This window comes from Oryx dammah, unplaced genomic scaffold (genome assembly GCF_014754425.2).
Source record: "Oryx dammah isolate SB20612 unplaced genomic scaffold, SCBI_Odam_1.1 HiC_scaffold_12, whole genome shotgun sequence".
NCBI lineage: Eukaryota > Metazoa > Chordata > Mammalia > Artiodactyla > Bovidae > Oryx > Oryx dammah.
Window position 1 is genome coordinate 44,869,739 of NW_024070196.1, and position 72,089 is coordinate 44,941,827.

The 72,089-nt window shown below is 45.1% G+C and overlaps 1 pseudogene; it reads left to right on the forward strand.

Moving 5' to 3' along the window:
* Positions 1–12,282: 12,282 nt before the first annotated feature.
* On the forward strand, positions 12,283–45,714 carry LOC120871382 (annotated as a pseudogene).
* Positions 45,715–72,089: the final 26,375 nt, after the last annotated feature.

Consider the following 72,089-nt stretch of genomic DNA (forward strand, 5'->3'; position numbering starts at 1 on the left):
AGCCTCTTGATGAAAGTGAAAGAGGAGAGTGAAAATGTTGGCTTAAAACTTAACATTCAGAAAAGTAAGATCATGGCATCCAGTCCCATCACTTTATGGCAAATAGATGGGGAAACAATGGAAACAGTGAGATACTTCATTTTGGGGGGCTCCAAAATCACTGCAGATGGTGACTGCAGCCATGAAATTAAAAGACACTTACTCCTTGGAAGAAAAGCTATGACCAACCTAGACAGCATATTAAAAAGCAGAGACATTACTGACAAAGGTCTGTCTAGTTAAAGCTGTGGTTTTTCCAGCAGTCATTTGTGGATATGAGAGTTGGACCTTAAAGAAAGCTGAGCGCTGAAGAATTGATGCTTTTGAACTGTGGTGTTGGAGAAGACTTGAGAGTCCCTTGGGCTGCAAGGAGATCTAACCAGTTCATCCTAAAGGAAATCAGCTCTGAATATTCATTGTAAGGACTGATGCTGAAGCTGAAACTCCAATACTTTGGCCACATGATATGAAGAACAGACTGCTTGGAAAAGGCCCTGGTGCTGGGAAAGACTGAAGGCAGGAGGAGAAGGGGACGACAGAGGATGAGCTGGTTGGATGGCATCAGTGAAATGACATGAGTTTGAGCAAGCTCTCGGTGTTGGTGATGGACAGGGAAGCCTGGTGTGCTGCAGTCCATGGGGTCGCAAAGAGTCAGACACGACTGAGTGACTGTACTGAGCTGAACTGATGTTGTGGTCTGAATATTTGTGCTCCCCCTCCCCAAATTCATATGGTGAAAGTCTAACCCACAAGGTAAGTACCTTGGAATGGAACCTTTGGTGGGGGTGATTAGTTATTGGGGTGGAGCCCTCATAAATGGCATTATTGTCTTTATAAAAGAGGTCCAAAAATGGTCCCTTTCCCTTCCACCCTCTGAGGACAGTGAGAAGAGGGCCATAAACTAGAACCTGGCACCAGACACTGAATCTGCTAGCACCTTGATCATGGACTTCCCAGCCTCCAGAATTGTGAGAAGTCCAGTCTACAGCATTCTGTTACAGCAGCCCACTGGACCGACAGATTATTTTCCAAAGTGGCTATACCACTTCGCATTCCTCCTAGCAATGCATGAGGATTAAAGTTATTTCATGTACTGCTCTCCTTTATTTCCTCCAGTTTTCTTGAGATATGATTGACATATAACTTTGTACTAATAAGTACTTAAGTGTTAGTAGCTCAGTCATGTCCAGCTCTTTGCGACCCTATGGACTATAGCCCACAAGGCTCCTCTGTCCATGGAATTTTCCAGGCAAGAATACTGGCGTGGGTTACCATTCTCTTTTCTAGGGGATCTTCCCTACCCAGGGATCGAACCTGAGTCTTTTGCATCTCCTGCACTACAGGCAGATCGCTTATCATCTGAGCCACCAGGGAGCCCCTAGTTTCAGGTACACAACAATGAGTTGATACATGAATGTACTGCAAAATAGTCACCACAGTAAGTTTAGTTACCATCTATCATCTCACAAAGTTCAAAACGAGATGTGATGAGAACTTTTACTTTTTAAATTTTACTTATTTATTTGGCTGTGCTGAGCCTTCGTGGCTGCATGGGCTTTTTCCTGGTTGTGACTAGCAGGGGCTACGCTCTAGTCGCTGTATGTGGGCTTCTGATCACAGGAGCTTCTCTTGTTGCAGAGTGCGGGGTCTAGGATGCTTGAGCTTCAGTAGTTGTGACACATGGGCTTAGTTGTTCTGCAGCCTGTGGGATCCTCCCAGACCAGGGATTGAACCTGTGTCTCCTGCATTGGCCAGCAGATTCTTTACTGCTGAACCACCAGGGAAGACTGTGATGTGAATTTTATTAATTAGATCTATTATCTTAAAAAAATTTTTAAAGAAAGATCTACTCTCTTAGCAACTTTCAAGTATGTGATACAGAATTGTTAACTGTTGACACCTTACTGTGATTACATCCTCACCACACACTTTCTGACATTTATTATCGTTTCTATTGTCATTCCAGTGGATGTGAAATTGTATCACACTTGGGAATTCTAATTTTATTTTTCTAATGATTTATGAATTTGAGACTCTCATCCTGAACTTATATGTATGTATGTTAACATATATTATCTGTGGGTATATTTGTCATTGTTGTAGTTTCTGTTCAGATACTTTGTTCATATTTTATTGAATTGTTTGCTTTTGATAAATTCTTTTGAGAGTTCATTGGACATTTTGGATACAAAGATTTCATTGCTTATATTATTTGGAAATGTTTTCTCTCTGTCTATAGCTCGTCTTTTTATTCCATTAATGTCATTTTTTCAGAACAAACATTGATTTTGGTTAATTTATCATTATTTTTTAAAGATCAGGCTTTTGGTTTTATATCTAATAGTGCTTTGCCTAAAGTATGGGCATTAATAATTTTCCCTGTTTTCTTTTAAGAGTTTCATCATTTAAAAAAATATTTATTTATATGGCTATGCCAGGTCTTAATTGTGGTATGTGGGATATAGTCCCTCCACCAGGGATTGAACCCATGCCCCCTGCATTGGGAGCACAGTGACTTAGCCACTGGACCACCAGGGAAGTCCCTCATTTTCCTTTTTTAACAATTGATCTATGACCAATGCTTGGTCTGTTTTTCTATAAGATACAAGTCTTCCTTTGATTTTTTTTTTTTATGTTTTGCACATGGATGCCAGTCTTTCCATTAGTTGAAAAGATTTTATTTACTCCACTGAATTAGTCTTTCAACTTTGAAAAAAAAACGAGTTTCCATATAATATGGAATATTTCTGGGTTGTATATTCTGTTCTTTTTTTGGCTCAGCCCCATAGCACATGGGATCTTAGTTCTCTAACCAGGGATTGAACCCAGGACTGCTGCATTGGTAGTGCAGAATCTTAACTACTGGACCAATGGGGAAATTCCTATATATTCTGTTCTTGATGTAAGTTTCTACCTTTTCATTGATACTATACTCTCTTAGTTACCTTAACTTTACATGAATTCTTAAAATTGGGGAGGACATTCCTCCAAATTTTTTTCTATCTTGAAGTTATTCTGGCTGTTCTATCTCATTTGCCTTTTCATATGAATTTAGAATTATCTTGTCACTGTCTACAAACACATCCTGCTAAAATCGTTGTTAGTACATTATACATAGAGATTACTTTGGGAAGAATTGATATCCTAACTCCCGAGTCCTCAAATACATGATCACAGTGTGCCTCTTTATTTACTTAGATCTTCTTTGATTTGTTGTGTCAGTGTTTTGTAGTGTCCAGATTACAGATGGTGCCTGTTTTATAACCAATTACAATTGTATTTTGTGATTCAGATTTGCACTTCTTGTCCATAGCGGTATGATTCATTTTTGTCTGTTGACTTATGTACTAAGACTGTGTAATAAGACCATGCTAGACTCATTTATTAGCTTGCAGAGAGTTTTCCTTTTTCTTTCAGCAGAATTGTCGAGATTTTCTTCAGAGGATCATGTTGTCTACATGCGGAATGGTTTTATTTCTTCTCTTTCCGCATATATAACTTTTAGTATTCTTTCCTGCCCAGTTCCCTCCCTAGGACATTCAGACGATGTTTGATGGGACTGGTCATAGTGGGCATCCATGCTGTGCTCCAGTCTTGGGGGGATATTCACTTTCGCTACTAGGCATAACTTGTGTGTGTGTGTGTATGTGTATGTGTGTGGGTGTGTGAGGCCTCTATCCAGTTAAGGAAGTTCCCTCTAATCCTTGTTTGCTGAGAGTTTTTATCATGTAAATATATTGAATTTTGTCAAATGTTCTTTCTGTGTGTGTGTTTTTTTTTAATATGATCATGTGTTTTGTTTTTTCAATCTGCTAATATTGGATTGGCCAAAAATTTCCTTTGACATTTAAGCTAGAATAAAAGACACATTTTTCATCTTCACTAAGGACTTTATTAAACAGAATATTGTTTTGTTCTACCACCTTCAGCCATTTTTCAGGCAACTTCATAATTCCATCTTCCCTAAACTCTTAATGTTTTTGAGCAAAGAACTGTTGCAGGTGCCTTTTGCAGTCTTCAAGGAACTGAAATTTTTTCCATTAAGAGAATTTTGTAAAGACTGGACTACATGGAAATCTGAAAGTGCCATGTCTGGTGAATATAGCAGATGAATCAGAACTTCTCAGTCAAGCTGTAACAGTTTTTGCTTGGTCATCAAAGAAACATGCAGTTTTGAGTTATCCTGATGGAAGATTATGTGTTTTTTTGTTGACTAATTCCAGATGCTTTTTGTTGAGTGATGCTTTCAGTTTGTTTAATTGGGATCAGTGCTTGTTAGAACAGTATTGTAGAGTGATTGGCCTCCAATTAAAATAAATAAATGTATATTAAAAAAAGAATTACTTGTTTGGCTTTCTGGAAGGAGCTCATAATAGAGGACTCCTTTCCAGTCCCACTATGTAAACATCACCTTCTTTGGATGAAGACTGAGGTTGGTGACAATACCCACTTTTCATTGCCTGTCACAATTTGTTTTTAAAATGGAATGTTTTCATTACATTTCAGTAAAGAATTGCATGTAGAAGTATAGTCAAGAAGTATGTGCAAGGAAGTACATCTAGTCAAAGCTATGGTTTTTCCAGTAGTCATGTATGGATGTGAGAGTAGGACCATAAAGAAAGCTGAGCACCAAGGAATTGATGCTTTTGAATGGTGGTATTGGTGAAGCCTCTTGAGAGTCTCTTGGACTTCAAGGAGATCAAACCAGTAAGTCCTAAAGGAAATCAGTCTTGAATGTTCCTTGGAAGGACTGATGCTGAAGCTGAAGCTCCAATACTTTGGCCACTTGAGGTGAAGAACTGGCTCATTTGAAAAGACCCTGATGCTGGGAAAGATTGAAGGCGGGAGGAGAAGGGGACGACAGAGGATGAGATGGTTGGATGGCATCACCAACTCAATGGACTTGAGTTTGAGCAAGCTCCAGGAGTTGGTGATGAACAGGGAAGCCTGGCATGCTGCAGTCCATGGGGTCACAAAGAGTTAGACATGACTGAATGACTGAACTGTACGGTCAAGAAGGTTTTCTTGCTTAACTTATGTGGAGCCTAAACGTCAAAGTGTTTCACCCAACTGAGCTGTTGCAAATGATTTTCAGTGCTTGATTTGGATATTTTGAGTACGTTGGCTGTCTCCTGCATGGTATAACATTGATTGGTCTTAATTAATGTCTCGATTTGATTGCTATCGACTTCAACTGGCCTACCTGACTGTGGAGCATTGTCCAGTGAGAAATCTATAACACAAAACTTTGCAAACCACTTTTGACACCCTATATCAGTCACAGCACCTTCTCCACACACTGCAAAAACCTTTTTTGGCGTTTCAGTTACGTTTTTGCCTTTCATGAAATAATAAAGCATAATATGACAAAAATGTTTTTTTCCATCCTCAGTATTAAAATAGCAACAAAAAATCCACCAATTCTGGTAAGTTTCTTTAAAAAATGCATACTGATATGACAGCTATCAAAATACAATCTAAAAAATTGTTTTGAATGAAGTTAAAGACAGCTAAGCATTCGGTTTTTTTAAAAAAACAGAGCCAACTTTTTGGCCAACACAATATAACATGTTTTTGATTGATTTTTGAATATTGAACCAGATGCATATGCCTGGGATAAACGACACTTCTTTGTGTGATATTAAATTTTTATGTTTCTCACAATTAAAACTGAAAAAAAAAGTGATGATTGTCTTTGTTCATAAAAGATAGTGCACCCTAGTCCTTATCATGTGGTTGCATATCTCTGGTATCAGAGTGGAAATGCTGGCCTCTAAAGCCAGTTACTAAATGTTTTCTTCTATTTTCTGGAAGGGACTCTGTAGAATTGATATTTCTTTCTTTAAATGACTGGTATTCTTACTTACCTTGATGTTTACCTGGATATTAATATAGGTTTTTTAGCTTTCATTTGATTAATGTTGTATGGTTTATATCTTTTATCATCATTTTAATTTCTCTTTCCTAGGATGATATAAATGATGAAAGTGGGTTTCTTATAGACAGCATGTAGTTTTTGTGTATTTGAATTTTTGTAACATTCTGACAATATTTGACTAGTGTGTCAAGACCAGACGTTCTCCAGGTTTTTTCTGGTAAAAGGATAGATAATAAGCAGGGTCTCTGTTGCAGTACTTACATTCTGCAGTTTCAGCACATAAGCACCAGAGACAATACACAGATAATGGTACCGTCTGTATTCCAAGAAAACTTTATTTACAAAAGCAGGTGGTGAAATGAATTTGGTTCAAAGGCTATAGTTTGCTGAACTCTGTTTTAGTCTATTTATTAGTGAACATATTTATTGATATGTTGAATTATATCCAATCACTTATTAGATTGTTCTGTTGCTACCTCTGTTCTTAAGGCCTCTCCATTCTTTTCTGCCTTCCTTTTATGACATGTGATTGTTTTTAGTATTCTATTTAAATTTATGTTGATTTTTAGATATATCCCTTGTATTGTGTGTGTGTGTGTCTGAGGGTGTATGTTTGCTCTAAGAGTTAAAATGCAGTTATTTAAATATTTCACAATTGACCTAACACTAATATTTAATGATTTCATATGGAACACAGGGACAGTAGTGATCTAGGTCCCTGTACCTTCCCACACTATGTTACAGGGATCCTGTGCATTACACCTATGTTCCTTATAAACTCCATCAGACAGTGATATAGTCAGTGTTTTGCATCCTTGTTGGAGGCAGGACGTGTTGTACTGAGTGATAGGAACTGGGATGAACAGGCCGTTAGTGGGAGGCTCCAGGTCCACCTAGGTAGGAAGGACTCCAGGTGAGGTTTGCTGTGGCCCCAGGTGTCCGAAACTCCAGGTTCCCCTTGTGCCTTTGTCTGGTGCCCTCTGGACCCGGGCTTCCTTGTGTGCTTCTCTGCAGAGCCACTGGATCCTGCAGCTCCGTCTTCGGTAATCATGGTTATTACAATACTGCCCGGTAGTCATAGGTCTGGGGGAGGAAAGTGGTCTATAATCATATGATGAAATCTCTCTTTTAGTGGCTGAGCCTTGGGCTGTGAACTCCACATATGCTTCTCCACAGGGATGCATATCTCTCCCCCTCTCAACGAGAGGAAGTTTGGAAGTGTTGCAGTGGGGCGATCCCTCCTCCAGGCCGGGACAGTCTTTAGGACTGAGCTCTGGCACAATCCCACCTAGAGAGCAGCTTTTGCTCCAGAGAAGGCTCTGGACCCCTTCACAGGGACCTGCTCTCCCCTTTCTCTGCCTTGGCCACAGGGATCTTTCTTGGGTTTTCCCAGGGAGAACCTGGTGGGGCTGCTGGAGGTAAAACCCAGAACGGTGTGGGTGTCCCCTGACACTGCGGCCACCAGAAGCTTCTTGACCCACAGGAGTCCTCACTCAGGCCCAGTCATACATCAGTATCATCAAAGTGTGCCTGCCAGCGCACATCCCCACCTGCTCCTGCTCCAGGTGAGCAGATCCTGGTGTGACCCTCTGCATCCTTTGTTTCTCCAGATTTTGAGGTGGTGGTTTGTCTGCATCCTCATTTCTCTATGCCTCCAAGCAAAGTTGATTTTAGTTTGTTCAGCTTTCCCTGACTTTATGGATGGAAGGGAATCTCAAACTCTGTAATGTCAGAGCTGAACCCAGGAGTTTCATATTTTAAAGAATGAAGAGAGAAAAGCAGCCAGTTCTAGAGAGAGTTAGAGTGAAGTTGCTTAGTCGTGTTCGACTGTTTGTGACCCCATGAACTCTAGCCTGCCAGGCTCCTCTGTCTATGGGATTTTCCAGGCAAGAATACTAGAGTGGGTTGCCATTTCCTTCTCCAGGGGATCTTCCTGACCCAGGTATCGAACCCAGGTCTCCCACACTGCAAGCAGATTCTTTATTATCTGAGCCACCAGGGAGTACCCAAATACCATTTCTGCTGCTTCTCCTTCCCTTGTGAAGTCCTGCATTTCTTTTATTGATAGATGTTTTCACCGGATGTAGGACTTAGCAGCAGCAGCAGCAGGACTCTGGTGGACTCCAGTTCTTCAAGCTCTGGAACCACTGGCTGTTCTGTTATTATCCAATTTTATGTTTTCTGATGAGAACTGTGAGGACATTTCACACAATGACACACACAGGGGAACGAACAGTGATTGGAAAGTTCTCAGATTTATTTCAAAGTTATTTTTGTGTTTACTTTTCAGCAGTTTGATTCTGATATGTGTAAGCATGACTTTCTCTGAATTTGTCCTGTTTGGGGGGCTCACTTGATGGCTTGAATATGTAACTCTGTGTTTTGGCAAATTGGAACATGTTAGCAATTATTTTCTTCACCACATTATTCCTCTCTTTCTGGAATTCTGATGACACAAATGTTTGGTTTTTGTTTGTTTCTTTGTATTTTCCCACAGGTCTCTCATCTCTGTTCAGGGTTTTCAGTATTATTCTTCTGGTTTATTAAAATGGATAATTTTATTAATCTGTTATCAAGGCACTGATGTTTTCCTCCATAAACTTGATTCTGCCTCTGAGACTGGATAGTATTTTTGTCTTTTGGTTATTGTATTTTTTAGTTCTAAATTTTCATTTGCTTCTTTTTTTATCTTCCATTTCTCATTGGAAAAGCTCTTTCTTTCCATTTGTTTAAAGAGTGCTCATATTTCTTCTTGGAGCACAGTTATAATAGCTGTTTCAAAAGTTTGTATGATAATTCCAATATCTGTGTCACCTGGAGTTGGTATCTCTTAATTGGAATTCCCTCTTGCAAGGCATTGAGATGGTGCTGGTTCTTGATGGCATTTAAATTCAGACTGTAACCTGAGCTGCTTAAATATTATATTATATGACTCTGAATCTTGTTTAAATTCTGCAGGGAAGGTTTGTTTTAGCGGACAGTTGACTTGGGTAGGTACACGCAGCAAGTCCCTGACTTTGGTGCCTGGGCTGTGGTCCAGTTCAGTTCCAAAGCTTCTGAAGTGCGATATGCATCTGTCCTTGTCTGCTCTATCCATCAGTCAGCGTGGGACCTGGGCGCTGGCCTACCCTGGGGACAGTGTGCTGGTTAGTGTCAGAGCATATATGCTTGGGTCAGGGGAACCTAGCAGTAGTTCAGAAATGTCCATATTGTTCTCTTTCTTGGTCTCCATTTTCTCTGCTCTCTGGCATGTTATGATTCTCAGGAGCTTCCCTTTCTCATCCACCCCTCTGCACAGCTTTCTGGCTAAGAAACCTCATGCTTCAGTTTTACTTGTTCTGTGTGCAAAGTGCAGAGCCACTGCTGGAAGTCGTGCTAAGGGAAAACGTGCAGCCCAGGGACACTTATTTCATCTCCATGTGTGATATCAAAGTCTCTGGGAATCCAGAGGAACCAGAGAGAGAGCTGCCCAGTGGACTTCAGGATAGTGTCAATGAACACTCTCAGAATAAGATGCTTGTGCAGATCTGCGTAATGTATGTGTAGTGGTCTCTCCAGTGTATCAAGTGATGGGGTAGGTCATGAAATGTCATTTATAATATAGTCCCATTTTTAGGCATAAATGAGGTTAAATATATTTTGTGCATTATATGTGTGCTTTAGTTTAGACAAAGTTCTAAAAAATGGAAAAGATACAGCATTAATGCTAAAGGTGATTTGCCTGATGATAGAATGTGGATGATTGCACTCTCTTTTCTTTGAGGCTCTGGGTTTTCTGATCTCCTCTCTCTGCCATCAACATTCATCACTCACACAGCTCAACAGATGGGAAGCTTTTAAAATTTGGCTTTGTTTGCTGGCATCTTCCTCCCTGGGTGCATGTCTGGGTGAGAAGGGTCCCTGAATCTTCCCATCTTTGTGAAATGCACGTACATTATCTCTCACTAGCAGAGCAGAGATCACAAAAATCCAATCAAAACAGCAGTTAGACGGGACACAGACATCCAAGCACAAGGAGAATCTCAGGAAGTGTCAAGAGTCTTGTCTGTGCACCAGCTTAACATCTCAGCGTTTTCATCCATGGACTAAAATGATCTGAGTGAATAATTCCCAGTTAATTTATACTTGCTTTGAGAATATGTTAATTTTCCATTTTAATTAATGATTTCATCTCAGGAGAATTATGTTTTTAAAATGTCTGCCTTTGGCAAATAGTACAACAGTTGGGCTCCCCGATTCACAGTGACTGGTGGAGGAATAGAGCAGGTTGTTCTTTACGGGGTGTGGGAGGCAGACCTGGCATGGCACCTCGGAGGGGCCTCCATAGGTCTCTCAGCCCCTCGTTCACTGTTTCTGTCTTCACCTTCTTTACTGGACCTTAAGACAAATGGGGTGAACTAACCACACTAAAAAGATGACATGTCATTTATCTGCACATGGATTCCATCTAGTTTTATTAATTTTTATTCACCTTTTTATTCCCGTTCCTCTCGTGCTGTTACAGAATCATAAAACTGTGTTTGTGTGTGTGCATGCTCAGTTGCTTCAATCGTGTCCCGACTCTCTGTGACCCCAGGGGCCATAGCCCGCCAGGCTCCTCCGTCCATGGGATTCTCCAGGCAAGAATACTGCAGTGGGTCGCCATGCCCTCCTCCCGGGGATCTTCCCCACCCAGGGACTGAACCTGCATCTCCTGCATCTTCTGCATGGCAGGTGGATTCTTTACCACTGAGCCACCCAGGAAGCCCCCAATACTGTGTTTACTAGTATCTTAAATTTTTTTTAATTGAAATTTTACCTTATTTGTGTATTTATTGAGACTCTTTTGTAAGATTTTGTTTTTAAGAAAATCCTTGAACAGTGTTTAATGACTATCTTTTTTTTGAATGTGGTCTTGCAAAATGCCCACTGCTCTTTTGTGGGCTTATATATTGAAATAAACACTGACGGCATTGTGTTATGTATTTCATTCTATTTATGACACTGTAGCATTTTACAGATAATTATGTTTTGAGCAGATGCTCATGTTGCTAAGTGCACAGTGATTCCATTGGTTTTCTCAGCAGCATTGTGCTCAGGGGTGGGGGTGGGTGCTCACCACATTTTCCCCCTACATCCCCAGGAAGCCTCCAACTCCCAGCTGCCACACACAAGCTCAGAGAACATCCTCTTATGTTTCCTGCATGGACCTGTGTCAGTATCTCCCCAGGCACATGCTAGAGGACAGAGGACAGCGAGCCCCCGTTACAGCCTGCTCTCCCCACAGACCACAGGGTCGACAATAGGAGTCCCCAGGCTGGGGGAAGACCCTTGGCTGGGAAGTGATATTTCACATTATAGAAACCTCTTCTGTAAAGACATATGCAGGTTAGGGTCCAAAGTGCTTGTTTAGACTTATAGCTGACACTTCAGAGAGATAAGACATACCCAAGTCATTCCAAGTAGAATTGTCACATTTAGCAAATAAAATATGGGATGCCAGTTAATGCTAATTTCAGATAAATAGCAAGTAATTTTACTCTCAGTATGCGCCATGGGGTTTGTTCCTAAACAGGGTGGGGGGTCTATTAGGAGGAGGATGGCACATGGATGGGGCACCCCTGTGATACTCCCTTCAGCCTCTGAATGCAGCCCACCCCAGTGGGTGGGGTGACCACAGTGACAGGAACACCGGAAGAATAAGCATCTTAGATGTGCTGTGAAAACCTTCTCCTGCTGCACATGTCTCCCTGGAAGTTTCTCTGTGAGTGAAGAATGAAGTGTGGCCTACAGTTGGTGTGGCAGAGAAATGCTATTTTCAGTGTGGATGGGTGGTTCTTGAGCGTGTGTCTGTGCAGATGAGAAGCCAGCAGAGGGGAGGCAGGTGGAGGTGAGGAAGCGCAGGTCTCTGCAGGGCAAGAGGGAAGAGGCAGGAGGGGAGTGTCGGAGGGCTTGGCCCAAGGAGAAGATCAGGTTTGAGCTGGAGGCAAGTGACAAAGGTGGGTGGAAACTTCTGGGTTGGTGGACACCTGGAGACTTGGGGAAATGCTTTCTTGGGGAGGTCATGGAAGCTCCGCCCCCTTCCACATACCTCACGCTACACATCTCTTCCATCTGACTGTTCCTGGTTGTATCCTTTTATAATAAACCACTACCCTGGTTCTTTTAAATCAACTCTATGTGAACCAGCTTATTTGAACTTTATTTCTGCCCTTTCAAGGAGTAAACTGGAATATATTGCAAATGTAGAATTAGCAGCTATGCAGTTACCCAAGTAGCTAGCTTTTGATCAGTATCTCGATTTTATTACTTTGAAAAATGATACGCCTGTATGATGCAATAAAAAATGAGGAAATGTTTCATATTGTGCCATTAACAGTTCAGAAATCACAAATGCGGAAATGAAAACTGTTACGAACCAGAATGTTGACAGCCTCTTCTGCTTTTCTGTTATGCTGGGTACTATTCCTATAATCAGATAATTAGCAGGAATAGCAATGGAAATGGGAGCCGTGAAAATAGATAAGAAGTTTCCGGAACATCTAAGAGACGCCAAAAATGGTTTTACTACAAGTGATGTGCTGGGAGCTGGCAGCTTCAGCTTTCAAAGCCTTCTTCACTCCCGTTGACAGAAACATGGATCTGGGAACTCCTCTACATCATATTTGGACATATCAGTCCTACGATTTCCACGTACACAGAGTTAACCTGGAAGAATCTTCAGGAGTGAAAAAGTCCCTGGCTGGTGCTAGTGTGACCTAGAGACAAAACCAGGAAGTCATATGATTTAACTCCAGTTGATACATTTTGGCAGAAATGTAAAGGAAGTCCATTCCCAGAGGTTTGGGAATCAGTTCAGCAAGAACTAGAATCTTAGAGCAGAGCGCGAGAAGATGAGGTCAAACACCTGTGAAGTGCTATGGGGCCAGAAAAGGAAGATGAAGGGGCCACGAGGATGCTTCCTGACAACACTGCTCAGCTATCCTCAGCTTTTAGTTCTTTGCCAGAAGACCTTGGAGAGGGGAAAAAGACTTACTGATCTCCAGAAAATGTTGCCACTGCTGTCTTAGGACATGTAAAGGCAAGAAAACTGGATGTGTGTTTTGAATATAAAGAAAAAATAATGAGCAAAGCTTCTTTGGGTAAATCTCTTCTAGACGTAATATCAGACTCTGATGCAGGCAATCCAGGAGATAAATGAGGCATTTCTTATCTATCATGTAAGTGCACAGCAAACAGTTTCTGAGGCTGATCTGGAGCCTCACCAAAAAGCTGGAACTGACGCAGGATGCAACCTTAATTCCTTACAATATATCAAACAGCGGAAGGCTTCTGCTGGGATGGCTTCAGCTCCTGCCATCGCAGGCATTGCCAAACGAGTCCCCAACACAAGATTGCAGTGTATGATGGCAAGAGTGACAAAGGCGGTACAGAAACAGCACCACCTACCTGTCTTCAGGGACATGAAGTCAAACGGTGAAACGATGACTGTAGATATTTTGATCCCAGATGCTGCCAGGCAGTGACAGCTCAGTTCTGAGGAACAAAAATCCATTCCAAGAAGCAATTGTTTTTGTGTTGGGAGAAGGCAACTACATTGAATATCAGAAGCTTGTTGACAACAGAAAGGGGAAACAAGGGAAATATGTTTTATAGGCTGCTGCTGACTTTTTCATACTGCACAGTTCATGAAACAGCTGTCACAACTTGGGAAAAAAGCAGAGGCCTGGAGTTTAACCACCAGGAGGAGCTCCCCAAACTGCTGTCTGTGCCTCCCCAGCCCCAGATCCCATCCCATCAACTGCAGTTTAATTTATAGCTTGAGTGGATGCAGTGAGACTCGGTGCACTGCCCTCCCCCGCCCCCCACTTTGTCATGAGGGTCTTTATTTCCTTCCTGGCAAATCACCCTTTTGATTCTTGTTCAGCTTTAATGAGTCCTCCTGATAGTGGTGGTGACATGACAGAATTAATTCCTGATGGTTTCCATCTTTGATTCCTTGTATCCCTAGGACACCTCCAGGCACGTTGGTGCCTTAATTCATCTTCGGTGGCTTAACAAAGGGATCACCCTGCATGGGGGCAGCTCCATGTCACACATCCCACAGCACAGGCCTCATTGGGCCAGGCAGGACCAGAGTTCAGAGCTGCTTTTTAAGGGGCTGTCATCAGGACACCAGGGGTGAGTTCATGTGCTTCACAGGCTTGTGTCAACCTCCAGCCCCTGTCAAGTGGAAGCTGCTGCGAGCGCTGTGGACACAAATGGCCGGTATCACGTATCTACTGTTTGGAGTGTCATTTATTCCCTTTACTTCCTAAAGAAACCCTGATTTTGCTTTGGGAAACCACACCTTCCCCACCTTGAGTTCTTATGCATGCTTGCTAAATTGCTTTAGTCATGTCCGACTCTTTGTGACACCATGGACTGTCGCTCACCAGGCTCCTTGGTCCATGGGATTCTCCAGGCAAGAATACTGAAGTGCATTGCCATGGCCTCCTCTAGGGGAACTTCCCAATCCAGGGACTGAACCCACATCTCCTGTAGGCTTTTGTACTGCAGGCAGTTCTTTACTGCTGAGCCACCAGGGAAGCCCTGGGTTCTTATAACACCTTGGGAGTTGGTTTCTCCTCGACCCAAGCATTTTACAGTGAGATCTTCATGTTTCCCTGCAGAAAAAGAGTGATTTGGGGACAAGCATTTCCAAAGTCAGAGCATCACAGGCAATGAGACACAACCCCAGTCACCTTGCTGGGCCATTTGAGGAACAGATGAAAAATGCATACAAATTCCCCCAGTGCAAGTAAGCTCTAACCTGAGTGGGCATGGGGAGGCCATTGCCCCTCAGGCTGTCTCTGCTCTCAGGCAGAAGCTGAATGGCAGGTGTGCTCCTGAAGCCCCACCTCCCAGCTCAGAGCTGCAGGTCACCTGTCTAATGGGCCCCTTTCTTACCTGGGCCAAGGGCTCTCCACATCTGGTCTTGAGCAATCTCTTTGGCTCAGCAGATGGAAAGGCTTCAGAAAATGTCCTTGGAGAGAGAATGAATGGAAATTGCCATGGAGCTCTGAGTTAAACCCACTCAGATGGAGACTGTTGCGTGTTCACAGGACTCCCTGTCCTTCCGGGGAGAGACTAGTGGAAACAGACCGAGTGGACAAAGGTGTTTGTGGCCCCATGAAGTGAGAATGTGTTAATGGCCTCATGCGGGAATAACTCCACTCCTGTGAGCACTCCATCCCCACCTGCTCAGCCGTGTCTGCTCTTCTCCCATCTCTCTCGCAACTAGATCATGCACGATGCCAGCTGCAAAGACAGTCCTGGGGCAGGAGCACTGATGCTGCCTGTGGGAATGAGAGACTGACACAATTCCGGCCCCCAGCTCAGTTTTGAGCTCTCAATGGAGGGTCAGTGGGGACACACACGTGCTCACTGGTCACGGTTTCACGGCATTCAAGTTCTCTCAGTTTATCAGTCTCCACACTTTAACCTGTCTCACGGGACTTTTCATTTGCTCTTCACTCTGTCAAGAATGTTCTTCCTGATACATTAACATGTCTGATTCCTTCCTTATCTCCTTCCATTCTCAGCACAAAAATCAGTTCACAGAGACCTCCCCTGACCCCACTGAAGTGATCCTCACATTATCCTCCATCTCATCATTGTTCTTATTCCTGTTGTAGCAGCTGTCACTATCTAAAACCATCTTGGCTTTCTTCTAATTTTATTGTTTGTTGTCTGTTTCTGAAGAGGTCAAGAACCTTGTCATCCTCCAACACCATTTATCAGCAGTGTCAGGGACACAGAGGATGACGATGGAACTCCTGAGGGCGTGAAGGAACCGATGGATGGATAACCGCTTTCATGAGTCTAATGGAGCAGCTCTGCTGGGTTTTCCTCCTCCAGTCTGAAGTTTCCTCCCTCCTCACAGGTCTATGGAGGGGAGGGCAGCTGCTCCCAAGTGAGGAGGCTGAAGAAAGGGTCAGGATGTCACCTGTGGTTTCCCCATCTCGACGCCCCTCCTCCCAGCCGAGCTGTCCCTCTCCCTCCTCGTCTCTCCATCTGTCCTCTGCTTCTCCCATCTCCTCCCAGCTCAGCTACTCCCAGGACTGGATGAGCAGCCCCTTGGCCCAGCCTGAAGCGATTGAACCTCCCCCTTTGAACCCACCCTCCAGGTTCAAGATGATGTCAGACCCAGAGGAGCCTCCTCAGCCCCAGGGCAAACCCTACTTCTTGGTAAAGAAAACACAATTGGTTTCATTCCTCCAGGGCTCTAAAGCAAATTTGACATTTGTTACACTGCACATAACCATTTCTCCCAAAGCACACTCAGCTGGCACAGATTTCTAAGGCATCAACTCAAGTGTGTAAAATAACATGATTCTTTTATAACTAAATATAGTTTCTCTCTAGAGCCCTCACTCTGCTTAATGGCAGAAAACAGTAGACTCAGTTCCAGGTGAATGGCATCAATGCGGGATATCTAGACAGTTGGGGATTTTTCTTCCTCTCCTTGTGGGTGCCTCTAAGCGGGCTCATATGGGGTGGAGGTGGGACTCCAGCATCACCTCCCTTTCTAACACCTGCTGATGGTTCTCATCCCTGTTCGGGGTCTGCTCCTACAATACTGTCTCAGTGTGCCTGGTGTCACAGCCGCTGCCTCAGCACAGCTCTCCTCATGCCCCGTCCCTTGCTTTGCTGTAGGACTTTATCTTATAAGGGACGTGGGTGCACCATGTTCTCCTCCACATACAGGGATGTGAGGACCCAAAGGGTTTCTCGTGGGTCCCCTTTGCCCTGAGGCCCCATCAGCCACCTCCTCTCTCTGTGCCCTCACTCTGGCTGTGGGGAGTCCTGTGCGGTCACTACTTCCAGTATCCCAGGCAGGAAGCAAATCCAATTCTCCTCTGTGTTCAGAGTGATTTATCCAGGGTGCCTGACACTCTCCATTTCAGAGCTGATGTTGAGGAGGTTGGGTGCAAGGCCCCTTCTCGTGTCTCTCATCTTTTTTCTGGATTATTCTCTTCCCCAACCCAGAGTAATCTTGACCTATCTGGGCTGAGAAGCAACTGTCTCTGAAGGTATTCTCCCAAGGTTCTCTGAGTTACAGCAGGATGATGTACTTGAGACAGATCTCTTATGTACAGTAATATTACTCCTTAGTTCTCTGTTTCTCCTACAGGACTTCCCCTGGATCAAAAGCCTCCAGCACAATGAACAGGTGTGGGAGCATGGTGGTAAAAGAGAAGCCCATGGCAAAAATATCCTGCCACTGGGAAATCAGTGACCTTCCCATTGTGGAATTACAAGCCCTGAAAACTGCTCTGGGGTGACCCAGCACCTGAACCAGGGCTGATTCCCCCCAACGCCCACCCTAGCCCCAAGCCCCAGCTCAGAAGGTACCTTGATGTGGAATAGATGCTGCTTAGGGAGCATCCAGACAGTGTCATGAGTCTGGTCATGGGGTCCCCAGGTCTCCTTGGAAGGGGTGGGAGCAGCAGGAGGCCCCAGGCTCCTGGGAGCACATGGAAGGGGCAGAGACTGACAGGGACCTTGGAGAAGCCCTGGGGAAGGAGGAGGAATCACAGAGACCTGCAAGGACCAGTCTGAGGGACTCATGGGAGTGTGACCTCCCTGTGACGTCATTACTTTGTCATCACTTTGTGATGACATTGTGCTCCTCTTCCAGAATGTCACAGCATCTTGTGACTCCACACCAGTCAGCATCTCAGATAGTGATTTGAACTGGTCAGGCAGAAAGCAAGTGTAGGTATAGGGTCCTGGATGAGCACTGAATGATTGGGAGGATGGAAGGTCAGGGCTGGAACAATGACCTGATGGGGCCAGATGCAGACCCGGCCACCTTTGCTGTCACTGCCCAGCCCCTGGCATACCCTGGATGCAGGGGCATGGGAAGGGGCTTGAGTGTTCTGATTCAGCTCATAATTATATGTCTGGAAATTTGCCAAACATATGAATGTATTCCAAAGGTCTTGAATACAAACAAGAAAAAAAGTTGCCCACATCACCTTTGCAGAACTTAGAATACCAGGGAAGAAGGGGAAGGGGATCCTCGATGGGCTGAACTGACATCTCCACCAAAGACACAAAGGGGAGACTCAAAAAGAAATGAGCTTCAGTTATGCAAAAGTGAAAGTGAAAGTGTTAGTCACTCAGTCCTGTCTGACTCTTTTGTGACCCCCATGGACTGTAGCCTTCCAGGCTCCTTTGTCCATGGGATTCTCCAGGCAAGAATACTGGAGTGGATTGCCATGCCCTCCTCCAGGGGATCATTCCGACCCAGGGATTGAACCCGGGTCTTCTGCATTGATGCCAGATTCTTTACTGTCTGAGCCACCAGGGAATTCCTTATGGAAAGGCAGCCCTAAATGGTATTTTCTAGCACACCTAAGATCATAGACTGAGATCCATACTTAATGTACTTTATATCCCAAGCCAACAAACTGGAAAATTCTTAAAGAGATGGGAATACCAGACCACTTGACCTGCCTCCTGAGATATCTGTATGCAGGTCAGGGAGCAACAGTAGGAACTGGACATGGAAAAACAGACTGGTTCCAAATCGGGAAAGGAGTACCTCAAGGCTGTATACTGTCACCATGCTTATTTAACTTACACAGAGTACATCATGAGAAACACTGGGCTGGATGAAGCACAAGCTGGGATCAAGATTGCCAGGAGAAATATCAATAACCTCAGATATGCAGGTGACACCACCCTTATGGCAGAAAGTGAAGAACTAAAGAGCCTCTTGATGAAAGTGAAAAAGGAGAGTGAAAAAGCTGGCTTAAAACTCAACATTCAGAAAAGCAAGATCATGGCATCTGGTCCCATCACTTCATGGCAAATATATGGGGAAACAATAGAAACAGTGAGAGACTTTATTTTGGGGGGCTCCAAAATCACTGCAGATGGTGACTGCAGCCATAAAATTAAAAGACACGTGCTCCTTGGAAGAAAAGCTATGACTAACCTAGACAGCATATTAAAAAGTAGAGATATTACTTTGCCAACAAAAGTCTGTCTCATCAAAGCTATGGTTTTTCCAGTAGTCATGTATGGATGTGAGAGTTGGACTATCAAGAAAGCTGTGTGCCAAAGAATTGATGCTTTTGAACTGTGGTGTAGGAGAAGACTCTTGAGAGTCCCTTGGTCTGCAAGGAGATCCAACCAGTCCATCCTAAAAGAAATCAGTCCTGAATATTCATTGGAAAGACTGATGATGAAGCTGAAACTGCAATACTTTGGCCACCTGGTGAGAAGAACTGACTCATTGGAAAAGACCCTGATGCTGGGAAAGATTGAAGGCAGGAGGAGAAGGGGACAACAGAGGATGAGATGGTTGGATGGCATCACCAACTCAATGGACTTGAGTTTGAGTAGGCTCCAGGAGTTGGGGGTGGACAGGGAAGCCTGGTGTGCTGCAGTCTGTGGGGCTGCAAAAAGTCGGACACGACTCAGCGACTGAGCTGAACTGAACTGATTCCAAACCAGCCATTGTGACAGAGTGAGTCTAGCCCAGAATCCCAGCTCCCTGGACAAGTACCCCCTCATAGCCTTCTGGACACAGAGCCCATATGGAAGCTCCAGGAACATAACTTCTCTTTAGTGAATCTAGAGCAACTGCTGTTTCCAGCTGCTGAAAGACTACAGGGTCACTGCCCAGGGGAGGACCATTAACTTGAGTGAAGAGGGAGAACCCCAGAGAAGTTTTCCCAAGTCCCTGTGGAGGCTGAGGGCAGGTTTATTGGGACAGTGAGGATACATTCTCCCCCACTTAGCAGATCCTGTTGGGGCCCCTGCCCCTTACTCTGGAGGAAATGCCTGTAGACCTTATGAACACAACAGTGGCATCATATGTGGGTTAAGACTCATCCCCTTAGCCCCTGTGACTCTGCAATTTGCACAATTTCCCATCAGTCTGACTGGGCTTCTAGTCCATTCTTGGTGTCTATCTAGGGCTTCCCTAGTGGCTTAGCTGGTAAAGGATCGGCCTGCGATGTGGGAGACCTGGGTTGGGAAGATCCCCTGGAGAAGGGAACAGCTACCTACTACGGTATTCTAGCCTGGAGATTTCCATGGACCATAAAGTCCATGGGGTCGCAAAGAGTCGGACACGACTGAGCAGCTTTCACTTCACTTCATCTTGGGTTCTCTTAACTCCTTGGCTGGGAGCCTGGGGTTGAGGGGCCTCTTCCTTTGCTCCCCTTAAGGAGGGGCAGCATAGTGGGGTTTGCGAGAGTGAAGAGAAAATGGCAAAAAGGAAAAAGAAGCTGCTTGAGTCACTTCCAGGGCCCCAGTTGGGTGCTAAACATTGTCCTAGCTCCCATTCCTCACCCTGGGCAGCAGGAGATGGTGGGTCTGAGCTAGGGAGGGCCCTGTGGCCAGGCTCCCCACACCCTGTGTAAGGGCTGTGGGGCCATCATAGTCTCTCAGCTACTCAGATGGACCCTTAGATGTACACATACACATGTGTATAGATGTAGACATGCTGTACAAGGGGTGGGTGGACTGGGGCTGGCAGTGATCAAGAGAACCCCTCTGGAAATATCATTGGGGAACTGAGGGTTGAGGGCCTATTTTACGAAAGAAACACACCACAGCAGAGGTCAAATACCAGCTCCCTCTGCATTTACATGGGACAGTGACAGGATTTCCCTGTGCAGAAAGTCAGGGGGCTCTGGAGCCAGACCACTTGGGCTCACGCCCTGCCCCTCTACTGGCCCTGTGCTTTACTGGGGGTCTTTGTGCCCCAGTTTCCACATCTATAGGAGGGGGATGGAAGCATCACCTACCCCACAGAACCGCTGGGAGGATCAATGAGGGCATTCACAGGACATTTAATTACCACTAGGGGGCAACAGACTGTGTTCCGTAAATGTCCGCCATTATTATCTGATGCTTTTACTTCATAAGGAAAGAAGAAAGTAAAGATGGAAAACAAGGGGCTCAGAGGAGTCTGTGTGCCTCAGCATGTGAGCAGGTGCACGAATTAGAGTGGCTTAAACAAAACGGGGAATTTCTATTATCTACAAGCTGTGGCCTGTTACGGAACGCTGTGCACTGACCCCACCATCTAAGGCTCCACCTCCACGTCGTTGCTCCACCAGCCCTTGTAGATCCTTGTCCTCCTCAAGATCCAAGATGGCAACACACGCGTCCACTTCCATCTCGGGAAAAAGAGAGGATGGTGGGAGGTGGGGGATTAGGGATGGTGGTGGTGGGGGTAAGGGTGTCGGCAAACAGGTTAGAGGCAAACCGGAAGTAGTACCTGTAATTTCCTCTTTAATTTCATTTGCTACAACTTGGTCACGCGACCATACCTTGCTGCAAGGGAGGCTGGGAACTATAGTCTATCCTGGAAGAACCGGCATCTAGCTGAATCTTGAGGGCGCTACCGTTCCTGCACAAAGCACGTGAATGAACTTTGGGGCCAGTCACTGTCACAGAGGTTGGCGCAGAGGATGTTTCCAAGCCTTGAGAGCGCTTTCCTTTTATAACTAAATAATTTGAGGTAAATGAGAGTAAATTTGAGAGAGTTGGTTCAGCTGGGTACAGTGATCCCTGACAAGATTAGGAAGCACACTCAGATGATTTCAAACAAGCAAAATTACAGGTCCATGAGATCCATAAATAATTGGATGATACAGATTTAAAATTTCAAAACAAAAAGCCAACAGCCAGTTCCATAGAGCAGGGAGATGCAAACTGCTTTTTATTTAATAAAACCTTTATGCCATGGCAGCCAGGAGAGTCCACAAGGAATGCTTGATGATATTTTAAGTAGTTTTTGTGCTGCTCCACTTTTTTTTAACAGTCATTACTTTTATTATTTGTCACAATGACAAGCCATTTAATGCATTTCATAAAATCCATGTGTCAACTGTCTTTTCTCTCAATGCCAATCTAAAGACATTGTTTCCTGGAAAAGTCCTTCACTTCCATGATCTCTGACACCACCTGGTGAAGCTTCTTGTGGGGAAGACAGGATTCTCTGTCCAAATACTTACAGAGTTCTAATCATCAAGACATGAGACCCCTCGTCTCAACATGCACCAGACCCAGGCTCCATGCAGGGAAGCACCAGTAGAAAGGAGTATTGGGATGCAGAACTAGTCTAACTCCTGTCTTGCCGAGACATTAAAAAATGAACACTCCCCGTATTTGTACACTCACAAGTCAATGCTCATTACTGTGGAAGGTCAAATCTCTTTTTGTGGGTGATTTTAGGGGACAATAGCCTCTAACTTGCCTTTCATTTCTAGGAACAGTTGTCCACCTGAGTGTCAGATAAACGTGTCTCAACAATACAGTCCAGGAATGCAATAATGTATTTTCAGTACTCAGCCATCCACCTCATTTTTCTGAAAGAGCATTGACATTTATGCTGCAGACATCTGAATCTGTCTCTGAGAGACAGCTCCTGAAAGGGCTCCAGGAAGACTGATACATAGACACCTGTGCCCAAATCTGGGATGATGATCTAGAAATTAAAAACACAGGAATACTTTTTTTTTAAAATTGGAGTATAGTTGCTTTCTATTGTTGTGTCAGTTTCTGCTGTACAGTAAAGTGAATCAGCCATATGTATAAACATGTCTCCTTTTTGGATTTCTTTCCCATTTAGGTCACCACAGAGCACTGTGTAGAGTTCCCTGTGCTACACAGTTCAGTTCAGTTCAGTCGCTCAGTCGTGTTCGACTCTTTGTGACCCCATGAATTGCAGCACGCCAGGCCTCCCTGTCCATCACCAACTCCCAGAATTCACTCAGACTCACGTCCATCAAGTCAGTGATGCCATCCAGCCATCTCATCCTCTGTCGTCCCCTTCTCCTCCTGCCCCCAATCTCTCCCAGCATCAGAGTCTTTTCCAATGAGTCAACTCTTCACATGAGGTGGCCAAAGTACTGGAGTTTCAGCTTCAGCATCATTCCTTCCAAAGAAATCCCAGGGCTGATCTCCTTCAGAATGGACTGGTTGGATCTCTTTGCAGTCCAAGGGACTCTCAAGAGTCTTCTCCAACACCACAGTTCAAAAGCATCAATTCTTCAGTGCTCAGCTTTCTTCATAGTCCAACTCTCACATCAACACATGACCACTGCTACACAGTAGGTTTGCATTAGTTATTATTTTATACAGAATTGTGTGTATACATCAATCTCCCAATTCATCCAATGCCCAAATTCCCCTTTGGTATCCACACATCTGTTCTCTTTGTCTGTGTCTCTTCTGCTTTGCAAGTAAGATCATCTTTACCATTTTCTAGATTCCACATATATGCATTAATATACAATATTTGTTTTTCTCTTTCTGACTTCACTCTGTATGACAGTCTCTAGGTCCATCTCCATCTCTGCAAATGACACAATTTTGTACCTTTTTGTAGCTGATATTCCATTGTATATATGAACCACATCTTTATCCATTCCTCCGTTAATGGATAGTTACGTGCTTCCATATCCTGGCTATTGTAAACAGTGTTATAAACACCTCTATGCATGTGTCTTTTCCAATTACTGTTTTTTTTTTTTGTGGGTGTATGTATTTATCCAGGAATGGAATTTCTGGGTCTATTTTTAGTTTTTTGAGAAACCTACAAACCTGGTGGCTCAGTAGTAAAGAATCTGCCTACAGTGCAGGGGACTGTGTGCAATACAGGAGACATGAGTTTGATCCCTGGTTCTGGAAGATCATCTGAAGAAAGAAATGGCAACCCACTCCAGTATTCTTGCTTGGGACGTTCCATGGTCAGAGGAGCCTGGTAGGTACAGTCCACGAGGTCACAAAAGTCAGACACGACTTAACAACTAAATCCCAGTGGCTGCACCAATTTATATTCCCACCAACAGTGTACAAGGGTACTTTTCTTCACATCCTTGCTAATATTTGTGTTCTTTTTGATGATAGCACTCTGACTGGTGTGAAGTGATATCTCTTTGTGGTTTCGACTTGCATTTCTCTGATGATTAGTGATGCTGAGCATCTTCTCATGTGCCTGTTGACCATCCGCATTTCCTCTTTGCTAAAATGTTTATTCATGTGTTCTGCTGATTTTTAAATTGAGTTTTCTTCAGTGTTGAGTTGTATGAGTTGTTTATATATGCTGGATATTAATACCTCATCAATCCTATCATTTGCAAATATTTTCTCCCATTCAATAGATTACCTTTTTGTTTTGTGTATAGTTTCCTTTGCTGCACAAAAGCTTCTAAGTTTAATTAGGTCCCACTTGCTTATTTTTGCTTTTATTTCCTTTACTTTAAAAGATGGATCAAAAGTACTGTGATTTATTTCAAAGACCCTTCTATCTATGTTGTTTTCCAGTAGGAGTTTTAGTGTATTGGTTTTACATTTAGGACTTTTACCCATTTTGAGTTTATTTTTGTGTAAGGTGTTATAGGATGTTCTAATTTCATACTTTTACATGTAGCTGTCTGGTTTTCCCAGCACCACTTATTAAAGAGACTGTCTTCTCTCCATTGTATTTTCTTGCCTCTTTTGTCATAGATTAATTGACCATAAGTGCATGACTTTATTTCTGGGCTTTCTATCCGATTGTCTGGTTTTATACCAGTACTGTAGCACATTACTGTGTTGATTACTATAGCTTTGTAATATAGTCTAAAGTCAAGGAGCATGATTCTTTCAGCTCTGTTTTTTTATTAAGATTGTTTTGGCCATTCTGGAGTCTTTTTTGTTTCTATATAAAATTTAAAATTATTTATTCCATTTCTATGAAAAATACCATTTGCATTTTGATAGGAATGGAATTGAATCTATAGACTGCCTTGGTTAAGTACCTTCTTTTTCCTCTATGTTTATATGTATTTATTCTGTTCCTTCCCACTTCAGGGGCTAGCAAGGGTGGGAAGTCTACCCTTGGGATCATCTGAATGACAAGTGAGAAAGCAATGTTTCTGGAGGCCAGGGACAACTGTTGCCTGGAGAAAGCATCTATGTGTAGGGTCTGTGGCCTTAGAGAAATACAGCCTCTGCCAGAGCCACAGGCAAGCAGGACAGAAGCAGAATACCCCTGCTTTTCTCTCCTGCCACCCTCCAATCTCCTGCCACTGAACCCAACCTGAAGGTGAAGAAGTGCTTTGAGGCAGAGTTGGGACCAGTTTTTCTAGATAGATCAGGTCAGGAAAGAGTGAAGGGTGGAATTCTTAAGACAGAGAATACCAAGCTCAGAACTCTTCCTCGTTGTCCTTGATCAACAAATGCCCTCTTGGCCTCTGGCATGTGAAATTGTGTTTCTGTTGCCTGAAACCAAGAGATCTGACACTTTAGTCTATTTCCATGACTGTCTCCCTATTGAGAAGACAATCTCAATCTCCTTATTGAGCTGTAATTTCTGAAGGGCCATACCTAGCCCACGGCCTGGTATATAGTAAGTGCTCAGCAACATTTATTGAACAGCTGGTTGGACAATAAAATTTGGATGGACAATCAAATCTAAGGCAGTGGCTATGACATCCTTATAGATGCTGCAGGATGGTTGAGAATACTTTACCTGGTTGCATCACCAGTCCTTAGGTGAAAAGAGCATCTTTTACCTCTGTTGTTTTGTTATAATAGAGTGAGGGAAGAGACTGGGGAAGCTGTCACAGAGCTGCTTTTATAGAGGCTACTGCTCAACAGTGTACTGGGCTTTTGGCATCATTCAATCAATATTTTGAAAGATGAAAGGGACATGAGTGACTGCTTCTATTCTAAAAAGAAGTCATGTTCTATCTCCTACAGAATTATCACTCTAGCTATGACCTCAGAAGAGCAGTGGGTCACCCATACGGCTCCCAGTTTTCCTTGGGAACATCATGACACAGTGGCTTCTCATTTCATGGTCCCTCCAAGACAAGCACTTGTTCCTCTCTGCAGCGTTTCAGTTTACTCCAGTGAAGGGCACTTGTGGAGCATCACTGTAGACAGAGCTCTTTCAGAATTGTTTCACACTTCCAGCTCCATATCCCTTTTCATCAGTTTAACCAGTGCTGATTCCCCTACCTCAAGTGTCTGCTTCTGTGAGACTTCAGAGCATCTTGAGAGGCCAGTTAAAATCTGGGAAGATATGAGATGTTGCATGTGTACTGATGTGGATGATGAATGGGTTCCAGGCACAGAGCGGGGAAAAGCCCTTCAGACCAGATCAAGATCTTTGGTGTCCACTCCAACCAGACTGTTTGCATTTCAGAGGCATTTGGAGTAGGTGTTCCGGAACTGTTGGTCTGCTTTTCAAGTGCAGACGACAGTTCACGCTCTAGCTCTTCTTCCTTGGGACACATTAGGTCAAGTTTGTAGACATCAACCAAGCTGTGTGAACAGGCATTAACCAGATTTCATCCTCTGTTACTAACCAGGCTGGGTGCCTGATTACAACGCAGGATAAGACTCCAGACTCTAGCCCAGCTGCTCACAAGAAGATATTCAGGTGAGTTCCCAGACATTGGGTAAGCTTCATCTTCAAGTATTTGCCAGAGTGGGTCAAGGATAACTAGTCCGGCTGAGTTTCTAAGCGTTATCCAACCTCAGCTTGCCAACATTTCTTGGGATTATTTCCCAATAACTAACTGGGGTATCAATTCAGACATCCAGCTAATTCATTCCCTTATCATTAACCTGGCTAGATCTCTAGGTGTGAGCCAATCTCAGGCCCTGGAGTTCAGCCACCTACTTGGATAGAATACAAACCTCCCCCCTTGAAAATGGGCTGGCTGCTCCTAATGCTGCTGGGTTTCATGCTTGTGCTGCTGGAGAAGAACTGCCGGGGAGCTGGAAATGGATAGACCAATCCATGCAGCTTCAGGGCAAAAGTTGGGAGAAACACCAAGAGCCCATGAATAGGTGGCCCTGATGCTTGAGAGAGTTTACAATTGTCACCAAGGGAGTATTGATCATTCTCAAGTTGAGTCTTAGCTCATCAAGGTGTCTGGAGATCCCAGCCTAATCCTCCCAGGCGATTTCCCTAACAGTGATTGTGTTTGCTGGGGAAGACTCTGTAAGCTTGGATAGCCTGTGACCCAGTCTCACCCACCCCTGTGCAGGGTTAGCAATAACCTCTAACCCATGCTCTGCTGCAGGAAGGATGCTTCTGCAGAGAAATAAACATGGTTGAACCCCAGCAGATTTCAGTAGGAACCCTCCTGGCACATCCTGCTTTTGTGCATTAAGTGAGATAGTTTGCACTCATCACAGAACCCAAAGGTGAGCTCAGCTCAGGACTGATTCCGAGAGCTGCCAAGGGCTAAGCATCTCCTCATAAAGACACACGGTCAACCTGGGAAAGGCTCTAAAGCCACAAGTCCTGGGACCAAATCTCCCATCTTGCTTTCCTCTGGACTGTCAGCTGGCCTAGTCAGGGGGTTACTGGGAAAAACATGGATTCATAGAGGTTTTGCCTGGATGATTTTGGAAGGTATCATTCCAGGTTTCTTCATATGCAAGAGACAGAAAACTCAATTCAAGCCACATTAAAGAAGATAGATTTATGACTTATCTAACTCAACAGAATGAACAGAATCAGGAAAACTTGGGTCCAGGCCCTCAAATGATAAATGAAGATCTAGTTTTCTCACTTGATTGGTGGCTTTATTTCTTCTTAGTTTTTATAATGGCAGGTCCTCCCTGAGGGTACCTCTGTATTAATTTATTTAAGGACAGCCCCTTTATTAGTTTATGTAATGACAGTCCTGCATTAGTTTATATAATGGCAGTCTCTGTATCCATTTATGCAACAGTTCTTCCTATGCCAGTTTATGTAACACCAACTCCTCTATTAGTTTTTATAATGGCAACCACCCACCCCCCCCCCTCCCCGCCACTAGTTCATGCAGTGACAGCCTTGTATTACTTTATATAATGGGCCTCTCTCAGCAGGTTACTCCGTCTCCAGCTCACATCCCTCCAGGCTGAGATCCTGCAGGAAAGGGCCTTAATCTGATTGGACCCATATGAGTCACATGCACACTCTGAACCATTTAGGTGAGTGCCCAGGGGCTCAGGGCTCAAATTGGTCAGGTTAGGCAATGTGGACAGTTAACAGAGCAGGGTAGGAGCCTGGCCTCCACAGTGCAGGAGCTGAACACCAGCTTTTCTTATGTCCCCTCTTGTCTGCTTGAGCTCCTGGTAGATCAGGAGATCACAAGGAAGTTGAGGCCGCATCCTTATATCCTTACAAGGAAACAGTGCAGCTTCTTGCTCTCCAGGCTTTCTGGACCCTGTGTGGGCAACAGACTCCAGGACAGAACCACTGGAACATGAGGACCCCACCCAGGGAGAAGCATGGACCAAAGGGAATGGATGGGAATCAGAGCTCCACTCCAGTGGGGAGTGAGGAGTCTTGGGCAGCCCTGGTCCGTGGGTCTTGAGAATTCCCTTGGAGGAGACATGACTTCAATCAGAAGCTCACATTTTGGACATTGTGTGAGTGATACACAGCTGATTCTTTGTTGACTATTAACACAGGCTGATGTTGTTCAGTGGCTTGCACTGCTTTGGCTTATTCATCCTACCTCTCACCATTCTTATAGCACAAATGGCCTTGTGAAGGGTTAGAGTATTACCAAGTCCACTCCAGGTGAGACCAGAGGCCCGGACCTGGCCAGAGTCATATCCCGTAAGGGAGTAAGTGTCAGACACCAGGTCACAGAAGAGTGTCTCAAAGGGTCTGAGCAGGAGGTCCCATGGAGCTTACATTTCACAGTGAAAACTCTTACCTAGTGAAATTGGGTTTGTTATCAGCACAAGGATCTTAAAATGTCTCTGATTGTGGGTGGTATGGCCAGGTTCCAAGTTTGGGCCCCTCTATTCCCAGTTGTTCTTTGATGGAAATGCAGCACCTGCTGGATTGAAGGACAAGATGCCTCCTTATGGGCTGCAGATGAAGACCAACCCCTGCAGGAGAACGTGGGATGTGTGGATGCAGGAGATTAGAGGATATGTGAGGATTCAGGATATGATGTGGGACTTGATGATCTGACTGACGGCATGGGACATGGTGATCCGGGAAAGGACTTGACATGTACGGATCCATGAGATAACATGTGACCTGCGGATTCAGGATATGATGGCAGATGTGGGATCCTGAAAGTGATGTGTGACTTGTAGATCTGACAGATGGTGTTGGACGTGAGCGGGGAGGTGATGTGACACATATGTATCCAGGAAATAATGAGATCTGCAGGTTCAGGATATGACGCCTGGTGTGTGAATCCTGGAGATGATGTGTGCTGTGGAGATCTGACGTTGGTGTCAGACATGTGTCCAAGAAGTGACATGGGACAGGTAGATCCGAGCAACAAGGCATGGTGGGTAGAACACAAGCTGCATTCAAAGTACCCAGTGAATTGCCTGATCTCATGAGCCAACCCCCTGACCCCTGTCTGGAGTAAGATGGGGTATGTGCAAGGGCTTCAGGAACAATGAAAATTTATCTGACTCACAGAAGGCAGGGACTGGTGCTGTGGAAGGAAGTAGGGAGAACTGCCTTCTCTGCAGCCAGCTGACTGTAAATGTGGCTCAGAAGAGGGGCCACTGTGGAAGATATTGGCTTTTTAGGTCTTTGAGACCTGAAGAGGGTTAATTACAAGTCACACAGAGAGAGAGATGGAGGCAGGGAGGGAGGAATGGATGATATATGATACACAAAAGGAAGATGAAGAGCACACAGTGAAGTAAAGTTGCTGTGAATCAGAGGAAAATCATGCAATTGTCTCTTGGTTCAAAAAATTGGAGGATAGACACAGCCCCTATGAATCAGGAGCTTACAGCAGGAACACAGACTCAAGGATGAAATAAGAAGACAACAAAGGATGATTGAAAATGAGTTGGTGGTGCTCAAGAAAGAAGAGGAAGAAAAAAAAAATGAAAACACCACAAGAGGTGAAGTCATAACTACAGAAAAAGGATAAAGGATACTAAAAAACAGAGCAGCAGCAGGAAGATATCTTCAAAAGACAGGCTGAATAAAAATAAAGACAACAAAGAGAACATCTTTGAGATTTCTCTGGTGGTCCAGTGTTTAAGAGTCTGCCTTGCAATGCAGGGGGGACAAAGGTTCAGTCCCTGGTGGGGGAACTAAGATCCCACGTGCCTTGGAGCAACTAAGCTTGAGAGATGCAACTACTGAGCCAGTGCTTTCCAGAGCCTGCACGCCACAACTGGAGAGTACGTGTTCCATAATGAAAGATCCCACATGCTGCAACTAAGATCTGACACAGCCAAATAAATAGATAGAAAATCATTGATATAGAAGCAAAAGGAAATACAGTGTCTCCAAAGAAGAGAAAAAAGAATGGAGAACCATCTGGGATATAATTTAAGAGACCTTTCCTGAAATTAAGGAAAGTTTGAGCCCACAGACTGAAAGGGTGTAGTATATTCCAGATAAAATCAGTATGGATTTATTGATTCTGGAATATGTCCTAGTTTTAGGAGACCTCAAAGAGGAAGAAACCCTCCTCTATGTTTCAGGCAATAATAATAACAGCAACAAATATCAAGTCACTTTCAGGGGAAAATTCAGACTTGCTCAGACTTTTCCAAACAAAATGAAGCATTGAAAATGCAACCATTATGTCTGGAGGGAAGTGAGTATAGGAGAAAGACAGACAGAGAGCGAGAGAGAGGGGGAGAGAGAGAGAGAGAGAGAGAGAGAGAGAGAGAGAGAGAGAGGGAAGTGTAGAATTAATTCAAAGGAGGGCAGAGCCCAGATCATGTTGCAATTTTAAGTTGCAGTAACAGATTTAGATTTTCATTTGAATGCATGAATGCAGCGAGAAGGATCTTGGAGATGCTGCTGCAGTGGTCCAGGTGAGAGATGGTAGTGACAGGAAATAGGGTGATAGCAAGGGAGTTGGGGAGAAATGGATGGATTGAGGACAGAGTTTGGAAGTAGAGTCAACAGAATTTGGTGACACATTGTATATGGGTAGCAATAGAGACAGCAGGGAGGCAGGAGGCATGAGAGTGAGCAGGGCTTTGGGCTGAACCACAGAATTGTGGTGTGCCATTTCACTGAGATGCAGAGACTGAAGGAGGAACAGTTTTGAGGGTAGAGTCTGGTTTTGGACATGTTCAATTTGAGATGTCAGGAATGATATCAAAATAATTAAGAACTGATATTCTCATAGGAACCTGATAATAAGAAGGGGTACATTTCCAATCAGAAAAGATATCTTTCAGTGCACACAATGTTCCAGGACTGGAGTTTCCTACTTGAAATCATGGTGCTATGTTGAAGCGGCACTATATTATATGAGTGGGAAACTCAGGAAAGAGATCACGACTGAAGTAGGAGAAATGTAAGGGTCATTTGTGTATAGATGATCCCTACCCAAAGCTGGACATTTCTAAGGATGTGGAAAGGAAAATTAAAGGATCCTAGGACCATGCTCTTGGGGGCCCATTAACACTGAGAAACCAAGAGAGGAATAGGAGTGAATGAAGACTGAGACTGAGGCTTGAAAAGAAAAGTAATTGTGAGTTATCCTGGAAGCCAGGCAAGTCAAATGTTCAGGAAGGAGAGTGGTCAGCTGAGTTGGACTCTGTTAAGAGCCGTAGGATGAAGACAGAAGGAAACCATTGATTTGTCCACATGGAGATCTCTTGTAACTTTGACAGGAATAATTTTAGTAGTGGAGTGGGATTTCAGCACTTGGTTGAAGAAGGTAAAAGGAAATCAGGAAGCAAGGAAGCAGAGGCAGTCCCTATAGACAATTTGATGAAGAAGAGATAAGAAGACGTGTGGCAGTTGGAGAGAGATGAACAATCAGAGTTATTGTTTTTTAAGCTGGCTGATATTGAGGTATATGTGGATCCTGGAAGTATATGTCTCATGTAGGAGAAGCTGGTGGTGCAACTGATAGAGGGGAGAGTTACCAGAGGAGGGCTTTTGAGGAGGCAGGAGGGGGTGAGATCCAGGGCATAAGTGAGGCACAAGTGAGGCACAAGTGAGGAGTGACACGTCACATCTGAGGTATCACCTTCCCCATGGAAAGAGGATGTTGCACCAAGAGAGATGGCAGAGGCTGTGACTACAAACAGCGGTAAGTTGAAGATTTGATGGTGAGCAGGTGAAGAAACTATGGTTTTCCCTGTGAACTGTGAGGCCAGGTCATGGGCTGAGAATGGAACAAGAGAAGGCATGTGGGAGGCCTGAAGGGAGAACAGAGAGTGGGGAAGCATTGTTTTTGAAACTGAAAATGGAATTTACTGGAAGCACTGTGGTTCCCAATTTCAGGGAAGTGAGATCTGAAGACTTGAGTTTTCAGTGTGAGAGGTCAGCATGGTGTGCACTTTCACAGGCACACTCATCTCCAGGGCAGGTGCAGGTAAACAGAGTTGGGTTTAAGTTGATTTGTTTTCACTCAGTGAGAGCAATGGAAAGAGGGGGGCAAAGGAATTGATGGTGTTTGATGAGCACTGAATCTAAGACGAGTTGGGAGAGATGGGCTATAAGGGAGAAAGGGGCTGTGAGAACCTGATGTTTTCACAGGGACACTGGCAAGGCAATTCTGGACTGAGAGCTCCATCATGGGAAGTGAATGCTCAGAAAGCAGAATAATTGCAAACAAGATGTCGGAGGTGGAGTGATTATTCAAGATGCAAGATCACGGGAGGTAGGGGGAGGGTAAAGGTTATTGGAGGGGGTGATGTTAAGGAATGGAGACCAAGGAATGGAAAGAACAATTCATGTTTGGCTTGTAATATGTTCAAAGACAGGCAAAAGCCATGTGCTGTGTTCCATCAAAATAGTGAGTATTGGGGGAGGAGGGAAGGACAAAGTTAAGAATATAAAAAACAAAAAAAAATGAAGGAAATCAAGACAAAATTATATGAATTGCAGTGCATTATTACAGATACTCTCCCCTCCCCGGCACCCAATTTCTGTATTTAACATCTTTCTACACACCCCTGCACAGATACATAACTGGGGGACCTCTTGTTTTTTTTTCTTAATATTTATTTTTCATTTTTTATAATTAAGTCTTTAGTCATATTTTAATTAATAGTATGAATGGGGGCTTCTTTGGTGGCCCAGACAGTAAAGAATCTTGTCTTCAATCCAGGAGATGGGGGATGTTACATGTAAAATTGAATAATTTTAACCATCAAATATGCAGAGGTCTCTAATTGTTCTATTTATGGGATTATTCAGTTCAGTTCAGTCGCTCAATTGTGTCCAACTCTTTGTGACCCCATGGACTGCAGCACATCAGGCTTCCTTGCCCATCACCAACTCCCAGAGCTTGTTCAAACTCATGTCCATCAAGTCGGTGGTGCCATCCTCTGTCACCCTCTTCTCCTGTCTTCTTCAATCTCTCCCAGCATCAGAGTTTTTGCCAGTGAATCAGTTCTTCATCTCAGGTGGCCAAAGTATTGGAGCTTCAGCTTCAACATCAGTCCTTCCAATGAATATTCAGGGCTGATTTCCTTTAGGATTGACTAGTTTGATCTTCTTGCAGTCCAAGGGACTCTCAAGAGTCTTCTCCAGCACCACAGCTCAAAAGCAACAATTCTTTGGCACTCAGCTCTCTTTATAGTCCAACTCTCACATCCATACATGACTACTGGAAAAACCATAACTTTGACTAGATGGACCCTTATTGGCAAAATAATGTCTCTGGTTTTTTAATATGCTGTCTAGGTTGGTCATAGCTTTTCTTCCAATGAACAAGCGTCTTTTAATTTCATGGCTGCAGTCTGCATCTGCAGTGATTTTGGAGCCCGAGAAAAAGTCTGTCACTATTTCCATTGCTTCTCCATCTATTTGCCATGAAATGATGGGACTGGATGTCATGATCTTAGCTTTTTGAATGTTGAGTTTTAAGCTAGTTTTTTTCACTCTCCTCTTTCACTTTCATCAAGAGCTCTTGAGTTTTTCTTCGCTTTCTGCCATAAGGGTGGTGTCATCTGTTTATCCGAGGTTATTGGTATTTTTCTTGGCAATCTTGATTCCAGCTTGTGCTTCATCCAGTCCAGCATTTTGCATGATGTACTCTGCAAAGAAATTAAATAAGCAAGGTGACAATATACAGCCTTGATGCACTCCTTTTGGGCTTCCCTGGTAGTTCACCTGGTAAAGAATCCACCTGCAATGTAGGAGACCCTGGTTCAATTCCTTGGTCAGACAGATCCCCTGGAGAAGGGATAGGCTATCCACTCCAGTTTTCTTGGGCTTCCCTGGTGGCTCAGCTGGTAAAGAATCTGCCTGCAATGAGGGAGACCTGGGTTCGATCTCTTGGTTGGGAAGACTCCCTGTAGAAGGGAAAAGTTACCCACTCCAGTATCCTGGCCTGGAGAATTCCATGGACTGTGTAGTTGCAAAGAGTCAGACACACATTTCACTTTCCCAATTTGGAACCAGTCCGTTGTTCCAGGTCTTGTTCTAACTATTGCTTCTTGACCTGCATACAGATTTCTCAGGAGGCAGGTAAGGTGGGCTGGTATTCCCATTTCTTTAAGAATGTTCCACAGTTTGTTGTGATCCACACAGTCAAAGGCTTTGGTGTAGTCAGTGAAGCAGAATTAGATGTTTTTCTGGAATTCTCTTGCTTTTTCTACGATCCAGTGGACATTGGCAATTTGCTCTCTAGTTCCTCTGCCTTTTCTAAATCTAGCTTGATCATCTGGAAGTTCTTGGTTCAAATACTGTTGAAGCCTGGCTTGGAGAATTTTGAGCATTACTTCGCTAACATGTGAAATGAGTGCAATTGTGTGGTAATTTGAACATTTTTTGGCAATGCCTTTCTTTGGGATTGGAATGAAAACTGACCTTTTCCAGTCCTGTGGTCACTGCTGAGTTTTCCAAATTTGCTGGCATATTGAGTGCAGCACTTTTACAGCATCATCTTTTAGGATTTGAAAGAGCTCAACTGGGATTCCATCACCTCCACTAGCTTTGTTCATAGTGATACTTCCTAAGGCCCACTTGATTTTGCATTCCAGGATATCTGGCTCTAGGTGAGTGATCAAACCATCATGGTTATCTGGGTTATCAAGATCTTTTTTGTATAGTTCTTTTGTGTATTCTTGCCACCTCTTTTTAATATCTTCTGCTTCTGTTGGGTCCATACAATTTCTGTCCCTTACTGTGCTCATGGTTGCATGAAATGTTCCCTTGGTGTCTCTTATTTTCTTAAGTGGCAAACCACTTCAGTGTTATTGCCTTGAGAACCCCATGAACAGTATGGGGTTATTAGAGAATTTATTTAATAAATCAATTTATAACCCTGCCAGGTGGCTCATCCAATCATGGGATAAAGGTTGAAGGTCATTCTCTTTTCACCCTTACTTGTGTGTCTGTCAGACATTGAACCTAAAATTTCATCTGGAGATAAAGTCAGTGATGTAAGCTACAGATCCTTTGTGAAGTGGGGTAGGCCCAAGGGTCCACTCTGGCTCCCGTAAGTCAGGGAAATGCCCCTCCCTTTCTTCTCCCCCAAGATGCCCCAGAGGACTCCTGATCTCTTCCCTCTTTGTCTGCACGCAGGAGGACCATAGGAGCCTGGTTCCTCTTCCTTGGAGCCTGGGGGTGAGGCTGGAGCCCTGGGCTCGTTCCCTGCCCATTCCAGCAGGCACCAATCCCTGCTGGCCACTACGATAATGTGCATAAAGCACTGTTTGCTCCTGGCCTCCTCGGTGGCTAGAGGTGACCTCAGAGCCATCCTAGACAAACATTCACAATAGTGGTCTAGAGCGCCCTGCTCTAGAATCCAGTTTCCTAGTGTTACCGAGTCAAAGCTCACACTGCTCGCCACATGGCAGGTCAACAAATCTGAGAGACAAGGTGTTGAGGCAAGGAATATGACTTTATTTGGAAAGCAGGCAGACCAGGAAGATGATAAACTAGTACCTCAAAATAATTATTTAATGGGGTCTGGGTGCCAGTTTCTTTTATAGAACGTGGTGCTGGGTTGTGGGGGGCGGGGCGTGGATGGAAAGGTGAAGAAGTAAAATAAAAATGCCATTAATCTTCAACTATCTCCTGGAATGGCCAACCTCAGGGAGGGCATGTGTTAATTTCTTCCTTCCTGTAGCCATCCACAGATAGACAGGGTCCTGAACAAAGACATTTTGGTTTAACATGCAAGCAGAGGTGCAGAGTTCCCTGAGGCAGGCCATTACGTGTAGACAGTATCCTTTTACTGAACAAAAGCAACAGGAAGCAAAGATTAAAGTAAAAAAAATAGAGCCACTGTGGAGTCAAAATTGGCTCTTCCTTGTAACACAAGAGCCCTGGAGTCACCACTTCCAGAGAGAAGTGGAGGCTTTCTATGCTCACAACACAAGGATTTGAAATGTACAGCCCCACTCAGTGGTGCAGAATGTGATTGTCTCCCTTTCTCTGTAACTGAATTGCATTAGTCTCTAAAAGCTCCATTTCCCCCTTTAATTTGATCATCATGATTTTTACCTTTATCAGGTTTCTCCAAAGTAACCCAGTCCCTTGGGTTTAAAACAATCATTTTGGTGTAAATGACCAATCAGGATTAAGGTTTACCTTCAAACTCCAGATTTGGCTGTTCTGTCTCAGTGCCCTGCTTTTCTTGGTATAAAAGTGGTGTTGCAGGAAAGCAGACCCGAATTGTCTGAGGAGACACATGTGCTGACAAAGCAAGAGATTTTATTGGGAAAGGGCACCCGGGTGGAGAGCAGTAGGGTAAGGGAACCCAGGAAAATAGCTCTGCCATGTGGGTCGCAGTGTTGGGTTTTATGGTGATGGGATTAGTTTCCGGGTGGTCTTTGGCCAATCATTCTAATTCAGAGTCTTTCCTAGCGGTGCACGCATCGCTCAGCCAAGATGGATGCTAGCAAGAAGGATTCTGGGAAGTGGATGGACACGTGGTGTCTCCTTTCGACCTTTCCTGAACTCTTCCGGATGGTGGTGGTTTATTAGTTCCTTATTCCTTATCAGGATCTCCTGTCATAAAACAACTCATGCAAATGGTTACTATGGTGCCTGGCCAGGGTGGGCGGTTTCAGTCAGTGTGCTTCCCCTAACAGTCGGGGTGGGAGTTGGGAAGACTGGGCTGTGTGTGGGGGTGGGAAATTTCTCTCTGTGGCCACCAAGTAAAGCACAGGACCTTCATTTGAATTTGAATTCTAGATAGACAACAGTTTTCAAATTATAAATGCATCCTAAAAATTCTTATACTAGACAATACATATATTATTTGCCTTTACTGCAGAATTATCTGCATAATCTTTATTTGCTAAATCTGGCAATCCTAACTCTCCCTCATGATGTTTCTCCCAAACCTTTTGGCTATGTGGGGTCTTCTCTAGCCACCTTGAATCTAGAAATTAAAGCCGGGTGTCCCCTCACTACCCTGTCTACACAGTGAGCCCGCGTCATCTACCTGCTAGGAGGAAGATCACAGGGGCAGGAGGAGCACCAAGGATAGCTGACGCTGGTTGATGTGTTAGGATGAAGGAGGAAAGAGACAGAACAGGCTCCATCTTGAAAGCAGGACTCCGTCTTGGGCTGGACTATGCCCAGTATCTATGGAAATAACATACCAACTGGAAAATCAGACCCCCGGATGGAAGAGCCCCAGGGCTCGTACCTAGACTCTCCCTCACCTAAAAGAATACCCTAATTATCTGTGTAACCAAATAGAATCATAAATTCTATTCTGCTTATTGGGGTATGACCACAGGCCTATTGATAATTGTCCAATGTTAACTACCTAAGCTTAAGGCATAAGCAAATAGGCATAGGCATAATCAAAGGGTTCTTTGATTGTATCTTTCTTTTCCTTTGTTCAGATTAGTTTCATGGAACTTGGGGAGGTGGGTTTGGGCACGTACACTTAGGGTATATAAGGTTTTCATGAAGAACCTAAGCTACTCCATTTTGTTAACAGAAAAACTTCATTTTGTAAGGTTCTGGGGAAAGAGCCTTTGGAAATCCCCTGACCTCACCCCACCACCTATAAGCCAATCGGACCCCAGACCAGAATCTGACTTAACGCTCAGGAACTTGTGGTCTACCTAGGTAATAGGGACCAATCAGAAACCAACACACAACCCTTCAAAAGAAAGTGACCAATCAGACGTCCCCCTACCTAGAAATCCTTTTTTTCATGCACACTCCCTATATAAGCAATGTAACCCCAAACCCGGGGCTCCTCCTGTGTCGGTAACGGTGGGAGCCCCAGCTCGAGCTTGGTAATAAAAACGCTCTTGCTTTTGCATCAGATATCAGCTCCCTGGTGGTCATTGGGAGATTTTGCGACTTGGGCATAACATTCACAAAAATGGATCAGGGTCCTTGGCTAAGAGGAGACTCTGCCTTGGGTCCACCAGTGTAATAAACTGCATTCTGCTATCTGCATTGTCCTTCTGGGTGAGTTTGTTTCCCGGGATGTGTGGCTACAACAAGGACATGGATCCCCTGCTCAGGGTTCTGTTGAACACTTTTTGATGGCAATCTTTGTGTCTGTGTCCACCTCCTCCGGGGACCATGTCCATCCTGGCCTCACCAAGTATCTGGCTCATCTCTGCATGTTTGGGTGGTGGGCATGGAGGTTGGTGAGCCTCTCCCCAGAGCAGCACAGCACCGTGGCCTGGTGTGGGCAGGTGGCTTTGAGAGAGGTGGTGGGTGGTGAACACCCCATGCCTAAGACACCACAGCTCTTCCGGAAGACCATACTGCCTACTGCCCTGCAGGTTTCTGAGGAGCACAGCAGGGGAGGAGTTCCAAGCCCGGGTGGCTGTTATGCCCAGAGTCTGAGTCCCCAAAACTGAGAGAATAAGACGTCCATAGCAATGCAAAAGCATAAAGGGGTTTATTACAAGCTCGAGCCAGGGCCTAGGTTTCATCCAGCACAGTGGAATCTGACAAAGGCCCTGAGCTCTGAATCACATATACTTTTATACAGACGGTTCTTTGTTTCTGTAACAGCATAGCTGATTGGTTAAACCATACGCGCGCGCGGGACTTTTAAACCTCGCATCCCTATCTGGATTGGCTTGGGTCTGGCGCAGGCGGGGGCTATGGGGATTTTTCTGATTGGTCGAGCTACACTGCCTGCGGGAGTTCCCAGAGCCTCAGCTTTTCTCGGGCCTAGCCTCCCCCTGAGTCTGTTCTGGCTTCCGTTTGGTCCTAACATGGCTAGTGGGAGAGGGGAACGAGGGCAAAATCAAGGGGTCCAGGGAGAGTTGAGATGAATCCTCACAAGAGGGTAGTGTGAAGTGTCACTGCTGGGGCAGTGCAGGTCAGGAACCACCGCTGTCCACCCCCACCATGCTTGTTGGCTACAGTTTGTCATTTAAGCTCAGGGGCAAGTTCTGAGCTTTTCTTTTTTTAAGATACAGTGACTTTATTTCCATCCTCTTACAGTCTCCATCTGGTAAGTATCCTCATCTCTATAAATACAAAAATATTTCAAGAAAGCATGTTATAAGATAGTATATATTGAAGAGCCCAAGCTACTCCATCTTGTAAAAGAGCTCCATTTTGCAAAGGTACCGGGCAAACAGACTTAGACTTTGGATATTGCCTAAACTTGCCCCACTGTGCACGAGCCAATCAGCCCTTAGGTTAAACCTCCTGACTTTAAGTTCAAGGATTTGTGATTTACCTTGGAAGTAATGAGTTACATTTGTGATTTACCTTGGAAGTAATGAGTTACATTTGTGATTTACCTTGGAAGTAATGATTTACCGTGGAAGTAAAAAAAACAATCAGAAATCCACACACAACCCTATAGAAGAGGGTAACCAATCAGTAGTCCTTCAGCCTGAACACCCCCTTTGTTATCCTTTCGCCTGAATATTCCCTATATAAGCAGTGTAACCCCAAACTCGGTGTTCCTCTCCTTAGCCGCTGTGTCGGTAATGGTGGGAGTCCCAGCTCAAGCTTGGTAATAAAAACTCTCTTGCTTTTGCATTGGATATTGGCTCCCTGGTGGTCATTGGGAGATTTCATGACTTGGGCATAACAATATAAGCAAAGTTTCATAGAATTTTATTGACCTTAGTTTATGTCCCCCGAAATCCAAAATTTTAAACCAAACTTTAAAGTTTGAGAAATAACCATTAGCTTTATTTAGCATATGTTACACCTTAACAGTTAAAATAACTAACTTTATTTAAATATTTCATCCACAACACTGTATACAATTTCTAAAAATATTATGAAAGTATTTTGCAGTTGTGTGTGTGTTTTTTTTAGTTTCTTTTTAATGTGGACCATCTTTAAAGTGTTTATTGAATTTGTTTCAATATTGTTTCTGTTTTATGCTTTGGTCTTTTTGGCCTTGAGGCAAGTAAGATCTTAGTTCCCTGACCAGGGAACTTCCCCCCTGCTGAACTGGAAGGCAAAATCTTAACCACTGGATCACCAAGAAAGTCCCTGTAGTTGTGTCTTTATTGTAGAGATTCAATTTATTTAAGAAAATATTTGTCTGCAGTCCTGTCCAGAAACATCAGGAGCTGTCTGATGTGAAGAAAATTTAGAGACAGAGATTACCATATGGAGTCATTATCAGCTGCAGTGACTTGGACAAACAGAATCTAGTATCACAGTCCTCCCGGCCCCAAGGTGGACAGTCTTGGAGTTGCTCCTCATTCTGGGGTCAACCGTGCTTGGCAGGCTCCTGGGGAAGGCTGACCTCCAGGAGAAGTCAGGAGGAGAGCCAGCTTACTGGCTACTACTAGTCAGCTATAGAAGTGCTAGAAGCCAGACCTGGCCAATTTTGCGTGTCCATCATCAAGGTCTTTTTCTTTTAAAAAATAATTATTTATTTTTAGCTGTGTTGGGTCTTAGCTGTGGCGTGCAGGATCTTTATTTCAATATGCGGGACCTTTCATTTCAGGCTCACCTGGGCTCAGTAGTTGTTGCATGGAGCTTAAGTTGCTCCCCTGCATGTGGGATCTTAGTTCCCCAACCAGGGATCGAATCTGAGTCCTCTGCTTTGGAAAGTGGATTCTTAATCACTGGATCACGGAGGAAGCTCCTGTCATCAAAGTCTTGTCCTTGAGGCCCCTTCACCATCTCTGACGTAGATTTCAACAGCTGACTTTGAAACTCCAAAGCTGAGGGCTATTCACTGGGGGCCCAGCTGAGTGAGGCGATCAGGTCTGAAGGAATCACCAGGTCTCATGGCTCCTTCATTTGTTCCACATGTTGACTGAGTGCCTGGTGTGGGCTGATCCAGTGCAAGGGACACCCACAGGTATTTGCACAACAGCATTCTAGCACATTGTTCACCACAGCCTAAAGAGGAGAGCAATCTATGTCCATTGATGGATGAATGGATACACAATTCATCCATGGTGGAATATTATTCAGCCTTAAAAAGGAAGAGAATTCTTTCAGATACTATAGTATAAATGAAGTTTGAGGGCATTATGCTCAGTGAAATAAGCCGGTTGCTTACTGTACAGTTCTGCTTATGTGGAGGTCCCTTGAGTGGTCAAGTCTGCAGAGACAGAAAGTAGGGTGGTGGATGCCAGGGACTGGGGGAGGGAGAATAGGGAGTCAGTGTTTAATGGGCACAGAATTGCAGCTTTGAAAGATGAAATAGTTCTGGAGAGGGGTGGTGATGCTCACACACAGTGCGAATGTTCTTAATGCTACTGAACTGTACAGTCAAGAACAGTTGAGATAGTAAATGTTACGTATATTCTACCACAATTAAACAAAAGAAAACAAAAACTGGTATGATCATTATGTTTATGGTAATATCACCTTGTCTCCCTTATGCAGGTGTGCCTGTGCGCACATGCTCTGTTGCTCAGCTGCTCAGCTGCTCAGCTGGGTCCGACTCTTTGTGACCCCACGGACTGTAGCCTGTCAGGTTCCTCTGTCCATGGGATTTTCCAGGCAAGAATATTGGAGTGGGTTGCTATTTCCTACTCCAGCAGGGGTGCACAGGGCTTTGCATTTTATTTCCCCTATAATTTTGTCTATTTTCAAGCATTCAGCGATGAGTCATTGTATAAAGAAATAAATTGTTGGTAATATTTTGTGAGGTCATTTGGGAACCTCCTCTGTGTCTTGGTTTAAAAGTTTTGTGCTTAAGAGTTTGTGAAAGTCATATGGGTCAGCTTGGGCAACAGCTGAAGGCTCTCTTCCTGAATCTAGCAGCTGGAAGAAAAAAGAAAAATCAGTGAGAAGATTCTGTGGTCGCCTCAAGTGCCACAGTTTCCAGCATTCCCTGAATACTGGCGTCTTCGGCCAGTGGGGATGAGAGAAGGCAGAGTGGGAGGGGTTGAAGTTCCAGACCCCACTCCCTAGAACCCAAGTTTCCCTGTCCCTGCCCTCATTCTCAGCAAAAGGCTAATAATCTGCCACAAATGCACCCTCCATCCTTTAAAGCAAAATCAAGCTGTGATGTTGCTTCTATTCCTTATTGACGTGGCAAGAGATATGTTCATTTCACACTGGAAAGGGACATTTGTTAAGGGACACCAAGGTGTACAATTCTTCCCCAACCCACGACCCATACAGCCTTCTGTGAGGCAATTTGAAAATGCACAACTGGTCATACACCTCACACACACATGCACACACGCAGCACATGCTCACTTAATTTTCTCCAGTAAAATTAGCATTCAAACCATGACAATTTAGAGATGGGAGGGGGCCACTCTTTACACTTATGCCGAGTCCACAGATGCCCACCAGGACTGTCTTGGGCACACCTGGGTATATATCCTTCCACCAAGAGGATTCATCATGGTCTGGTTTCTTCCTTTTTCTCAGAAGATCTTGTCACCTCTGTCCTCTTCATCTGCATCCCAGCCACACTGGTCTTCTCTCACCTCAGGACCTTTGCACATCCTCTTCTGTAATCTGAGATACTCTGTCTGTCCTGGCTCATTTCTGCAGATCTTTTGGATCTCAGCTTGCATTGTTGCTGCCCCTCCATCTCCCACATTTCATACTATCATGAGGGACTTGCCTTATTTTCTTCCTAGCGCATATCAGAGTTGGTAATTACATATTTGTTTCTGTGATTATTTGTTAAATGTAGGCCTTCTCCTACAGACTGTAGGCTCCATGCCGACAAGACACAAGTGGCCATTTTTACCTTAGTGGTCTGGCATGTGCTGCTACTGGATATTTGCTGAATGTGTGAATGACTCTGTCTCAACACCTTTATTTTATAGGTGGAGAAGGGAAGGCCCAGAGAGAAGGGGATTAAGTCCCTCCAGTCTGATCAGCATCGTATCATAAGGTCCAGAAGACTCTCTCCTTTGACCCACAGCCCCCCATCAAGGTTAGGTTCTCCCTGCCTAAGCATGGATCCCTTACAGACTGAGTGAGAATCTATACGCTTTCCCTGGAGAGCACTAAATCTGCCGGCTCTTGCCTTGCAGAGAGCAGGGTGGCAGCCCCCCTGCATGGCCCTCTGCCTTCTACCCGGGGTTTGTGTAGGGGGTTAAGAAACGTGTCCCCTCTTCTCCAGGATGTGCTAGGAGATGGTAGACCCTCACTGAGGCCTCATCTCTGGTGACAGGATTTTTTCTCATTTCCAGCCCGGAGTACTGGAGTGATGATGACAAGGCATATTTTGGTTTCCCTGAGAATAGACTTTAATGGCATCGCCAAGCCCTGATTCAGCGCCTTCAATCCCTGTGAAAGAACCTAACCTCCAGGACATCCTATCAAACAAGCTCAGAATAGCAAGAGGGGTTAATGAGCCCATGAATTAGAATTTATCTTGGTGAAACGAAAGGCAAAATGATGGCAGAGTTGAAAAAGGCCATTAGAGGGAACATGAAGAGAAGAAAATAAAATCAGCTCTGCCTCCCCGGCTAAATTCCCTGAAGCATCCTTGATGCACTGCCCTCAGGATGTCCGAATGGGGCCCAGCAGGCGCCTCGACAATTTCTCAGTGGGCAGCAGCAACAATGACTCATTTTGGGAGAGAAGTGATTTCTTTCTCCATCCACCACATTGAATCTGTCAGTTTAAAAAAGTGAACATTTCTTCTTGCTATTTGCTAGTTTTTAGCTGATTCTTCTCTCTCTCTCTTTTTTAGGTAGCTGTACGAGCTCGCCCATTTCGGTAACAAGTGATAGAATTCTAACTTAAACTTCCTTAAGTGAAACATAAAACCTATAAATATGAGATGAATTTCTCGTGGACCGGAGGAATGTCTGGGTTTCCTGTCCTCTCACTCATCTCTGCTTCCCTCCTCTGATCATTGATTTTCCTGTGGGTGGCAGGAGCCAGGGTAAAGAGATGTTTCATTTCAGCCTTGCCCAAGACGACAAAGCCCACCCACTGCCGCCTACTGCTGCTGCCTGCAGAAGTCTTGGCTGACTCAGGCCTCCAAGGAGACTGAGATGAGTTCATGCTGGCAAAGCTGCCTCTGTTTACAAATCCTTCACAGTCTCCCGATGACCTGGCAGGGGAACAAAACTTCTATGGTGCTGTGGAATTCTGTGTGGATAGACTCTGTGTTGAGACACAAGCTGGAAGCTGGTGGAAGATCCGATCTTCCACCCCTGGGCCCTCACCTTGGCTTGCTGTAACCCTCTTAAAACCACTTGATTTGCAAGTTAGTGTGCTGGGACAGGTCAGAGCACTCTAGCTCTTGGGAATGGGGTGTTAAAGTGAGTTTTGAAAACCTGATGACCTCAGAGAGGGCTCTCACTTGTACGGTATGTGCATGCGTGCTAAGTCACTTAGGCTGTGTCTGACTCTTTGCGGTCCCATGGGCTGTAGCCTGCCAGGCTCCACGGTCCATGGGATTCTCCAGGAAGAATACTAGAGTGGGTAGCCATTCCTCCTCCAAGGGGTCTTCCTGTCCCAGGGATCAAACCCAGCTCTCCTGCAGCTCCTGCATTGCCGGTGAATTCTTTCCCTTTGAGCCACCAGGGAAGCCCCATTCCCCCAACTTGTACAGTATTTGTTTATAAATACTGGACAGCAGTTCTGATCATCCATCTCCCAGCATACCCCTGAGACTCCTGCTTGCGCCATGGTCCAGACTCAGTGATTATGGAGTGGCTGAAGCCGTTCCCTCCACGGGCTCCATAATGCCTCATCCACTTAGGGCAACTCTGACACTGTGTCCTACGGCCTGTGGGGCCCTACATGGCCTGGCCCCTCCTTGCCTTCTTTATTCAGTGCCCATTTCCACCTGTTAATTCTGCTTCAGCCTCTCTGATCTTCCTGTTGTTCTTTGAACACTCTGGGCTCACTCCTACCTTAGGGCCTTTGCACTTGCTGTTCCACCTGTATGAAAACTATTCCCACACACTTTATCCTTTTGGTCTTAAGTCTAGTATCACCTCCTCAAGAGGCCTTCCCTAATGCAGTCTTCTCACACCAAGTCACTCTCATGTCACCCTCTTTAATTTTCTTCATTGTACTTGTCACTGTCTGAAATTATTTGCCTGTCTATTTGGAATGTAATTTCTGAGCCCACTGATTACGGAACTTGCTCTGAATCCCAGCATCATAGCTCCCTGTGTGAACTTGGGAGAGTGAATTGGCCTCCCTGTACCTCAGTCTTTCATTTACCAATTAGGGTTAATGAGAGCACCTACCACAGTTGTTATGAAGTCAAGTAACACAGGCAAAATTTTTATAGTAGTGTCCAGTTCATAACTCCTAATCCTATGAGTGAAGGCTTGAGTGCTATGTAAGCCTTTGCTCACATGATTGCTCCATCTGCTGTCTCCCTGCTGCTGCTCCCATTACCATTGTCAGCATCCCCATCTTCGTCATCTTCAGCACCATCATACCCATCACCATCATCACTATTGTCATCACCTTCATTACCATCACCACCATCATCACCAACATAGTTATTCCATCACAAGAATATAAACTCAATTGAACATAAACTGAATTGTTTGTTCATTTTTCACAGGGTCTAGAACAGTGCTTGACATGCAGTAGGCATGTAAAAATTTATTGAATGAATGTGGAGTTATTAAATGAATACATGTGCAAATACTCCTGTTGACATGGAATTTTGCTGCAAAGCTGACATTACGTGGAATAGACTGCTGATTGCTGGAGTGTGGGAGAACAGGGTCAAAAATGAAAACCACCCTCCCACCCACTCTGGATGCTCTTCTAGCCTTGCCTGACTCCCAGCACCTCTGAATCACAGGGGCTCCATGATTGGAGGCTGCCTCATTGATTAAATGTCCAGGCCCATTCAATGATGGATTTTGCATCAATTCCATCCCACCCCTGGGAGCAGGCCTGGGCAGGAAAGCTCTCTAAATAAAGACATTTAATGATAGGTTTGTGACCCTGTGTGAAGGGAGGCAGGGTATGGAACTCCCTTTTCATTAGCTGAGGCCAGAAGAAGCCAGGTGGGAGGAGGAAAGAGGGCTAGAGCCTATACTGTTCTCTGAGTCAGAGGAGCCTGGCTCACAAAGCTGCCTGCGAGTCGTCTGGGCAGAGGGTATTAGAGTGACTTATAGTGAGGTGTCCTGAGGCTGATACAAAGAAGATGGGAAACTCCTACTTGACTTTGCAGCCTGTCTGTCTGGAGGCTGCAAGAGAGAAAGGGATGGAGCAGCTTTGGGGCAGCCATCCGAGAGTGCCTGGCAAAGGGAGGGCATTCAGATGCTTGTTCATAAGATTCAGCTCAATGGGTTACACTAAGAATTCAGGTTCTGTAACACTAGTTGTATTCTACTAATCCAGAAAAAAGAAAATAAGAGAAATACATTTCATTCATGCGTGCTATCAAATTGCATCGTTTATAAAATGCTCTTTTTTCCCCCTAGATACTTAAATTGCTAATACTCTTGCACAATTTATAGACCAACACCTGAGGTGGTTTTCCCCTCAGTCTTCTCTTCTGTGTATTACGGAAATCTAAAGCCCTCTCCAAGACTCCATATATCCCCGTGGGAAATGGTCTCCTTTGACATCAAGCTGCCTCCACAGCACATAATTCCTCATCCCATATGCTCCGTGTGTATTCTGTTCATAAATGTCCAGAGCTGGGACTCAGCCTTCATCCTTATTTTCCATGGAAGAAAGATAGGAAGGAAGGGAGTGAGGAAGGAAAGGGGGTTTGCACAGATCACTCAGCATGTTTCGACGACTGCAGGACCCCTGGCCCAGCCCTTCCTCCTTCTGGATGCTCCTCCCTCCTTCTGGATGCTCCTCCCATCTCCTGGCTGATGGTCAATTTGCAAAGTTATCAGAAAAGGCTCCACTTAAAGTTCAATGAATTAACCTATAGGATATTTTCTTCTTTCTGGTCCATACCCCTTTCTCCATTACATCAACACTGGTTTTACAGCTTTTTAGGGAAAAGTTGATGCTGTGGAATGACTGAGTCACAACTCTTGTTTTGACTTTGATAGACTCACAGCATAGACTTGGAGGGCTATGGGGTTCATTTTTGTCATCTCCAAATAAGACGACAGTGGCCAGTCTAGACAGTGGTAAGATGAGGTTTGGACAGGAAGCAGGAGAAGAGGGCCTGGAACTAACCCTGTGCTGGTTGAATGAGGTGGGAAGATCTGAGACTGCAAGGGGACCTTGCTCTCTTTCCAGGTGGAGCTTTGGAGGCGGGAAGTCTCCTGGGCTCTCGGCCTGCAGAGGGGGGCTATGTCAATGATGATAGCTGCACGGGATTCCCCACATTCCCAGAGTGTCAGAGAAAATTACTTCTGTGGCACCAAGGGTGTCTTGGCTGGGGGAGGGAGATAGAGACCGACATGGGCACCACAGTCAAGATGGTGAGTCTGAAGCAGTTACCACATGGACCACAGTGAGAACCAAGGAGAACAATGGACAGCATGGTCTCAGTCATCGTGACCCCATGAAACTGGGCACACAACATCAGGTTCTAGACCCCACACCCACCATCCATTGCCTGGGCCCCATGAAGACCCTCCCCTCCAACAACTTGAGGATGGAATTGATGAGGAAGACTCTGAGCTGGTCACTTTCCATTTGCTAGCCTTTCAGCTCTGCTCTCTTGTGGGCTGTAACCCTTAGATGCCATTAACAGCCTCCTCCATTGAGTCTGGCCAAAAGGGCGGCCCAAGGGGGAGGCTGAGAGGCAGGAGGAGGGGGAAGCTGAGTAACTTCTCCCTCATCCTTCCCTGCCGCGTCTGTGGTTTTGGCAGTCCTTCAGGGCCACTGCCCTTCCTGGTTCTGGGACAATCTCTCCTCTCAGGCCAAAGGGAGAGGGTAACCGCCTGCCCTGGCTAGTCCCCAGTGTGTCAACATCTCTGGTGATTCCCTTGCACTCTGCCCACAGCTCTGAGAACAAACTCTTTATGAGACCACCCTGTGAATGCCCTGAGCTGGATCCTCTTCTGTCAGGACTCTGAAAGTCTGAACTGGCTGAGACGCACTCATTGACCAAGGTGGCATTCCTCACCCCATGGGGAAATGGAAGCTCAGGCAGGGACCACGGGGAGACTCCCAGGCATGCAGAGTTCCCTTGGTGCACCCCTGAATATGCGGTCTGGGGTCACATCTGCTCCAGTTCCCAAGGCCTCCTTTGCACCCAAAGCTACCTCCCTCCTCCTCCTAGAAGTGGCTTCAGAGCTGCCTGAATCTGCAAACTCAGAATTCCCAGGGACTGACAGACACTCACGATGAAAACTTGCAGAGCTCATGTAAAGCTGAGTCAATGTGAAGAATCTTCCGGAACAGAGCAGTCCTGGCCCGGGCTGTCTGCCCTTGCTTGGACATTCCCTAGAGTGAGAGGATGTAAACACCACTAGCACTGTGGAAAGTAGGGACTCTGGGAGTCTTTCTAGCCAAGTATCTAGAGCAAAGCTTTAGGGAACAGGGAATAAAACTCCGTATTAGTCTCTTGGACTTCCCCGGCATTCCAGTGGTTTAAGACTTCATCTTCCAATGGCAGGGGCTGTGGGTTCAAACCCTGGTTGGGGAGCTAAGATGCCACATGCCTCGCAGCCAAAAACCCAAAACATAAAGCAAAAGCCATATTGTAACAAATTCAATAAAGACTAAAGAAATGGCCCACATAAAAAAATCTTTAAAAAATAATTTTTAAAATTGTTTCTTTTGTACAAAATAGTTTTTTATTTCCTTGCCAAGTCATTTCTGATATAACTGGTCTGCAACCCACAGCTGAGAATCAAGTCCCTGACTCATGGAAGGGTCCCCAACCTGGATGGCTGCTGGGTCTCCCCTTCTTTGGACAGAGGGGCTGGCTTTGCAGAGCTCCCAGCAAGAGGCGTTTATCACTCAGGTCATTAGGAGGAAGTGGTGTCCTTGGGTAATATTTATATGGTAAACATCCTGGGAATTTATAAGTGGCAAAGACAGCTATCATCACAGTAATTTTCCTCACGCCATCATAATAGCTTGAAGCGTTAAATAGCCTTGTAAAAGTCACAGCTCTCCTTAGGAAGGACAGTGTCCTTACTGAAGAATGTTTTAGAGTCAGAGCATACATGATCTACTGAGGAAGGCAGCTTGAGCTTCCTTTCTGTTGTAAATTACTTGGCCTGACAGCATGTCCAAGTATTGAATTATTAAGTAGAGAAATGTTGGCCCCGTTTAATACAGTTCCTGTAAACTAGGTGTTGGAGAAAAGGTCACAAAGGAAACTCTCATATAAAGATGAGGGGAAACCTAGGACCAAGATCCAAATGGCCAAATGCTGCAGAAGAATCAGTCCCTGCTGATGAAAGATAGGAAACAGGGCAGAGTGGAGAACATGATTGCCCTGACTTACGAGAGGAGCTTTCCCCCAGGCTGGAGTATGGTCCCTACTGTGAGGTTTGCAGACACGGAGGGACAGCTTCTCAAAGCGACTGGTGAAAGCAGATGTCCATCCTAGGGTCAGCATGTGGGAACTCTGCTTACTCCATTCCGGCCCTGAATAAAGGACCTCCAGCCTCCCTGAGTCTGCTTGAAATGCAGGAGACTTGGGTTCAATCTCTGGTTCAGGAAGATCCTCTGGAGAAGGGAACGGCAACCCACTCCAGTATTCTGGCCTGGAAAATCCCATGGACAGAGGAGCCTGACAGATTGCAGGCCACGGGGTTGCAAAGAGTCGGAAACGACTGAGCGACTAATGCGACTTCTACTAGCCTCCTGGATCAGCTCGGACCTCTCCAGGGTGCTGAAAACTTCCAGCCTGTTGTTTCCACAGTGACTGAGATGTTGTATGAGTCCTGAGTCACATCTATACTGGACTGGATATCTCCTCAGTTCTCCTGGTGTGTCTTCACTAGCCAGGCGTGGTCTCCCTTGTTCCTCTGCCGTGTCTACACTGACTGCACCCACTGCCTGCACTGACCCAGGATTCTCTTTGTTTATCCTGCTTTAAGACTTGGTTAGCTCCCTATTTCCTCTGGTGAGTCTACACAGGCTTGGGAAATTTTCCCAGATCTTTGCTGTGTTTGCTCTGACCTAGAATGTTTTCCAAGTGTCTATACTGCTTGAGATTATCCCCTCATTATCCTGCTGTGTCTACAATGAACTAGGATCTTCCCCAATTCCCCTCAAATGCCTACAGTGATCTGGCACGTGTTTGTTAGTTGCTCTCCTGTGTCTACACTGACCTAGATTATCTCCCAAATTCCTCTGGCAGGGGAATTCTGGTCTGGGATTTCTTCTTAGTTCCTCTCTGTTTCTACAGTGACCTGGGATGATTCACCAGTGCCCCAGGTGTGTCTGCACTGGCCTTGTTGTCTTCTTAGTTATCCTGTTGTATCTGCACTGAGATGACAGTGTCTCCCCAGCTCCCTTGGTCTTGCCTTGGCTATGTGAGCTCAGTCAAGGTTTGATGGAGAAACACAGCCTGGAGGAGGGGCTCAGTGCCCCTCTGTGGACATAGGCCCCCGTCCTCAGTCAGGGGCACCAGCTCCTGGTCTTGAAGCATCAATGCAGAACTCTTTCCTCATCTGTCACTCTATTCCAGACAAAATCTCTTAGTCAGTCAGCTTTATGAGCCACCCTTTATCATGCATTGATCTGTCCAGTCTGAGGCTGGGCCTTCTATGCTCAAGCTTGTTGAACAAGCACAAGGTCCCTGGGTTAGGACCTCATTCACGGTGGAGGCACTGTTGCTGGAGGAGAAGATGGAGTTCCTCTTCCTAGAATAGACCTCATTTCTCCATGAAGGAACTTGCAGGGTGCAGCCAGGAGGGGTTCAGGCAGCTTTCTACAGTCAAGGCCTCTGAGGACCCACTGGGCAGTGACCCCCTCCCTGGTGAGAACCCAGAAGAGCTGCCCCAGGGGTCTGACCCCAAGGACTTAACAGGTGTAGCAGCCCTGGGCCATGGGGCACCTGACTGGGAGATGGATGGGGCCCTTGCTCTCACCCTCAGACCATTTCTCTGCCTGCCGGATGGAGCTGACATGTCTTCAGAGAACAGAGTTGGACCTGCTCCTGCACCCGCAGTCAGAGGACTCTGGGTCCCCGCAGCTCCCTGTCCGGCTGTTCTCTGGGTACACTCAGGGCTGGTTGTGGGGCAGGAAGCAAGTTTCATCCACTGTTCACACCTGCAAGAGTCACCAGGTGAGTGGCTTCGCGGGAAATGCAGCCCTGAGGGTGGGTCTGAACCTCTCAGGGGCCCTTCAATCCCTACTCACTCCAGGTATCACCTGAGCTGCGCCCAGGGATGAAGGGCAGGTGGGTTTCCTGCTCTGTGGCTGTCACTGCAGATTTGAGCTGCAGAAGGGGCAGTTTGAACTCCAGACTGGAATAATGGAGCTCCTTTGTGTAGAGGGGCTCAGAGCATACAAAGCAGGCCTCCTGCCTCCAGCCCAGCCCGAGATTGGAACCACAAGATGACTGGCTCCCTAAACCCCAGTGCCCATGGGCTCCATGTCAAGGATCAGTAGAGACCAGACTGCAGGTGAGGATTCAGTCTTTTCCTGCATCATAAATGTCGACGCAGCAGTTGGAGACCTGGAGCATGCAAAACGCAAACACACCATCTGGCAGAATCTTCTTTCCCCTCTAACCCCCATCTGTCAAAGGGGCCCTGACACCTGACTTGAGGGGGCGGTGGGGTGTTTACTTTGCCCCTGAGGCTGCAGGAGGGAAGTAGGGGGAGGTCTGCAGGGAGAGGCAGCCCCTGGAGCAGGAGTCCTGGGATACCTCCCTGTTCAGACGGAACAGCTGGGAGGCGGTATACAGGGGCTCTGCTGGGGGCTAAGATTCAGGACAGGGAGGAATCTGCAGGTAGAGGATGGAGAAGAGCCACTTGCAGAGCTGGGCTGTGTTGAGAGCTGAAGATGGCTAACCTGGGCCCACAGGGAAGGTGTTTCTCACAGTCCCATGAAGGGGCTGCTTGCTTCACCGGGGGTGAGGTCCCTGCCACTGGGAAGGTTCAAGCATGTCAGACTTCTAGCGTCTCCCTGCAGAATCGGACTCTGGGAGAGTCAGATTTGGTCTGGGGTGGGGCCTGAGAACCCCTTTACCTCTGCAGCTGCTCCTGGTGTCCTGACTCCTGGGGTCTGAGAGCCTAGGCTTGGAACTGGCCTTGGACTCGGCTCCATGCAGATGTAGCTCTGGGGCAGGATCTCCATCACAGTGCTGAGAATAGCTCCTGCTCCAGGCAGATTCTCAAACAAGGAGGTCAGTGCCCCCTTCCTCTCTCCAGCACCAGGGCTATGAGACAAGAGCCCTAATCCTGGGGACACTGAGCGTCCAGACTGTGGAGATGAGCCCTGGACACTGACAAGCCCGTCAGGAAGCCTCAGGAGGAGGCGGCGCTCGGAGAAGTCTGGTCCCAGCCCACGGTGTCCTCCTGCAGGAGGGGTCTTCCCACTGTGACCACTAAGGATACACTGAGTCTCCCCTCCCTGAACAATTGGCAGGTGGTCTTGCTTTGAAATCAAACTCAAGTTGGGAGCAGCATCCATATTGGGTGCTCTATGTGGACTGATTGTCAGACATAAGGTTTGTTTCTGATTCAGGACCCAAGTCAATTCTGAGCCCCCTGTTCCTGTGTGTAAACTTGGGGGTCAGAAGAGGAAGTCCAGGGAAATGCATTTATGGGGCAAGGCCCTCAGCATCACCCTCCATGAGGACAGGACCTGGGTGGGGAGGGATCTGGGCTGAGCAGCTCTCAGGTGGGAGCAGGATGCCTGCTCAGGAAGCTGATTCTCCTGCCCTTGCTGCTGGGCCAGTGGGCAGAGATGCAGAGGTGAGCGGACACACCCAGTCCTAGGAGGGGCCCCCAGCACAGCCCTGCAGCCCTGCCAGGAGCAGATCCATCCTCCTGGGGGAAACTGTGCTGTGCTGGATCCCCCAGATTCCCACAGGAAGTGACCCCAGAACCCAATCTCTACTGATCACAATGACGTCAGCACAGAAGGTGGGCTGAACTATGGGCTCAGGTGACCAGGCCAGGTTTTCTCCTGATTGTGATTAGACCCATCAGGGGTGGGGAGCAGGCCTCAGGGAGCCTGGGGGAGGGGCTCTGTCTCAGGTGAGGTTCCCAGATTACCCTGGAGCACATGATGGATCCCCAGGTAGCTGTGACCTGGACCCTCAAAGTGCTCTTGGACCTGATGCAGAGTGTTTCTCACCTGCGTCCTGCCTGGCACTGCCCAAGACAGCTTCTGCCTTGGGGTGGGGGACTGACTTGCACTTTGCAGACAAGACCCAGGTGGCTGAGTGATCTCAGTTTAAATAATTCAGTAGGAAGCATGGAGATTAAGCAGGAGATATTTCTGCTTAAGGACAACACATTACAAACTTATGGGTTATTTATTCCTTTAATTTTGCCTCTAATGCAACCATAAATTTACATTATTAGATTTTTCATGAATATTAATTTCTAAAAGAAAATTCGTGGTGGTTCTGGTTTTCCAGTGAAAGGGGAGGGAGGGAAGGATACTGCATTACTCAGGCTCTGAGGGCCCTGACTTCTGGGGCAGGTCCTGGGCTCTCAGGCACCCAGTGCAGGAGAACCCGCTGTGGGGTCTTCCTGCAAAGGGGCAGCCGCCCCCCAACCCAGGAATGAGCAGGAGGCAGGAAGCAGGCAGAGCTGAGGGTATAGACACACCCCCCGAGTCAAGCCTGGTTTCATGGAAGAAGTTTGCTTCTGCAGAGGGGCTGGCTTCACGGCATTCAGGGTGCAGGTGTGGCAGGCAGGGGTGGGGCAGACTGCATGCAGGAGGAGTGAGGGGCAGAGATACCATATCTTCTCTGCCCTGGACATTTCACTCTTCCCTCCTTTTAGCTCCCACACTCGCTCTGCCCTGCTCTGTCTGAGAGGCTGACCTCTGACCTCCATCTGCAGGTTTGGACATCAGGGGTGCCAGCAGGAGAACAGAGGGAAGGAGGAGGGGAGGCGGACATTTATTCCCACCCCGCTCTGCTCGGGGCTCTGGACTCAGGCAGGTTCCCCCTCCCCCAACATACACACCTGCACATACACTACACACACATACTCAACATACACACCATGCAGCCAGGCTCTGCTGATGTGAAGTCCAGGAGCTTGGGGACCCAGGAAGACAGACATGCTATGTAGAAAATGCAGGGTGAGGAGGGATGACTGGGAGGTGATGGAGGATCAGGGAGTCTCCCCCGAGGAGGGGGCATTTGTGTTGAGAATGCCTGTGATGGCTCAGTGGGCAGCTGAGCTGTGGATTGTAATTTAATCATTTACTTCCTGCAAACTGGAAGTCGGGAACTGTCCACCCAGATTAGATGTTTGTGGGGCTGGAAGTTTTTAGCTGCCTTCTGCCAGCAGCCCAGCCCCCCTCAGATTGTGAGTTATGAGCAGCCAGGACCCCAAAGAGCTCCTTGAACATCTGTCTTCCAAACCAGTGCCTCTCAGAAGCACCCAAGGAGCTTGTTAAACCGTGGACTCTGATTCAGGTGGAGCAGGTTGAGTTTATATTTCTATTGTGATCTACCCACCCCATCTTTTGTCCCCTGAGTTCCTCAGTGGGGTTCACCCTTGTCCTGTCCATGGAGTTGGGGCTCCTGCCGGCCACTGAAGACTGTTTCCTCTTCAGGTTCCTTCTGCTTCCTGTTTACAGAGCAGTCCCACATGGCATCTGGCTTGACTTTGGGGCTCCACTCCAGCACTTGTTAATCTTGCTTTAAACAAGGAGAGACATCTTGGCAGCTGCTGTGTTTGGCTAGCATTTAATAACAGGCCTCTTTGGAGGCATTTCCATGCTCTTAAGTAAAAAAATGAATCATTATTTTAAAATACTGTGTATTTGAAAAGAGAAGTTTTAGATGGACAACAAAACTGAGGGAAATGATAGAGACTTCCCGTATAACCCACTTCCCCACACATGCACAGCCTCCCTCTTTCTCAACACTCCCCATCAGATGGTACATTTGTCACAACTGAAGAACTTACATTGACTCATTGTTATCACTCAGAGTCCATAGTTTACTTTATGGTTCACTCTTGGCTCTGTATGTATGAGCTTGGACAGCTGTGCACTGACTTGGACCCATTATTATAACATCATACAGACCATTTTCACCACCCTGGAAATCCTTTGTTCTCCAACTGTTTATCCCTCACTCCCTCCCACCCCAAACCCTGGCAACCACTGATCTTTTCACTGTCTCTGTAGTTTTGCTTTTCCAGAATGTCAATAGTTGGAATCATACAGTAGGCAGCCTTTTCAGATGACTTCTTTCACTTAGGAATGTGAATTTAAGGTTCCTCCATGTCTTTCATGGCTTGACAGCTCACTTATTTTTTCCAGTCCTATTGAGGTATAATTGACATATTAATTTGTGCAGGTATGAGGTGTACTTACACTATGTTGATTTGAACATATATGTTTGCACCTATACACTGCAAAAGTTAATATTCCCATCATATCACATAATTACTGATCCTTTTCTATGGTAAGAACACTTAAGATTTACTGTTTGTAATGTTCAAGCATATAATAAGTATTATTAACTATAATCACCATGCCCTACATTAGACCTGCAGAACTTATTCATCTTATAATTGGAAATTTGTACCCTTTGACTAACATCTCCCCATTCCCCTCACTGAGCCCCTGGTAACTATCATTCTAGTCTCTCTAACTATGAGTTGGGCTGTTTATGATTCCACATATAAGTCATGCAGTATTTTTCTTCCTCTGTCTGGCTGTTTTACTTAGCATAATGCTCTTAAGGTCTGTTCACGTGGTCCTATGGCAGAATTTCCCTTTTTCTCATGGCTAAATGATATCCCATTGTATATGTACATGTATAAGTATAAATATATGTATATGTGTACGTATATGTAGGGCTTCTTCCCTGGTGGCTCAGATGGTAAAGCATCTGCCTTCCATGTGGGAGACCTGGGTTCGATCCCTGGGTCAGGAAGATCCCCTGCAGGAGGGTATGGCAACCCACTCCAGTATTCCTGCCTGGAGAATTCCCATGGACTAAGGAGCCTGGTGGGCTATCGTCCATGGGGTCGCAAAGAGTTGGACATGACTGAGCATATACATTTACACAGCTAGCTAGCTATCACACACACACACACACACACACACACACATATTTAATCACATATTCTTTATCCATTCTCCCACTGATGGACCTTTAGGATGTTTCCTTATCTTGGCTATTGAGAATCATGCTGCAGTGAACATGGGAATATATACTATACATATCCTGTTTTCTTTGGACATATATCCAGAAGTAGAATTCCTGGACTATATAGCAACTCCATTTTTAGTTTTTTGAGGAAACTCCATAATTTTTTTTCCATAGCGGTCGCATCAGTTTCCATTCCTGGGGATAGCCATCCTAACAGGTGTAAGGTACGATAGCTCACTTTGGTTTTGATTTGCCTTTCCCCAGTGATTAGTGACATCAAGCACCCTCCCATGATTCTGTTGAAAATCTATATGTCTTTTTTGGAAAAATGTCTACTCAGTTCCTCTGCCATTTTGAAATCAGATAGTTTGCTTTTTTCGCTTTGAGTTGTATGAATACTTTTTTTCAATACTATTTTTAAAAATTTATTTATTTTAATTGGAGGGTAATTACTTTACAATATTGTATTAGTATTGCCATACATCAACATTAACCCCTTATCAGATATATGATTTGAAAGTATTTTCTCTCATTCCAGATGTAGTCTTACTTGGAGATTTCCAGTATGTTTTCTTCTAGGAGTTTTATGGTTTCAGGTCTTGTATTGATATATTTAATCCATTTCAAGTTGAATTTTGCAAGAAAGGTCCAATTGCAGAAATTGGTGGTATCAGTGTTCTGGACTTTGGCTGGTCTGATAAGTGCGTAGTAGAATTTCATTGTTGCTTTAATTTGCATTTTTCTGATGACAGGCGACATGGGGCATGCTTCCATGCGCTTATTTGCCATCTGTATATCTTCTTTCATGAGATTGGTTAAGGTCTCTGGCCTGTTTTTAAATTGGGTTGTTTGTTGCCTTATTGTTGAGTTTTAAGAGTTCTTTATATTTTTGGATAGCAGTGTTCTATCAGTCGTGGCTTATCTCTTTAATCCCTTGACAGTGTCTTTCACATAACAGAAGTTTAAAATTTTAACCAAGTCTAGCTTATCAATTATTTCCTTCATGAATTATGACTTTGATGTCCTTTCTAAAAAGTCATTGGTATTCTCAAGGTCATATAGGTTCTCTTCCATATTATCTTCTAGGAATTTTAGAATTTTGCATTTTATGTTGAGGCCTGTGATGCATTTTGAGTTAATTTTTGTGAAATGTGTAGGATCCATGTTTAGATTCAGTTGTTTTTTTAAAAATTATTTTATTTATGGGCTGTGCTGGGTCTTCATTGGTGCTTGAGGGCTTTCCTGTAGCTTTGGAGATTGGGGGCTACTCTTTGTCACAGTCCCTAGAGCCCGCAGATTTCAGCAGTTGCGGCACATGGGCTTGGTTGCTCCGCAGCACGTAGAATCTTCCTGGATCAGGGATCAAACCCATGCCCTTTGCATTGACAGGCAGATTCTTAGCCATTGCACCACCTGGGAATTCCTAGATTCAGTTTTTTAAAATGTAGATGTTTAAGGCAGTTGTTTCAATATTTGTTGAAAACCTGTGTTTATGTGGATGTATTTCTGGGCTCTCTATCCTGTTACGCTGATTCACATGTCTATTCTTTCACCAATACCACATGCTCTTAATACTGTAGCCTGAAGTTGGGTTATTATTAGTCTTCCAGCTTTATCCTTTTTGTTCAATGTCGTGTTGACTACTCTGGGTCTTTTGCTTCTCCATATAATCTTTAGAATCAGTTTGTTAATATTCACAACATAACTTGCTGAGGTTTTCATTGGGATTCCACCAAATCTATAAACCAATTTGGGAAAAACTGAGAATTTGGCAATGCTGAGTTTCTCTATTCATAACATCACAGTATATGTATTTATTTAGTTCTTTTTGGATTTCATTTATAGTTTTCCTCATATAGATCTTGCACATATTTTGATTTATACTAAGTATTTAACTTTTTTGGTTGCTGATGTAGCTGGTATTGTGTCACTGGGCATGTCCATGTGGTCAACACTCCCCTGATTAGCTCATCAGTTCACTAACCCGTCCCTCCACTGACTCTCTCACTCCCAGGCTCTTCTTCCCAGCAAGAGGCCCAGCTCCACACAGTCCAGCCTGTAGCTCCCTCCCTCCTGTCTTCTTCCATCTCCTGGTGCCTTCCTTCCCTCCTCCTTCCTCTCTCCTCCTTCCTTCCCTCCTCCCTCCTCAATTCCCCTGCTACCCCAGCCTCCCTTTAACGTGCCCCATTGCTGTTGTCCCTCCCCCGAAGCCTTTCCCCCTTTGCCTTTCCCATGGGATGTCAGCCAGTGGCACAGGTAAAAGGCACCATGAATCAAAGGACTGGCAAGTGGGGGAGGGGGAGAGAGAAATGGGGAAACAAAGATGGGGGAGGGGAGGGATAGACTTGCAGGGGAGAGAGGGGCTCAAAGCCTTTGGACAGAAGTGGCACACACATTCCCTGGCACACTTATTTGGCTGGAGCAAGGTGGTGCTTGAGCACCCCTGAGTTGAGCAGAGTGGAGATACATGGTCTTCTCACAGGGATGCATGCATGCGCTGTTGCTTCAGTCGTGTCTGACTCTTTGCAACCTTATGGACTGCAGCCTGCCAGGCTCCTCTGTCCATGGGGATTCTCTAGGCAAGAATACTGGAGTGGGTTGCCGTCCCTCCTCCAGGAGATCTGCCCAACCCAGGGATCAAACCTGCTTCTCCCACATTGCAGGTGGATTCTTTACCCACTGAGCCACCTGGGAAGGAAGGCCTGAAGCTAATAAAAACAATGGGGTCTGTTCCTTAAAACAGAATGTCCTTGGTTATCTCAGGGAATGACTTATTTTTCCTTTTGTTGAAATTCAATTACAAATCACAGTACACAGCCCAGTAGATTTCCACCTGGGTGAGCATACCTGGGTGACCTGCACTCAGCTCAGGAAACAACCTTAAACAGAAGACCTCTCTCACTCAGGACTAGCTGTGCTCTGGAATCCAGCAGATGGCAACTCTAATCAGAGAAACCACTATTCAGTGTATCTGGAAAACATAATTAAAAGCAACAAATTAGGAATGTGGAAGGGCCTGTGTTGATAGAACTGTGGCTCTGGAATAGAAGGGTCTTCTGGATCTGTGCCTGAGATGGGTTGGTTCTAATTACAAATCCCACTGGACTCTGTTTTCATTTGCCCTTTCATTGCTATGGTTCTGGGTCTGCTTGCATTGCTTCACGTCCCCCCTTTATTTATAAGGAATCAATCCACCAGAAAAAACCAATTAAAAACCAAAAGAGATTAAAAGCATTTACTGTTACCATGTGAACATTTCTATAGCATTGGGAACAAGCAGCTTAAAAACTACTCACATTAAAATTAAACAAATGCTTTACATTCAGTGTTCGTTTCCTTGGTCAGATTTTGTGTTGTTTCTATGGAAACATGCAGCACTTAACGCTAAACGCAGCACCCTTCATGGTTTATATACTTTTATGCCCAGCTCTGGATACTTCCACTAACATCTGAGTACTGCTTCAGTAAGGTTTCTCGCTAAAGTATGGCACGCGATGTCTAATGCAGCACCATTTTAAGGCAGATTTCATGGTAGGGAAACAGAAGTTTTGCCTCAGGGACGTCTGCACTATATCTTTGGGGGAACACAACAAAATGTCCCAAGATTCCTTCTGGTGCATGATTTTGTATCTTCGCAGAAAACAGAAACAGACTTTTCAATGGCCTGCCTCCAGGGGAATTCCGTATCTGTCCCAGTTCTCATTCAACCAGCAAGAAAGCCCTGAATTCTAATGGTCAGTGGTAAGCTCAGACAGCTTATGATCAGAGATTAGAAAGAAAAATCAAAACCACGAATTCCATTTTTTGAGCCAAGTGATACAATTAGATAATATCTCTGAATATAAATTGTACCCTGTTGCCTCAAAAAGTAGAAACTGACTCTCAGGAATGAGGCAGTACTCAATAAACTCTGTGAGAACAGGAGGCTAGCTAGCTGTTGGGTCCTGGTGGGAAGGCAGTCCTGAACCTTCTACAGCTCAGTCTTGGCAGCACAGTTCATCCCAGGGAAGGAGCTGGTTACAGAGACACCTGTGGTCATGAGAGAGTCACACAATGGGTCCGTCACTGGGAGACTCTGGCTGACTTGGTAACAAAGTGTGTGAGATACAGACAAGAACCTGCTCATCCTTGGTCATCAGGGTCAGGTTCTATGAGTCACTAGTGTGGCTATGTGGCTCTTCTGAGTATGCTTGTAGCATATAGAGACCTGTGTCTTTCACACAATGGCTCTTCCATGCAAGCCGTCTCCCTTACCTGATGCCCAGCTGGAGAAACACGGATCTGGTCTATCACTGCGGGAAGACTGTCCGTGGTGGGTGCCTGAGAGATGCTGGGTCCTCACACCGCACTGCAAGGGCTCCCTAAGGCAGAATGTCAAGGGCAACTTTGATTATTCATGATTTCATCCCATGTGCTGACTTTAGAACTTTATTCTGAAAACGATTTCTTCACCTATTCCGTTGAAAAAAGTGACCTTTAAAAAGGGACCTACTGCCTGAGGGAAACTTCTATAATTCTAGGGTCAGAACTGGAGCCTCAGGCCGAATGATTTGGAACAAGAAAAGTGTGGCAGAAATGATTGACGCATTTGTAAAAGAGACTTCTATTAACTGTGTGTTTGAAGGATAAAAAAGTATAATTATAACTGACACAGAGCACACAGTATGTGCCTGCACTGTTCTAATTAAATTGTCACAGAAGCCCATTTTGTTGATAAGGAAATGGAGACACAGAGTGTTTAAACATCTTCCCCACTGCCCCACAGCTTGTAAACAACAGAGCAGGTATAGAGCCAGTGTCTGGCTCCAGAATCTGTGCCCGTGACCACTACACATTTGCCTATAAGAGCTGTGCATGCTAAGTCACTTCAGTCATGTCCAACTCTGCAACCCGGTGGGCTGTAGCCTGCCAGGCTCCTCTGTCCATGGGATTATCCAGGCAAGAATAAAGTAATGGATTGCCTGCCCTCCTCCAGGGGATCTTCCCAACCCAGGGATCGAACCTGCATCTCCTGCTGTTTCTGCATTGCAGGCAGATTCTTTACCACTGAGCCACCAGGGAAACCTGGTATAAGAGCAGAACTCCAGGTTATTCATTTATACATGGAACACAACTGCTGATCAAACCAGATGCTCACCTTGGCCTGACAGAATAGACTCTTCTCTCCAAAGGATTGATAGTGGAGGGTTGCTGGTCTCTAAGAGTCTCAGTGGAGGTCACTTTCGGCTCCCTTTTCCCACATCTACCTCTGGGACCCTGGGTTGGCCCACTCAGCTGCCCCTGGAGGTGCAGAGACCCCCAGCTCACAGCACTGTTTCTGTTGGATGAGTCACACCCTCCCAGAGGCATCCTGGACCCTGTGTCCACATCTGTCTCAGCTCTGCATCCCCAGTTCTTCCACTGCTCACAGCTAAGGGGGCATCTGAGCCCAGGGTGGTTCCCAGTGCTTCCCTCTCCTGTCTCATCCTGGGGATCCCTGCCCACCCTCTTATTTACCATGTTCCCACCTCTCACTCACATTTGGAGGATGGCTCCCTAATTTACCCACATGGATCCAGTTCTCATGGGTGGTAACAACTTAGCCCCATTGTGGTGGATACTGGTGTTTCTGATGTCTCGTTGGTTTGTTGCCTGACATCCACTGGACATATGGATGGTCGTTGGAAGGCAGGACTGAAAAGATGAGCACTTTGCATTAATCTTCCCTGATAACTGGGCTTCCCTAATAGCTCAGTTGGTAAAGAATCTGCCTGCAATGCAGGAGACCCTGGTTAGATTACTGAGTTGGGAAGATCCCCTGGAGAAGGGATAGGCTACCCCTCCACTATTCTTGAGCTTCCCTTGTGAATCAGCTGGTAAAGAATCTGCCTGCAATACGGAAGATATGTGTTTGATCCTTGGGTTGGGAAGATCCCCTGGAGAAGGGAAAGGCTACCCACTCCAGTATTCTGGCCTGGAGAATTCCACAGACTATATAGTCCATGGGGTTGTAAAGAGCCAGACGCGACTGAGCAACTTTCATTTTCACTTGCGTTAATCTAAACTGACTCATTAGCCCTGAAGATGTCAGGAACTGATTACATTAAAACAAACCATTTAGTAATTGACAGGAAATCAGAAATATATGTATGGACATTCTAAGGGGCTGATATCTGGGCATCTATGTACAAATTTCTTAAAACTTCCTTTTTATGTTCACATTTGGACCTGTGATTGAGCCTGCTCCCACATTTGGCCAAGGTGCGCCATAGGAGAGAACATCCAGTCCACCCTCCAACCTCAGTTTTCAGCTTTGGGTTCTGGTAAAGGAAAATGTGTGAAATCAGCCCCAGAGAAACTGGGCACATTGTAAGAACAGAGATGACTCAGGGGCTGCCCACGCTCATTTTGTCTGTGATAAAATGACTTCTGTGAGGCTCCTTGCCATTTTCATTATATTGGAGCGTTCCATTAGCAGCAACTGGAAAGGTGACCACAGCTTAGTGAAGGCGCCGGCGCCAGACCTAGGGCCTGGATCCAAAGAGTCTCAGATAAGGAAATGGACACATAAGACATGACTTCACATGTGTGATAGCTCCTGTAACAGCAAAGGGACGGGAGTTTAGGGTTCGATGTTGTGGCTTTTATTCCCAGCCCCACTGCAATAAATATTACCTGTCATTCTTTGGAAATTACAAAACTTGAACATGCTGTTTGAAATTCTATAGTCAGAGGGGCTTGTAATAGGATATTCACTGGGACCCTTTTCATCATCCAGAGAGAGCTGATGGCAACTTCAAGGGGGATAACATAGAGATGCTGGTTACCCCCAGGAGAGGAACCCTCTTGAGCCTTTATTGAAGGCCACTGGGGCCTCTCTGAAAGGGGGGAGTCAGTAAAGGGAATACAAGAATGGCTCAATATACAAAGATCAGCCTGGTTTGGTTTAGTCACTAAATTGTGTCCGACTCTTGCAATCTCATGGACTGTAGCCCACCAAGCTCCTCTATCCATGGGATTTCCCAGGCAAGAATCCTGGGGCAGGTTGCCATTTTCTTCTACAGGGGATCTTCTTGACCCAGGGATCAAGCCTGCATCTCCTGCATTGCAAGTGGATTCTTTCTTTACTGACTGAGCCACCAGGGGGTCCCCAAAATCAGCATAATACACCTATTTAACAGAATGAGGGGAAAAGAACCACATGATCATTTTGACTGCTGCAGAAAACACATTTTACATAGTGCAACACCCTTTCATGATAAAAACACTTAAGAAGCTTGAAATGAGGTACCATGCTTCCTGAAGTTACTAAAGCTTGATATGGTTTTATGTTATGATGGGAAATTAATAAATAAGTATGAGAGCTAGGGGAAAAACTTGAAATGTAAAGAAATTTCCTCAATATAATAAAGGCAACATATGAAAAAAACCCACAGCTAATATCATATTCAATGGTGAAAGAGTGAAACTTTTCCTCTAAGATCAGGAAGATAAAATGCCTACTTTAGCTACTTCTTTTCAACATAGTATTGCAAGGTTTAGCAAGGACAATAAGAGAAGAAGAATAGGCACAGAAATTGGAAAGGAAAAAGTAATATTACCTTTGTTCACAGGCAACATGATCTTATATGTAGAAAATTCTAATGTCTCCAAAACCAAAACAACTGTTAGAACTAGTAAACAAATTCAGGAAAGTGGCAGGATGAAAAATCAACATGCAGAAATCACCTGTGTTTCAATATACTAACAATAAGCAATCCAACAAGGAAGTTAAGAAGGCAATTCCATTAAAATGGCATCAAAAAGGATAAGATATTTAGAAATAAACTAAACCAAGGAGACAAAACACTTGTACACTGAAAAGTATAAAATGTTACTGAAAGAAAATAGGATTAATAAATGGAAAGACATCTGTGTTCATGGTTTGGATAACTTGATGTTGCTAGAAGGCCAATAATACCCAGAATGACCTGCAGATTCAGTGTAATCACAATCAAATCCTAAAGACATTTTGGAGTAGAAATAGAAAAATACATCCTAAATTTCATACAGAATTTCAAGTGGCCCAGAATAATCAAAACAATCTAAAAAAAGAATGGTTTTGGAGAACTGACACTTTTTGATTTCAAAATTTACTGCAAAGATATATTAATCAAATACTGTTGTACTGGCATAAAGACAGAAGCACAGACCAATGGAATGGAAGAGAAATAAACACTCACATATGTGGTCAAGTGGCTTTTGACAAGACCAGCAAGACCATTCAGTGGGGGAAAGATAGTTTTACAACAAATGGTGTATGGAAAGCTGGATATTCACATGCAAAAGGATGAAGTGGGACCTTTACATTATACCATACTGATAAATAAACTAAAATTAAATCAAATACCTAAGTGTAAGGTACACTTACACTCTTTTTTAAAAAATTTAAATTTATTTAATTGGAGGTTAATTACTTTACAATATTGTATTGGTTTTGCCATGCATCAACATGAATCCGCCACGGGTGTACACGTGTTCCCAATCCTGACCCCCCCACCACCTCCCTCCCTATACCATCCCTCTGGGTCATCCCAGTGCACCAGCCCCAAGCATCCAGTATCCTGCATCAAACCTGGACTGGCGACTCATTTCTTATATGATTATTATACATGTTACAATGCCATTCTCCCAGATCATCCCACCCTCTCCCTCTCCCACAGAGTCCAAAAGACTGTTCTATATATCTGTGTCTCTTTTGCTGTCTCGTATACAGGGTTATCATTACCATCTTTCTAAATTCCATATATATGTGTTAGTATACTGTATTGGTGTTTTTCTTTCTGGCTTACTTCATTCTGTATAATAGGCTCCAGTTTCATCCACCTCATTAGAACTGATTCAAATGTATTCTTTTTAATTGCTGAGTAATACTCCATTGTGTATATGTACCACAGCTTTCTTATCCATTCATCTGCTGATGGACATCTAGGTTGCTTCCATGTCCTGGCTATTGTAAACAGTGCTGCAATGAACAGTGTAAAACTAAGTATAAAACTCTTAAAAGAGTATAAAACTCTTAGAAGAAAATATAGGGAAAACAATTCATGACATTGCATTTGCCAGTGATTAATTGGCTGTATAAAGCACAACTAGAAAAAATAGATAAACTGAGCTTCAGCAAAATTTAAAACTTTTGGGCATCAAGGGACTCTGTTAAGCAAGTTAGAAGACAACTCACAGAGTGGGAGCGAATATCTTCAAATCACGTAGCTGATAAAGGATTAATTAAAAATATATAAAGAATTTTTACAACTTAACAAAAACAACCCAACTAAAATAATGGGCAAAGGGCTGGCATAAACATTTTTTCAGACTATGTATGAATGGCCATAAGTATGTGAAAAGATACTCAACATCCCCAGTCAGTATATAAAGGCAAATCAAAATTAGGAGATACTATTTCTAAAAAAAAAAAAAAACCAACAGAAAATAATGATCGTTGGCAAGGCTATAGAGAAACTGGAACTCATGTGCATTGCTGATGGAATGTAAAACGGTGCACTCACAGTGGAAATAGTATGGAAGTAGCTGAAAGAATTAAACACAGAATTACCATATGGTTCAGTACTTCTGTATTGGTATATACCCTAAGGAATTGGATATATACTCAGTGTTCATGGCAGTATTATTTACAAGAGCCAAAAGGTGGCAACAAGCCTGATGTCTTCCCCAGCATCACCCCAGCTCCATGGGACACCCCATCACCAAATGCCCCTGAGCCTTGATGGGGCAAGATTGCAGTGCTCTCTGGACCTCACATCTGCCCCAGGGGGTCAACCCCAAAGCAGGGCCCCCCCTTCTGAGGTTGTCTCTCCCTGGTGGACCAGCCTCCCACCCCTGAAAAGCAACCAAACCCCAAGTCAGGAGATAGAGCACTTTGCAAAATTAGTTTCCTCTGCCAGAAGTGTCTCACTCAAACAGCAGTCTCTCATAACTGCTCATTTTGGGATCTGATCAGGTATTTCCTTCACAAGAGTCTGTGGATACAATGTTAAAAGAAAATATTATTGCATGTCTGTGCTCCTTTTGCCAAAGGCACCCAAACTCGTTTCTTATTAGTTTTTCACTGGCAGGTTTATTTTTACTTTTCCTCTTTATTGCTGGTCTCAGGGGAACCAGCAGACTTTGAGGGGAGAGAGATTCTGACTTTCCAGCTCTGCCATGCGGCTCATCAACGCTGCTCAAAGCAGAGTCTGGTCCTAAGTTCAGACTCGGTTGGTGGAGGGCTTTCAAGGGACAACCATGAGGGCACCCGGTGGGGGCTCCGGGAACTGGAGTGCGTGCGCCCCCTCTGATGGGGTCGCTGATCATGGCCTGGTGTAGAGTCCAGTGTTGGCAAACTTCTGATTATCCAAGGGTGTCTGGGGGTCTGCATTCTCAGGTGAGACCCGCTGATGTCCACAGGGGGCTTGTGGACCCCTCTGTCCTCCAGAGCCACCCTCTTTCACCCATTGCTCCCCTAGGAGATGACCTGGGGGCCAGGTCACCCAGGGTGCTTTGCCTTCTACCTTCTGTTCTGGCCCCAGCAATGGTGCCGTGGAGATCCGAGGGTGTGTGGAGAGAGAGGGTGGGGCATTTGGCACCCACGTCTCCCTGCTGGGGGCTGCGCTGCTGGCAGGACCTGTGATCCTCGGCCCACAGCCCCTCTCCCCCAACGCTGTCCCCTCCTGCCCTTCGGGAGGGGTGGACACAACTCCCACTGTTGTTCCTCTCTGAGTGTCCCAGCTTCTCAGTTTGTTTCTCTGTACAGAGTCCCTGCTTTTGTATTTCCTCATCCACACTTGAGAGGAATTCTCTTCCTGCCAGGACTCAGGCTGACAGAGCCCTGAATTGTTAATAAATAGTGAGAAAGTACAAGTGTCTGATCCCCTCCCTCACTTGACAAAGAATCAACCTCCCCTTTATTAGAACAAGCTAACAATCTCCACGTCTGTGTCTGACTTTGCCCTTGGACTAATGTTCGAGACGGGAGCACAAGGTCAGATGGCGCCCACCTCTCAATCCACTGCGGCCACACCACGGCCCTCGATCCCAGCACTTCCTGCAGGCTGGCTGGCGGTGGGCAGCTGAAGGCAGGAGAGGTGCAGAGGGGAGGGCTGGGGAGTCTGGGGCAGGAATTTTTGGGACAGGTGGGTCCTCAGAACAGTGTAGAGAGATCAGCAGGTCAGCAGAGAATCTGTGTTGAGAAAAGACGCCTATTCTCCAAAGGATGGAGGCTCCTGCAGGGGCAGCCTGTTCCGTGAATGGGGAGCTCCAAGCCTGGCTGTGAACCTCGGAGCTGGGAAGAAGTAGCCATTTGGTGGGTTTTCTGCCTGGTGGTAACGAGGCAGAACCTAGTGGTAACAAACCTGCCTGCCAATGCAGGAGACGTCAGAGATACGGGTTCCATCCGCAGGAAGGGAAGATCCCCTGGAGGAGGGCGTGGCAACCCACTCCAGTATCCTTGCCTGGAGAATCCTTGGACAGAGGATACTGGCGGGCTACAGTCCATGGGGTCGCAAAGAGTTGGACACGACTGAAATGGCTTAGCATGGACGCATGCACACTGCCCTGACCTACTGGCCCGCCAGCTGCTGCTTGTGGCTCTCATTCATGCTGGCAAAAACACGGGCTTCTCCTGGTACTGCAAGAGCTGCTGACTGGTGGGTGGCCTTGGCTGGCATCTCTCAGGCATGTTCTTTTCCCCAGGTGGCTCCAGCAGCCTCGCTCTCAGGTAAGAGAAGGGCCTGCAGTCCAGAAGGAGGGGGAGGGCTCCTTCCCCACTTGGAACTGATAGCATCACTTTGCTGCTTGTCAAAGAGATTTGTGGCCCTTGCTGAAGAAAAAAAATAAATGACATAACGGAAAAGTATGTTGAATGAAATAGGAAGCCCGTGGAGGAGGAAGTCAAAGTGCCCTTCCAGCTCCCACCAGGTAAGCAAATTGTTGATGTTTTTCCAGCTTTTAAAAAATGTCACAAACTAATGTCATACATATATTTGGAAACAAATTGGGTCATAATGTAGAAAATATTTTTATTTTAATTTCAGGTTCTGCCATGGCATTATTCCAATGAACAAAGATCTTCAACATCTTTTAAAAAGGAAATATAATATTTCACTGGGTGGCTGCATCTCCACTGGCAAAACCAATGTTCTCTTACCAGAGCCTTGATTTGTCATCCACATGCCTCCAGCATAAATGTTGTCGTGCAAATTCCCGTATACATGTGCTGTGAGCTTGCCTTTGTGGGAATTTATTCACTTGCCAAGCTGAAGACTTGACACTTGTCACCAAACTGCCCCACAGAAGTGATGGGGGGGCACCTGGAGGGTGACATTCCTGGACCCTTGCCAGCGAAAGTTATTATAGTGGCTTTACTCTTTATTAAGCCCAATGAACACAAAATATTTTCTTTTCACTGGCTTAACTTTGATAACAAAAGATGAAGGGTTCTTTGGCAGCTGTATTCTTTATTTTTCATTATTTACTGTGTGCTTAGTTGTGTCCAACTCTTTTCTATCCCACGGACTGTAGCCCATCAGGCTCCTCTGTCCATTTAATTTTCCAGGGAAGAATACTGGAGTGTGCCCTTCTCCAGGGTTTCTTCCCGACCCAGGGATTGAACCTGCACATCTTGTGTCTCCTACACTGGCAGACAGATTCTTTACCACTGTGCCACCTGGGAAGCCCTTTTATTGTTTGTATTAATATATGCATCTTATTTTTGATATCCTTTTAAAGCTCTTTCTTTTTTTATAGAAATCTTTTTGATTTGAATGCTCTCTTGGTATAGTAAGAGTATAAACCTGCTATGTTATATTTTCATATTTTCTGTAGATATTTTTCTCCAGGTCATTTGCCTTATGCTATTAATATTTTTAAAATTTTTATTTATTTTAATTGAAGGCTAATTACTTTACAATACTGTGGTGGGTTTTGCCAAACATTGACGTGAATCGGTACAAGTGTCCCGCTGTCCTGAATCCCCTCCCACCTCCTTCCCTATCCCATCCCCTTCCCTATCCCATCCCCTTCCCTATCCCACCTCCTTCCCTATCCCATCCCCTTCCCTATCCCACCTCCTTCCCTATCCCACCTCCTTCCCTATCCCATCCCCTTCCCTATCCCATCCCCTTCCCTATCCCACCTCCTTCCCTATCCCATCCCTCTGGGTTGTCCAAGTGCATCGGCTTCGAGTGCCCTATTGTACAGTCAGAAATTTTAAAATCTACATTATTAACCTATATTTTGCTTATTATTTTCCATTTGCCTGCATTGTGGTTAACAAATCCTTTCTCATCCTCAAGATTTTAGATTATTAACCTCTCAGTTTTCCTCAAAATGTGTTTTGATTTTAAAGTTAATGTATTTTATTTATTTATTTTTTAAAAATATTTCTTTCTTTTTAGTTTCGGTTGCTCTGGATCCTCCTTGCTGTGTGCAGGCTTTCTCTAGTTGTGGAGAACTGGGGGCTGCTCCTCGTTGTGGCGCATGAGTTGCCATTGTGGGGGCTTCTCTCATTGCAGAGCACAAGCTCTGGGCGCCTGTGCTTTAGCAGTAGTAGCACATGGGCTCAGTAGCTGTGGCTCATAGGCTTAACTGCCCTGTGGCATGTGGGATCTTCCCAGACCAGGATCCAAACCCATGTGACCCCTGCATTGCAAGGTGGATTCTTAACCACTGGACCACCAGGGAAGCCTAAGTTAATGTCTTTTAAATGACAAAAATTTAATGTATCCAGTAAAAATTTCAGAGAATTCAACAGAGTCCATTTTTGGAAGAGTTACTATGAGCCGGTCACTGTACTTTATGCTGGGCGTATCATGGAAAAATCTGTGCCCTTGGAGTTCATATCTAGGAAAGCTCCCCAAATATGCAGGTAACTAACTCTGGAAATTCAGAAACGAGCACAAGATAAATGCAAAACCACCTCTGAGAATTCACAGGTCATCATACAGAACGTGTAAAAATTTTGCCGAGACAGGTTGTATGAAGATGAGGTATTGGGAGCAGTGATGCTGACACAAGAATGGCTGAGCCAGGTCACTCCCCATTAGCACATTTCCCAGAGACAAGAACAGCTGGATCGGGGTGTAACATGAGTGGAAGTTCACTACACATGGAAGGTAGTGGTGGTTGGAGGGGAGGGGAGTGGGAACAGGGAAGAGCATTCTGAGAGTCTGAAACAGCATGTGCAAGGGTCCTGGGGCAGGTGGATATGGAATATGCCGGGCAAGATGTCACTGAGATGGTGGGAGAGGGGCTGAGGGGTCACAGAAGGGTAAAAATGTAATGTATTTCTTCTCTGTCCCCTCCTGACTCACTGCCTTCTTGTCCCACTCTCAGAGGCTACCACAGTTGAAATCTGGGTGTTTACCTTTGTAGATAATTTCTGTGCATATGTAAATATAAATGTACAATATTAATGATATAAATATAATAATAATGGAAAAAATAATGTATATATTTATATTTTCTTTCTAATTATGAAAAGTTAAACATACTCAAGGCTAGAGACATAAAGCTCTCATAGACCCATCACCCAACATCAACAGCCATCAACATTTTGCCACCCCCAGAAGCAGTCAAGAATACACAGAACTATACAAAAAAGTCTCAATGACCTGATGGTATGGATACCACGATGGTGTGGTCACTCACCTAGAGCCAGACATCCTGGAGTGTGAAGTCAAGTGGACCTTAAGAAACATTACTATGAACAAAGCTAGGGGAGATAATTCCAGCCGAGCTGTTTTGAATCCTAAAAGATGATGCTGTTAACATATTGTATTCAGTATGCCAGCAAATTTGGAAAACTCAGCAGTGGCCCAAAGACCACTGCTCCCAAAGAAGAGCAGTGCCAAAGAATGTTCAAAATACTGCACAATTGCACCCTTTTCACATACTAGTAAAAGTGAAAGTGAAAGTGAAGTTGCTCAGTTTTGTCCGACTCTTAGTGACCCCATGGACTGCAGCCATGCTAGCAAGGAAATGCTTAAATCCTTCAAGCTAGGCTTCAATGGTACGTGAACTGAGATCTTGTAGATGTACATGCTGGATTTAGAAAAGGGAGAGGAACCAGAGAGCAAATTGCCAACATCAGTTGGATCATAGAGAAAGCAAGGGCATTCCAGAAAAACTTTTACTTTTGCTTCATTGACTACACTAAACCCTTTGACTGTGTGGATCACAGCAAACTGAAAAATTCTTCAAGAGATGGGAACACCAGACCATCTGATCTGCTTCCTGAGAAATCTGTTTGCAGGCCAATAAGCGATAGTTAGAATCAAAATGGAACAATGGACTGGTTTCAAATTTTGAAAGAAATTTGTCAAGGCTGTATGTTGTCACTCTGCTTATTTAACTTATATGCAGAGTACATCATGCAAAATCCCAGGCTGGATGAATCACAAGCTGGAATCAAGATTGCAGGGAGAAATATCAATAACTCAGATGTGCAGATGATACCCCTCTTATGGCAGAAAGTGAAGAACTAAGGAGCCTCTTGATGAGGGTGAAAGGAGAGTAAAAAGCTGGCTTAAAACTCAACATTCAAAAAACTAAGATCATGGCATCCAGTTGCATCACTTTATGACAAATAGATGGGGAAAACAGTGACAGAGTTTCTTTTCTTGGGCTTCAAAATTACTGTGGATGGTGCCTGAAGCCATGAAATTAAAAGAGGCTTACTCCTTGGAAGAAAAGCTATGACA